We start from the raw sequence: 72,089 nt of genomic DNA, 5'->3' as shown, positions 1-72,089 counted from the left end.
TGATGCAAAGGAATGAGGGTGATGAGGTTGATCATCCAGTAGCTTACTTTTCTAAGAAATTTAATAAGCATCAAAGAAATTATTCGACAATAGAGAAAGAATTGTTATCTCTTGTTTTAGCTTTAGAGTATTTTGAGGTATATGTTGGTACAACTCAAAAACCACTTACTGTTTACACTGATCATAATCCGTTAGTTTTTCTGAGTAAGATGAAAAACAAAAACAGAAGATTATTAAATTGGAGTTTGATGTTACAAGAGTACAATATTGTGATAACTCATAATAAAGGTAAAGATAATGTGGTTGCTGATTGTCTATCTCGATGTTGAATGTACAATGTAATTTTTTTGGAGGGGTTATTTTTCTGATTGTAACACTCCTACTGTATTGTGAGTTGTAAGATGTTATACGATGGTGTTGTATATGGTGTATGTTATATAATTTATACATTTGTTTTTCTTGTAAGTAATTGTTAAAATTTTTGTTCTTGTCAGACCAAAAATGTTTTTTTGGAGGGCGGTGTTACGTACCCGTGACACGTGACAGTGGTACCCTTGTCACGTGACTGGGGTTGAAGTTATACTGGACTTGAGGTAATGGTCTTGTGATGGTGGAGTGACGTCATTTTCCCGCCAGTAGAGGTCATGTAACAGGTTTTTTTTACAGGTTATAAAAGGAAGACCCACCCTGTGTGGGGGGGGGGAGCAGTTCGTGGCTGGATTTGCCAAGCTGACTTCATGTCACTGCGTGATTTAATGTGATGACGCAGTTTAGTTGAAAAATGAAGTTTTATATAATGCCTAAAGTTTAAAAGGTCATCGCCAGCAGTTTCTTTGCTGGTGGAGAGTGAAGATAAGAATTTGGAAGATAAAGATCGAGGAGAATCGATTTTCGACGGTGGATTGGTTTCGACCTTATTTGATCCTCATTCGGAAGGATTTCGTTGACTGTTCTCGTGTTAATCTCCGCTGGGATAGCGGGAGATTGAGGACAGAGTGTGGAAGAAGAGGTTAGTGCCATTAAACCATTACGTTTCATAAAAATTCGACGTGGGAAGAGTTCGACGCCGGGGATCGAAGGACAATGACGTGGAAGAGAATTTAAATCACCTTAAAAAGTCTCTCCTTTTAAATGGACTGTGAGCTTTTGAACTTTCGGCATACCGCTTTAAAGAACTGTTTTTTTTCAATGCCGCTTTAAGAACTGTTTGAACTGCAACGCTATTAAGAACTGTGAATCTGCCGCACAGCAGCTGATTTCCGGTTACGCTAGTGTTTGTTTACTTTTGGGGGGTTTGTTTTCAGTGTTTAATAAACGTGTTATTTGTTATAAAAACCCTTGCCTAACTCATATATATTTATTGTTGCCTGAATACGTAACAGGGTACAACCCATTGGCAGCAAGTGTTGGAAAGGGGCAGAGTCCCCCGCCGGGCAACGGCAGTCCGGCCAGGCTTGCCCGACGGAGGCAAGGGATAGGAAGGGAACTAGGTCCAGGATGACTGCCAGACTTACTCAAACAACTTGTCTTTAATGAGGGGAACTCCAAGCCAGGGCAACCAGAGGAACAGGTTCAGCAGGATGACACCACACCCACCCCCCATCTCCACTCAGTCTCAGAGCCCCCTATATACACCACCAACCGATAGGTATCAGGTGCACCTCCTTGAGCCCCAACAAGCCACGATGATCCTCAGGTGTGACTAATTGGGCTCAAGGGCGAAAGGAGGGATGGCTACAAGACCCAGAGTCTGGAGTCCATGGAGCGGATCAAGACCCAGAATGCGGGCTCCGGACCGGACCATAACAGGCTTAGTATTTGGAGTTTTTGTTTTGCTTTTTGGCTAGCTCAGCATGATATTGTAGACTGAACGGCCTGATCATGTGATGTACTCTTCTATGTTCCATGTTTCAAGTAAAGTATAGACCATTTGTCTGTTCCCATCTCCTCACCACGAGTAATAATTATGTTGTGCTTATGCAGGCAGAGGGAAAATCATCACCCTTGTGTTTCTCGATTTAGTCTCTCGTGATTCAGTGTCACTCAGCCCTGCCATTTTGCTCTGGCCCAAGGTTAACCACTGCCTTATGGGGATCTTCCTCGCCCTTACACAAGTTTCCAGGTTTATGCTAATGATTGTGCTGAGGGGATAGGATTACTACTTGTGATTGAAGTGGGGGGTGATGCTGGATTGTAGGGAATGAGTGTTGAGGTGTGGATTAGGGTTTATGTGGGTGTGTAGGAGGGGAGTGGGTGTTAGCTCAGGGGTAGGGTTGGGGGATGGAGATGCAGCCTCCACATGGGGAGAGCGCGGTGGGTGAATGAGACCTTGTGTAAAGTGAGCTTGTTAAATGAGGCAGTAGCCAGGGTTAGTTGGGGTGCAGTCCAGGTTAGTTGGGTTGTGGGCCCTTGGACATTAGGATTAGGATTAACGGTAAGGTTGGGGATGTACATGTGGGGCTGGGGGAGACAGGGTAGTGGAGTTTAGGGTTATGCAGAATGTGGGGCTCTGGCAGATAGGGTTGTGGTACAACTTGAATCTAGTTCACGCCTTTAATTAACATAGCGCAACACCATTTAAATGAATTAACCAGCTTTGCACTAGAACATGTCATCAGTGATGAAACCACGGTCTCTGGATGTTTCAGGTCTTTAATCACTAGACATCCTCACCAGTGCGACCCAGCCAAGGTTGATCATGCCAGGCTGGCGATATTCTCATGGACTATGATATTGAAAGTCATATCATCTCGAGTTTAGGGCATTTCAAAGATCTTTATTCAATTTTATTTTAGCAATTTAGGTAGTAAAATTCTTTGAGGCCTAGTTATCAGGCTTCATTTTAGAGTAAGATGTAACCCCACTACATTAAATTTACAGTAATCTTTATTTTTCATTTGGGTGTGGTGGGTCTCCCGGTTTAAATCAACAGGGTTTACTGGAGATTCAGAATCACTCCACCCTGTCACTGAGAGTTTAGCGGCGACTTGTTTTCTCTGGTCCGAGCTTAACTAACTGGATCCCTCTTGACTTCTTGGTATCTCAACTTTTTCATTTACCGAGGAACATAAGAGTGTGTCATGGTTAGGTTAGGCTGTGATTAAGGGTGCAGTGGGAATATCATCCCTCATGCTTCTTGGTCTCTTCACTTGAGATGCAATAGCACACAACCCTGCCACGTTGCTCTGGCCCATGCATTAGAGTTAGTTCAGATTAGGATTAGAGACCATGAAACAATAAGATATAGGAACAGAAGTAGGCCATTTGACCTGTCGAGTCTACTCCGCCATTCAATCATGGACTGAATCAATTCTTCAAGTTATCCTTGTTCCCCTGCTTCTTCCCATACCCTTTGATGCTCTGGCTAATCAGAAACCTATCTATCTCTGCCTTAAATGCATCTAATGACTTGCTGCTTGTGGCAACAAATTCCACAGATTTACCACCCTCTGACTAAAATAATTTCTGTGCATCTCTGGTCTAAATCGACGTCCTACAATCCTGAAGTCGTGCCCTCTTTTCCTGAACTCCCTTATCATGGGAAATAACTTAGCCATATCTAATCTGTTCAGGCCCTTTAAAATTTCTATGAGATCCCTCCTCATTCTCCTGAACTCCATAAAAAACAGGCCTAGAGCTGCCAGACATTCCTCATACGGTAACCTGTTCATTCCTGGGAACCTTCTCGTAAATATTCTCTAAACTCAGTCCAATGTCAATATATCTTTTCCCATGTAAGGAGCCCAAAGCGGCACAAAATGAGGAGTGCCTTGTAAAGCATGAACATTGCATCGCTGTTCTTATATTCCAATAAGAAACATCTGCACCAGGTGTATCAGGCTGCATTTCCTTAGAGACCGCGTTAGGGAACTGGAGCTGCAGCTCAATGACCATCGTCTGGTCAGGGAGAGTGAGGAGGTGATTGAGAGAAGCTATAGGTAGGTAGCCACCCCAGGTCTACAGAAGTGGGTAACAGTCAGGAGAGGAAGGGCAAGAAGCAGATACTAGAGAGTACCCCGGTGGCTGTCCCCATTAACAATAAGTATTCCTGCTTGCGTACTGTTGGGGGGGGATGGCCTATCTGGGGAGAGCAACAGTGGTCGTGCCTCTGGCACAGAGTCCAGCCCTGTGGCTCAGATGGGTAGGGAAAGGAAGAGGATGGCAATAGTGATAGAGGATGCTATAGTTAGGTGGTCAGATAGGCGATTCTGTGAAAGCAGGAAAAAAAGCGCGGATGGTAGTTTTCACCTAGATGCCAGGGTCCAGGGTGTTCCTGATCATGTCCATGATATCTTGAAATGGGAAGGAGAACAGCCAAAGGTCGTGTTACATATTGGTACCAACAACATAGGTAGGAAAAGTGAGGAGGTGCTGAAAGAAGACTACAGGGAGTGTGGAAAGAAGTTGAGAAGCAGGCTCTCAAAGGTAGTAATCTCTTGATTATTGCCTGTGCCATGGGACAGTAAGTATAGGAATAGAATGAGGTGGAGGATAAATGTGTAGCTGAGGGATTGGAGCAGGGCACAGGGATTCAGATTTCTGGATCATTGGAACCTGCTCTGGGGCAGGTGTGACCTGTACAAAAAGGACGCATTGCACTTGAATCTGAGGGGGACCAATATCCTTGTGGGAAGGTTTGCTAAGGCTATTAAGGAAAAATTAAACTAGAACTGCTGGGGGGTGGGAACTGAACTGAAGTGACATAGGAAAAAGAGGTTGGCTAACAAATACAGAAAGCTTGGAGAGAGTGCGAAAAGGAGGATAGGCAGGTGATCGAGAAGGAATGCGCACAGTCCAATGGTTTGAAATGTGTCTACTTTAATGCGAGGAGTATCATGAAAAAGTGGATGAGCTTAGAGCGTGGATCAGCACTTGGAACTATGATGTTGTGGCCATTAGAGACTTGTATGGTGCAGGGGCAGGACTGGCTACTTCAAGTGCCAGGCTTTACATGTTTCAGAAAGGATAGTGATGGAGTCAGAAGAGGGTGGGGTCCTGGCACTGTTGATCAGAGATACTGTCACGACTGCAGTAAAGGAGGAAGTCATGGATAGTTTGTCTATGGAGTCTCTGTGGGTGGAACTTAGGAATAGGAAGGGGTCAATAACTCTACTGGGTATTTTCATAAAGCACCCAATTGTAACAGGGACATCGAGGAGCAGATAGGGAAACAGAAAGGTGTAATAAAGCAGGGTTGTTGCCGTGGGAGATTTTGATTTCCCAAATATTGATTGGCATCTCCCCAGAGTGAGGGGTTTAGATGGGATGGAGTTTGTTAGGTGTATTCATGAACGTTTCTAGCCACAATATGTAGATAAGCCTACAAGAGGAGAGACTGTACTTGATCTGGTACTGGGAAATGAACCTGGTCAGGTGTCAGGTCTCTCAGTGGAAGAGTATTTTGGAGATAGTGATCACAATTCTATCTCCTTTACCATAGCATTGGAGAGATATAGGAACAGACAAGTTCAGGAAACGTTTAATTGGAGTAAGGGGAACTATGAGGCTATCAGGCAGGAACTTGGAAGCATAAATTGGAAAGATGTTCTCAGGGGAACGTACTGAAGAAATGTGGCAAATGTTCAGGGGAAACAATGGCAGGGTACAAGATCCGTGGTGCACAAAAGCTGTTGTAACTCTCATCAAGAAGAAAAGAAGAGCTTACGAAAGGTTCAAAAAATTACGTAATGATATGAATTATAAGGTTAACAGGAAGGAACTTAAGAATGAAATTAGGAGAGCCAGAAGGGACAATGAGAAGGCTTTGGTGCAGAGGATTAAGGAACCCCAAGACATTCTACAAGTATGTGAAGAGCAAGAGGATAAGATGTGAGAGAATAGAGCCAATCAAGTGTGACAATTGAGAAGTGTGCATGGAAACAGAGGAAACTGCGGAGGTATATAATGAATACTTTGCTTCATTATTCACTAAGGAAAAGGATATTAGCGATTGTGGGGATGACTTGCAGTGGACTGAAATGCTTGAGAAAGAGGATAATAAGAAAGGGGATGTGCTGGATCTTTTGGAAAGCATCAAGTTGGATAAGTCACTGGGACCCGATGGGATGTAAACCAGGTTACTGTGGGAAGCGAGGGAGGAAATTGCTGAGCCTCTGGCAATGATCTTTGCATCATCACTGAGGACGGGAGAGATTCCAGATGATTGAAGGGTTGCGGATGTTGTTCCCTTATTCAAGAAAGGGAGTAGGGATAGCCCAGGAAATTATAGGCCAGCGATCTTACTTCGGTGGTTGGTAAGTTGATGGAGAAGATCCTGAGCGGCAGGATTTATGAACATTTGGAGAGGCATAATCTGATTAGGGATAGTCAGCATGGTTTTGTCAAAGGCAGGTCGTGCCTTATGAGCCTGTAAGTTTGCTGATGACACAAATGTTGGGGGTGTTGTGGATAGTGTGGAGGGCTGTCAGATGTTACAACGGGACATTGATAGGATGCAAAACAGGGCAGAGAAGTGGAAGAGGGTGTTCAACCAGATAAGTGTCAGATGGCTCATTTTGATAGGTCAAATATAATAACAGAATATAGCATTAATGGTAAGTCTCTTGGCAGTGTGGAGGATCAGAGGGATCTTAGGTCCAAGTCCATAGGACACTCAAAGCTGCTACGTAGGTCAACTCTGTGGTTAAGAAGGCATACGATGCATTGCCTTCATCAATAGTGGGATTAAGTTTAGGTGCCGAGAAGTAATGTTGCAGCTATATCAGACGCTGGTCAGACCCCACTTGGAGTACTGTGCTCAGTTCTGGTTGCCTCAATACAGGAAGGATGTGGAAAACATATAAAGAGTGCAGAGGAGACTTGCAAAGATGTTGCCTGGATTGGGGAGCATGCCTTAAGAGCATAGGTTGAGTGAATTAGACCGTTTCTCCTCGGAGCTACGGAGAATGAAAGGTGTACAAGATCATGAGAGGCATTGATCGTGTGAATAGTCGCCCGGTCTAAAATGGGCCGAATGAAAGGGCATGGTTTTAAGGTGTTTGGAAGTAGATACAAAGGAGACGTCAAGGGTATTTTTTTTATGCAGAGTGGTGAGTGCATGGAATGGGCTGTCGGCAGCGGTGGTGCAGGTGGAAGCGATAGGGTCTTTTAAGAGACTCCTGGATGGCTAAATGGTGCTTAGAAAAATAGAGGGCTTAGGTATTTCTAAAGTAGAGACATGTTTGGCACAGCCCTGTGGGCCAAAGTGCCTGCATTGTGCTGTAGGTTTTCTATGTTTCTATTAGCAGTATTTTTTCATTGAAAGAGCATATGAGGTTTATGGAAGGAAGAACTTTTGATTAAATTATGGAAATGAGGATTCAGGGGGAGATTGCATATTTTTTCTGAGTTTTATTTCTATGAGATTGAGATTGGGAAACCGGGGACGTCACGTGATGACGTAGGATCGAGACGTGGAAATCCAGCTCTCCCGTTAAAAACTGATAAATTAATGTTTAAGTGAAGAAAAGTTAGTAAATACTTTCTAAAAATTACTTATAAACTACTCGGGATTTTCCTTAGATATGCCTCCTAAACAGAAGCAGAAGAAAACTACTACTTTGAAGACAGCACAAGTTGGAAAAGAACCAAGGCCGGCCACCATGATGGAGCCTCGGACTCAAGTGCATTTTACCTCCGGCGATACAGAACAGGAATCGGCGGCAACATCAACAGTCTCCAAGAAGGAGCAACTGGAACTGCGCATGTGTGGAGGAAGGGGCATGCGCAAACACGAGCAATTTAAACTACAAATCCCAGCTACGATCGGAAGTGAAAGTGAAAATGTATCCGAGGTGGATTCGGATTCGTTGGACCATACAGATGAAGATGAGGAGGCAAAAGAACAACAGGAAGAAGTTGGAGGTAGAAGATCTCCTGGAGACATAAGAAAAGCTTTGGTGCAAATAATGCATGAACTAAAAGAATTAAAAACATTAAAAGTAATAAAAGAAGATACTAAAAATATGAAGATTATGTTTGATAAAGTGGTGAAAAAACAGGAGAAAATGGACAAGAAAGTTAAAAAGTTGGAAGAAATAACCGGAGACACCATTGATAGAGTGAATAAAATGGAAGATAATATTCTTGCCTGGACATCAGAAAGAAAACGATTGTTGGAAAAAGTGAACGTGTTTGAAAATTTTAGCAGATGAAATAATATTAAAATTGTTGGTCTTAAAGAAGATATAGAGGGAGAGGATTCAATATTTTTTTTTTCAAAAATGGATCCCGGAAAATTTGGAAATGGAAGAGGGAATCCAGTTAATTGAAATTGAAAGGGCTCACAGAGCCTTAAAACCAAAACCTCAACTTGATCAAAACCCACGACCAATCTTGATAAAATGCTTAAGGTATCAAGATAAAGAAAAGATCCTGAAGGCGGCTGCCCAATGTGCCAGAAAGAGAAACGGGCCATTGATGATAGAAGGGAAAACAGTTCTTTTCTATCCTGACATGTTATGACCTTTTGAAGAGAAAGAAGGAATTTAACCCAGCGAAAAAAGTTTTATGGGAAAAGGGTTATAAATTTATATTGCACCACCTGGCAACAGTGATAATTTTCTTGGATGACGGAAAAAGAAGATTTTTTACTGATTATCGGGATGCAGAGGAGTTTGCACAAGAACTCCCAAATATTTGCTAGACACAGCTAAAGATTTAAAAGTGAAACGGATTAAAGATGAAGACAGGGACAGTGAATTGAGTTGATGGACATTTAAGGACAGAAGAATATTTAAATATACTTTAAATTATATGACACGGGGAGAAAGGTAAAAAATTGAGAAATATTAATCGAGAGTAGTGATATTATTTTTTCTTCTCTTACATATACTTTTTAATGCTACGGGGAGCTGGGGGAACTTCGGATCGATCGCTACGGGATTCACGTGTGTAATCATGCCATTTGTCATGACCCGCACAATGGAAGGGGGTAATGTGTTTTTTTTTTCATTCACAACATTAGTAGGGGGGTATTTTGTTTTTTTTTTTCTTTATAATCTATTTTTCTTTTATCTTTCTCTCTTTGCCTGGACGATCGAAGGGGAGACACATAGCAACATGCAGAGTTTTAAAATAATTCCTCAAGGTACTATGAGAGTTGAAATATTATGTATTATTATAGATTGGAATAACCCCGTTAAAAATAATGACTAATTTACTGCATTTTTAAAGTTTTAATGTTAATGGGCTTAATGGACCGGTGAAAAGAAAAAGAATTTTAACATACATTAAGAAAATGAAAATAGATATAGCTTTTTTACAAGAAACACATTTAACAGACATAGAACATCAGAAATTAAAGAGAGATTGGGTCAGAAATGTTATTGCAGCTTCATTTAATTCAAAAGCGAGAGGAGTTGCAATTTTGGTTAATAAAACTTTACCAATTAAAATAAAAATGTATTAATTGATTCTGCAGGAAGATATGTAATTCTACATTGTCAAATCTTTACAGAACTATGGACTCTTATGAATATTTATGCACCAAATGAAAACGATGTAAAATTTATACGAGGCCTTTTTGAATTTGGCTGACACACGTGATAAAATATTAATAGGTGGAGACTTTAACTTTTGTCTAGACCCAGTTTTAGATAGGTCAACAAAGGTTGTTACAAAACAAAAAGTAGCAAAATTAACTTTATCATTGATGAAAGATTTAAATTTGATTGATATATGGAGAAGAATTAACCCAAGAAAAAGAGATTATTCATTTTATTCAAATAGATAAAACTTATTCGATAGATATTTTCCTACTATCAATGAATATTCAAGACAGAGTGAAAAATATAGAATATAAAGCAAGAATATTGTCAGATCATTTCCCCTTGATAATGACAATGATAATGATGGATAAGGAGGAATCGATTTACAGATGGAGATTTTTTTCAATATTATTAAAACGTCAAGATTTTTGTGATTTTATGAAAAAACAGATTCAGTTTTTTTTAGATACAAACTCACATTCAGTTGATGATAAATTTATATCATGGGAATAAATTTATATCATGAAGGTATATTTGAGAGGCCAGATAATAAGTTATACTTCTAAAATTAAGAAGGGATATATGGTAGAAATAGATCAATTGAAAAAAGAGATTACAAAATTTGAAAAAGAATCTCAAAGATATATGACAGAAGAAAAACAAAGACAACTTGTTAATAAGAAGCTACAATATAATACCGAACAGAAAAAGCAATTACGAGAACTAAACAGAGATATTATGAACTAGGTGAAAGATCACACAAGATTCTTGCTTGGCTGTTAAAAACAGACCAGTCTTCCAAAACGATAAATGCAATTAGAACAAGTGTAAATAAAATTACTTATAAACCTTTAGAAATCAATGAAACTTTTTTTTATTCTGAACTGTATCAATCAGAATCACAAAATGATATTGTTGAGATAGAAAGATTTTTATCACAAATAACTCTCCCAAAATTGAATTCAGAAGAACAGAGCTCGAAGAAGCTCTAGGATTACTTCAGAGTAATAAATCTCCAGGAGAAGATGGTTTTCCACCCGAATTTTACAAAAAGTTTAAAGATTTATTAATTCCTCCTTTTATGGAGCTAATATACCAAGCGGAAAGAACGCATAAACTTCCAGAATCTTTTTCGACAGCTATTTTAATAGTATTGCCAAAAACAAGATAAAGATCTTTTAAAGCCAACATCATATAGACCTATTTCTTTGTTGAACATGGACTATAAAATAATAGCAAAGATTTTATCTAATAGATTATCTAAATACTTACCAAAATTAATACAGATGGACCAAACAGGATTTATCAAAAATGGACAATTGGCAGGTAATGTAACTCATTTACTTAGCATAATTCATCTGGCACAAAAGATGGAAGAAATAAGTGTGGCTTTAGATCATGCTTAAATAATGCTTTAGATGCAGAAAAAGCATTTGATAGATTGGAATGGGATTTTTTATTTAAGGTATTGGAAAAATATGGAATAGCAGTATACTTTATAAAATGGATTAAAACCTTAAATACTAATCCCAAAGCTAAAGTAGTGACAAATGACCAAATTTCAACATCATTTCAGTTAACAAGGTCAACTAGACAAGGTTGTCCATTATCACCTGCTTTATTTGTGTTGATGATAGAACCATTAGCTGAATTAATTAGAACCGACTCAGGTATTATGGGTTTCAGAGTTAATCAGGAGGAATATAAGATTAACTTATTTGCTGACGACGTTCTGCTTTATCTAACTAACCCATTGTATTCGTTGTGTAAATTAACTTCTAGATTGGAAGAATATGGGAAAATATCAGGGTATAAAATAAATTGGGATAAAAGTGAAATTCTACCCCTTACTAAAGGAGACTATAGTCAATGTCGATTAATAACTCAATTTAGATGGCCGATAAATGGTATAAACTATTTAGGTATAAGAGTTGATAATGATATAAAGAATTTATATAAATTAAATTATTTGCCATTATTGAAAAAAATTCAAGAGGATCTTGATAAATGGATGATGTTACCAATAATATTAGTAGGTAGAGTCAATGCTGTAAAAATGAATATATCCCCTCGATTACAATCTTTAATCCAAATACTAAAAAGTACAATTACCACAGAAGTTTTTTCAAGAGTTAAATAAATGTGTGAGGAAGTTCCTTTGGAAAGGTAAGATGTCAAGAATATCGTTGGAAAAATTTACATGGAAATTTGACCTAGGAGGGTTACAATTACCAAATGTTAAGAATTATTACAAAGCAAATCAACTTAGATTTATTGCATCTTTTTTTGATGAAGATAAACTGGCATGGATTAGAATAGAATTAGATAAAATAGGAGAAAATATACCAGAAGATTTTATATATAAATGGGAATCTAAATGGATACGGGAAAAGAAAGAATCTCCTATATTAAAATATTTGATTGATTTATGGAATAAGATAAATGTTGATGATGAGTTAAAGAAATCTTTATTAGCAAAGAGACCTATAATTCAAAATAAACTTATTTCTTTTACAACAGATAATCAACTTTTATATAATTGGTTTCAAAAAGGGATTAGATATATAGGAGACTGTTTTGAAGGAGGTATATTAATGTCATTTGATCAATTAAAGAATAAATACAAAATATCAAATACCACTCTGTTTTGTTATTTCCAATTAAGGGCTTATTTAAGAGATAAACTGGGTCAAACAATGTTATTGCCGAAACCTAATGAAATAGAAAATTTAATTCATAAAGGAAAAATTTAAAAAAATATTTCTTGTATGTATAATTTGATTCAAAAATAGGCAAATAAACAAGGAATTCATAAGTCAAGACAAAAATGGGAAACTGATTTGAATATTGAAATTGATGAAACAAGTTGGTCAAGACTATGTCTTGACACTTGAAGACAAGTCAATGGTAATTGATGAATAATAAGCTGATAAGGAAGTACCATAACAGTAAAAATATTATTAAATATAAAGGAGCATTAAATATTCTCAGGTGACTATGTTGGTATTCTGAGGTGTTACACAAAGGTCTTTGTTGACCATTTGTATATGTTTAATTGGATCTGTTCTTGATTATGGCTGTGTGGTTTGTGGATCAAAGTCATCTTCAACTTTAAAATGTTAGGATGTGATACAAGCACAGGCTTTAATATCGTGTTGTGTTACAGTACGGTCATCTCCCTGTTTCATCTTTACTGTTTGAAATGGGAAAACTACCCTGTTAAGGTTGTGTTAGAAGATTTTTTGCAATGTTACAGGAATGGTATTTTTAGATTTATTTGGCTGGGATCTTATCACGTTGGGAAGAAGGGATTGTTGGATTACACAATAGGCCCTACTGTTACGTTCTATAAAAACACATCTTCTTCTGCCTATGACTAGTTGAGTTTCAGTCACCCAGCTTAATAAAGTTTAAGGATTAATTTATACCTGGTCTGTAGGATCATCAGTATATTAAGGAAAATTATTATGATATATCAACCTTTAATTCAGATTCAGTTTATTGTCATTTAGAAACCACAAATGCATTGCAGTTAAAAAATGAGACAACGTTCCTCCAGAATGATATCACAAAAGCATATGACAAAACAAACTACACCAGAAAATCCACATAACATTTGGCATAACGTAATGCAGAAGAATCAAAGGATAATTTAACTGGGAATGTTGGCACGGCTGTTTTTGTGCCTCAATTGCAGGTAACGAACAAGAAACAACTCACCAACCATTTGCCGATATGTACAACAGAATTTATTGGCATCAATCTATATTCAATGTATTAGTTTATATGCCCCTTTCTTGTGGCTTCTCATGTACACAGGGGCTGAGGGAAATGAGCGGGTTGACTGTATGGATAAAAAAGCTGCTGAAAGTTCAACTATGGATAAAGACCTTCCACTTGGCAAACCAGAAGCTGAGGAGTTTCTAGGGTTAACAATTAGGCTCTTCTGGCAAGACTGGTGGGGTAATGGACACAAGGGGAGAAATATTTACAGAATACGGAGAACTGTTAAGTTCATGGGAGAAGGGTGTATGAACAAGCAAGGAAGGAATTAGATTGATATAACTTAGAACATTAATTACTCTTTATATCATGTGGTAAAACATCATTCTGGAGGTGTAGGTTTTGTTATTATGAAACAGTTGAACACATACTATTTCAGGGTAAATCATAGCAGGTAGAAAGAAATCAATGCCGGCTTCACTACAACCTTTGGGGGTTTACAGCTTTCATTTTTAAACTTTAGTAAGTTATAAGAGTGACGTTAATTTAATTCACAGTACTGTTTCATAACGTGCAATCTTCAGGGTTTCTTGGTTTCTTAGGGTAAGCTACATTCATTAGATAAAAAAAACACTGTGGGTCTTATTTCCCAATTCTCCACACCAAGCTCCAGTCTAGTTAGACTTTGGATTAGTCCACAAGTATCATGTGGGAATGTCACGCTGAGGTTAATGGGCGGGAATCGGAATAGATGGTCATATTCAAAGACCAATGGGTTTTCGGCATTCTGAAGTTTTTTTTTGACTGACAGCTGGCGAGGCCAGTGAAGAACTAAGTCTCCAGGACGGTATTTTGCCTCCCCAAACACACACACTATCCTAATGGACCGGAGCTGCCGGTCGATGGGACAATCCGCCCGGGAATAACGCCTGGTAGATCAGGCGGTGAATGTGGGGAGCTAGAGCCCGAAGTGGAGACACTGCGGCCACGTTTGGCTTGTACTCAGGTGCTTTATTAATGAACTGAAGCACCTAGGTGACTGGATATTTTAGCGCTCCGATCACCTGCTCCCTGAATTTCGACTGAGTCACCGCGTAAATAAATGTGTTCGTGCAGTAGCTGAAATCCCTCAGCAAAAAACTGACGTGGTGAAAGAACCATTCAGGCTCATTGAAATCGGATCCTTTTCCTGAGACCTGATAATATAATACACCTACAAACCGTGTTATCCACAGGAGGATGAAGCTGCCGGAAAGGGTGAAGAGTACAACCACAGACCTCCTCCTGTTCTCCATCTGCAGATCACTGCGGTTCTCCCTCTTTCTCTGACCCTTCAGCCCGAAGGGACCCGACTGGCCACTAAAATGTGCCTAACTGTCAAATCGTTGAACAACAGGATCCCCGCGAAACGGAGGAACAGAGTTAAAACCGTATCGAGCCAGTCATATCCTACCCAACCATGATCAGTGAAATAATTATCCTTGGGTATACAGTGCCATGATATATTATTGATTATTATGCAGGGTTTCCATATGAAGTATCGGGGAAGGTTTCTCAGACAGAACAGTACGCTGGTTGTGGTTAGAACCACAGCCGCAGTTTGCAGCTTCTGGTAGCAAATGGTGACAAACCGATCAAAGGTGAAGGCGACCGTGAACCAAATAGAACAGTGTGTGGCTGTGAACGTCAGTACATCTATAACACTACACACAGGGGTGATGCTCAGAAAACTCCAGGGGAAGTAATACGCAATGATTCGAATCAAAATGACCTGGATTGCAATAGTCAGTAGATCCGCCGCTGCCGTGGCCACCGGGTAGCGAGTGGTGCAGATGAAGAGGCCGTAGTTTCCCCGCGACAGGATCACAGTCGCCTCTGAATTCACTGGAGAGAGAGAACAGACTCTGGACATTACTGAACATATTCACCGGGAATTAACACGGGATCGGATTTCAGCTGAAGATCGGTAGCGCAAAAGTCTGTGAACAGTTGATAACCTAATATCTGACACGGGTCTCATTGTCTCTGACTTGCCTCAGTCAGCGTGCAGATAAGAACGATTTGTGGGAATCGTTGGGAATAAAAACGAGCTGCATGAACAACGATCTGTTTCCACTCGGTTTCACTGTGACTGACAGGACCTCTGGAAACTCAGAAACAAAGGCAAAATACTGGAGGGGCAACTTAGGAAACAAATACTCGTCAACAGATCCCTGGACACTGGTAATCAGACTCAAATATTGACTAACAGGCAGTGGGTTCCGTCTGTGACAAACTATACGTGACAAGTGAAACACAGGACCAGGGTTCTCTCTGATCAATAACTCAGAAACAGTGAACTCTACAATGTAAACACCTCCCTGTCTCTGTCCCCAGCACCGGGACAAATCTCGACAAGGTGTCATTAAAGGCAAGAACGACGTTCTAGTCGGTACCGTTAATGAGAGGAGAGATGGAGGTTCAGTTTGTCATTAAATATGAAATATCAGAATCTGACAGCATCGATATCTTTGACGGATATGATCATCAAGTTGAAAGCTTGCCAAATGTTCATAAATAGATTCCCACCGGTTAACACTCAGAAATACCAAACATGAATTGTTCCGCTCAGTCACCTGGAACTCCAGTGACGGCAATGAACACGTGCAGTATTTTCTCCACACGTAGTACCTATCCCACATAGCAGAAAATTTCTCTGTTCAGTGATGCGTCCCTCTGTGCTACATGCGATCAGTCGGAATGAAATGTTGAGGCAGCACATGCCTGGGGTTTTTAATACCATTTAGCGGCTTCATTGGGGCACATTTCAACAGATTTTAAAACAACGATTTTAAATTGTTTGCAAACTGATTACATCAGACAGGTGCAATCCCCGCCGTGACAGATTGTGATTAAATTAATGAATTAGTTTTCAGAACATTTGTGGGAGTTAGTCTTTCCCAACAAAGGTAAATGAACCTTTAGAATTGTCTTATCAAGTAAATGTGTTTCAACTGTAAATATGAACTTCAACGAAATCATTTGTCAGACAATTAATTTTGAAGTAAATTCTGTCCTTGTAGCTTGTGAAATTGTATTGAATCACCTACTGTTGCCATTCTCCTTAACAGCATAAACTGTTGATATAGTTTCTGCTTGGGAGACTCCAGCGAGAGGGCCCCCAAGAAAATATCTGTTTGTAGTGATGAGTAAACAGTTTCTATCCACAAAACCCTCCAATGTCTTCAGTGACTTCAGGGGCTTGTCCAGGACCCACATGCCCATAAAACTCGCCAGTCTACTGTGTTTGTTTCAATTATGTCACCCTGTATGTGTCAAACAACACGGCTGAGAGCTGGAGAGGCGGATATAGTGTGTGTGTGTGTGTGTGTGTGTGTGTGTGTGTGTGTGTGTGTGTGTGTGTGTGTGTGTGTGTGTGTGTGTGTGTGTGTGTGTGTGTGTGTGTGTGTGTGTGTGTGTGTGTGTGTGTGCGTGCGCGCACTTCTGTGCTTGTATGTGGGCAGACACTGCCTAACCTTGCCTGACTATAAATGTGTCCGTCCCCAATTCACTTTATCCCTCTTGGTTTAATCCCTTCCCATCTATTCGCACAAACTGCACGGTTCAGGCACTTCACAAAATGGCTGCCTCAACCATAAAAAAGGCAAGAACACAGTTCAAAATTCAGAATGTATTCATTATTCTTGAATGTACAAATGAAAAAACGTTGAGACTTGTCACAGCTCCAAATCAGTAGACACCCCACATGCAAGAATCAGGCAGATTATCCCAGAGCAAGATTCATATCAAACAGATCACAAAATGGTTGTTTCTATTAAAAACAAGCAAGAACAGAGGTGCATTTATTACTAATGTCCGTATAAACGAAACAACCTTAAGATTCGACACACCTCCAAATCCACCGGCTCCCCCAAGTCAGTGTTCACCGCCCGAATCTGCTAACACACCCAGAAACAGCCGACAACCGCAAATCAGCCGACACCCACAGATTCATAAAATAGCTGCCTCCATCTTAATTTATTATTGAAGTACCTAGGTGTGTCTGCATCTCTGTGTGTTCATATGCGTCTGCGTGGGTGCCTGTGTGTGTTTGTAACAAAAGTTTGAGTCCTCGAGTCCCAGCAAGCCTAGCTGTCCGAGCATGTCTAGCAGGGTCCGAATAAACCTCTCTGGCTAGGGGGTCGCCTTGCGGATGATAGGGCGTGGTCCTCGATTTCTCAATCCCCAGCATATCCAGTAACTCATAGATGAGCTTACTCTCGAAGTCCCGTCCCCGGTCACTATGTATCCGCCGGAGAAGGTCATAATGCAAAAAATACTTCTACCATAGCACTTTTGCCACTGTAATCGCCCTCTGATATTTGGTGGAGAGTGCTTGAGCATACCTGGTGTAATGGTCCTTGATGACTAAGACACTCGCCGTGTTGCTGGTATCGGGTTCTTTGGCCAGGAAATCCATGCACACCAGATCCAAAGGCCCCGCGACAACGGAGCAGCCTGCACAGGCAGCGTCTTCCGGCGTATGCAGGACTTGAAATACTCGTCGACCTCCGACCTCATTCGGGGCCAATAAAACCGGTCCTTGAGCAACCAATAGATCTTCTCCACCCCTAAGTGCCCAGAGTAATCATGCAGTGACTTCATCACAACTCTCCGATACTTCTCAGGCAGGATCAACTGCTAGCGCCGAGGTCGGTCCGGGGGTGACGTTACCCGGTATAACATTTGGTTCTTCAACCTCAACCGAGGCCACTCTCACAGGAACAGAGACAGAGCCACATTGTGTCTTCTCCACCCGGGCCACATACCCCTCCTCTACTGCGTCCCAAATAGTGTCAATGCCAGGGTCATTTCGCTGAGCAGCTGCAATTTCCCCAGGACTCAACTCTGGCAGCTGCGTAGTTTTCAGAGCAGTCATGTTACAGTAAACTAGGGGTAGGGCGTCATCGGCCGCCCCTAATGGGTCCACCGCACGATCTGGCCTCTCTTTTCCCTCGGCCTCGAGGAACTCCAGCCTCATGGACAAATAACCATCGTACGGGTAATCACCAGCACAGATACCCCAAATTTTTGGGGCACTGAAGGGCATCAAGGGTAAATGCGACAAATACTGATCGGAGAACGAACGGTACAATAGCGTGACCTGCGACCCCGTGTCGAGTATGACTTTTGCATCTATTCCCTCTATACGGATTGACACCCTGGATCGGGGTCCCACCAATCCTTCTGGGGTAGGGTCTTCTCCTCTCGGGGGTCCCGTGACATATTGCTGGGAATGTGTTTTCCCAGAGTCTACAGGCCGTTCCATCACTCGGTCTCCTCTAAGTTTCCCGAACTCCTTCCTGCGGGGCACCCCTGGAGTCTCCCCCCGAGGGGCTCCCGGACCGGTCACATTCCCGCCTGAAGTGCCCCTCCTTCGCATAGTTATAACAGACATCTCGTCTCGCGGACCTCGGCCTCTCCCGGGCCTCGGTGCCGTCCGTCTCTTCAGGGAGGGGCCCTCTCTGCCAGTCCTCTCACGCAGAGGGACCCCACCTGTCGCGACCCCCTTTACTATCTCCCGATTGGAGCCGGCCCCAGTCACTTCACTGCAAGGGGCTACCACGGAGGACTGCACCGTATTAACGGAGCCCTCTTCCGACTCCAAGGCGTCCTCCTCCTCCCTCACCTCTCTGAGAAACTGAACAAAGGATGGGGGGCCCGCGATCTACGGGACTCCCGGAGACTCGTAGCAATGACATAATGCTGCTGGGCGCCTCGGGCTACCTGGTCTATCCTAATCTGATTCATCTCCGTCTCCGAAATGACCACCCCCCGCCCCGTCGTCTCAAACAATTTATCCTTCGCTCTACCCGGAAAATATATTCAGAAAGCTTTTCCCCTTTCTCCTGACGTAGGCTCCGAAGCCCACCTAAAAGCTCCACCGTGCCCCCCCCCCCCGTCAGACCAAAACCCTCCTCCAATGCTTCTAGATATTCCGTCCAGGTAGCCAAGGGGTTACTGCCTTTCATACCATTTATTACCTCTGCTGCCACCCCTCTCAAACTGTCAACCAATCTCTGCCGCTTCTCTTCCTCAGAACACTGACACTCATCCAGCAGCCGAGAGACATGCCCAGGACTCGTAATCATCTTCCCCTTCCAGGGTAGGGGTGCGCCTTGATAAGATTCTTAACTTCTGACGAGGACCCGCTGTCTTCTTCACCAAGGAGTTAATGGCTGACGCCAACTCCGAACCCTCCCCTTTCCGTGGGAGAGGGGGACCAATTCGATTTTCCAAATCAGACCATTCCCTTCCTTCATCCTTCAAAAACAATACGACCCAGTTCTCGGAAATCTCCGCCCTCAGCTGCTGGCAACTCCTCTACTGTCCCAACAGACCCATCAAACCTTTCCTCTGTGACAATGTGCACGCCCCATGGCCCCGCGTCACTGAGGTCACCGAGGGACGGTGGCAGTCCCACCGCCGAGACATCAGCACCAATATGCACTAACACAAAGCCTAAATCCCCCCTTTTACCAGTCTTTCTGCCTACGATTTCAACGTTACCAATAGCTTTAACCATACTCAAACATCGAATTAACACTTCGTCCAAGGTAGGCATGTCCAATCCACTTAATACGCAGGCCTGATTAACGGGTACGTCCTCGATCTCACTCCAGATTCAATCTTATTAGAATCCATCTTCCCTCGTTTAAACCGGGGCTAATTACCCCATATGTGTCAATTAAATCCCGAACGAGCCCCCACAAATGTAACCTCCGTGCCGCCAGCTGGCCCCCGTTCGCCCAGTCAATAGTGTAGTAATCGGTGTAAATACAGAGTAATGCCCCCCAGTACACGCTCGCAATACAACTACCAGACAATGTACCCAAAAGCAAGTAAATAATTGCAACTTTATAGTTATTTCTCTTGATGATGGGTTAGTAGAAACAGATAATCTAAACGTGCAGACTAAATAAATTTATCAGTTTGTGCACATACTATATTTTAATATGTTGGAGTTCACGCCTCCAGTTCTATCCACAACGACCTTCCGAGCCTTCAGCCACCGTCCAAACTGCCGACGTACAGTATCCGTCGCTCTGGAACCGCTGTCCGCTCCTCAGACGTCCGTCCTCCTCGCTCTCCTCCCGAAAAAGACCGCGAACTCCCGCTCAGCTTACACAAACAGATAGCATAACAATTCTCCATTCGTTATTTTACCCCTTATCAGTAGTCATAACCCAAACATACCAGACACAGAAACCCATTACAGCATTACAGAGAAGCCATTTCATTATAACAATACAGAGAAGCCATTTTGTTAGCCTGAACAGTTACTGATACCATTGCTACTGGGATTGAGAGCCCTACATACCGATGAAACAACAGATTCAAGAATAACAGAATCCTTAGACATCATTAAATCGCATATCTAAACTCAATTAACGCATAGAAATGAACAAGTTGGGGTTACCGAGAACGCGACAGTGGGACATATTGCATAATCCAACGAACCTATATTTCAAGTGTGATAAGAACCCAGGCACCCCAAACGAAAAACAGCTCGACCTTATTAATTGCTAATTGCATCCTATAGAGAACAAACTGAATTTTCTGCCTCTTATCCATAAACCTACATAATCTCCATATAGTGATTTACTCACCCCAGAACCTATCAGAGAAAAAATACGTAAAATAATATGAAATAGTAATTACGGCCTTGTGTGGTCCCAGAAAAAAAGCATATATAATTTGTCCACCCGTACCTGCACTGAACGTCTAATTTAAAACCTTAGAAACACACTATCACGCCCTACAACAACGTAATCCTGCACGGAACAAATTGAATGTGAAGATATCCCAGTAACCGGGTAGTTTTCCAGCAAAGATAGATGGATCCACCGAAGCCTGATGCTACTATTTTCAAACGTTTTTATTTATAAAGTGGCACAAACGTATGGTTAATACAAAACATTCAGATCATATACGTCGTCACAACTCAATCTAAAGCACAGGTATAGTAATAATCAATCAGAAATAAGCTCTACAGTTGTCTAGGGGTAATGTAGATATATATTGTTTACTGGATATTTAAAAGTCTTTTTGCGGTCACTGCAGTTCCACCAGCCGCCGTCGGTTGTGGTGTCGCGTTGGTGCACTTTTGTTAGAACGAGAGAGAGAGAGAGATGTCATTAAACAGCTTCACCTGCCCGGGTCCCTACAGAGCACCGCCGTGGAATCAGAAGAGCAGGCTTCCCGGTTGTTAGTTAAAAGCGATTGTCCGTGATTCCATCCACAGACTCCCGATCCGGAGTCTAACGCACGTGGTTTCCTTCAGAATGGCGTCCCGCTCCGACGGGAAGCACTATCGTGTCTTCTTCGTGCGTCTGAGGCCCCGCCTCGGCAGCCCACCTTTTTATCTGGACTGGCAGGGTTGTAGATGTCAATCGGGGGGGGGGGGGTGAGGCGATCTTTCCCCCATTCCCTATCTCACATGGCCCTGAAGGTCTGCACGTAGCCCACGTCCTTATTCCACAAAAGGTGCCTCCCAAGACAATGGCTGTGTCCAAGGCTTTGTCTTGCTGAGCGGCCAATCCACATTCCAGACCGTAAGGCTCTCTCTCTCTTGCGATTCTCCCAAAGGAGGGGGCTGAGGTCATAACAGAACCGTGTCTTTGAGGGAAGGGGACTCCCCCCCCCCCAATCCCCGTACGAATTTGGAGAGACACGGGGGCGGAACTATCATTAATTAGCCGTAACGTGTTACAATTTGGACCTCGGACGGGAGAGGTAGCCCTGAGAGGCATAGGAAACCGGACCGAGGTAGTGCCTTTGCATAATTCAGAAAACATCGAGAGAATCTGACAAATCAGAAATAATGTTCTGAAATTTGTGACCATTGCCAATCAGGCTTCTCGCATTCCACAGCAATACTTTAAACCTCATTATGTACCTTCACAAGTAGACTGGGATAGATACCCCACATATCAGAACTTCTTTTCTGCATGTTTCACAGGAATTTTATGAAACACTCTGGTTCCAACGGCTGCATAAGTCTCGGGAGAACAGTCTCTGGCTCTGCCAAACGTGTGACATTGAGATGCGAGCTCACCCCGTAAAACCATCTGTTTCTGTGAATGCTGCGTGATTTATTACCATGTTACAAATAAGTACCTCGAAGTAACAGAAAGCACACGGCATACAATCAAACGATTTAGCTTTATAATTCTTAATTTGACTAAAGTGTTAGTAAAGAGAAAACAACAAAAAAGAAAAGGACCCTTTTTAATGAAACAGTCCAATGTGAATAAGTTGGAGCTCACGGTATGCCCTTCGATCTCCCCGGATTTCGTCTGATCATGGCTTTGCCCCGGATCGAGTCCTGCTACCGCTTATCTCTGGCGTCGTCTCCCTTCATCTCCCGTCGAACGAAAGACCCAAATCACTCTAGTGACCGGCAGGAGGCACGGAACACATTCCCTTCATTGAACGGCTCACATTCCAAAGCACCCGTTATCTCTAACCATAAGGCAAACACTGTTTCAACAAAGAAACCATTACGTTAGAAGTCAAACCTTTCTCAGGGTGTTCTCAGAAAGCGGCTTCATTCGGTGTCAGTAGAACCGATCTCTGAACAATCCATACCTCTTTTCAACCCCCAACAGTCCATAATCACAACGAAGTGACGTCAACACAATCCTCCGATACCTCTCAGGCAGAAACAGCTGGGTACGCCGAGGTCGGTCAGTGGGCGACGTTACCCAGTAGATCTGGTTCCTCAACTAAAATCTAGGTCATTCTTTCAGTAATGGAGGAACCATAAAGTGCGTCGCCTTCTCCACATGGGCCCTGTCTCCCTTTTCTGAGCAGCTGCCACTTCCCCAGGACTCACCTCCTGTAACTGGTTTATCTTCAGAACAGTCAGGTTACAATAAGATTGTGCAATGGCGTCATCAGAGGTTTCTAATTGATCTACCGCTAGGTCCTGCTCTTGAAAGCTAAAGGGTTAAAATTTCCCCAGACAAGTGCCAGCTCTGTAAGACGTCTGTCAGCTATGCTGCGAACACAGACTCACGAAATGGAGTAGCTACGGATCGGTCTAAGATAGAGGCGGTGACCACATGGCCAAGGCCCCAGACTGAGAGTGCTTTGCGCTCGTTTCTTGGGTTCTGTGGGTACTATCGGAGGTTCGTGAAGGGCTACGCGAAAGTGAGTCACCCTCTACGCCGCAAGCAACTTAGCTACTTATCTAGCCGAACGAAGTAGGCCGAAAACCTCTCTCCATCCTCCTGACGTGTCATGAGATCCATTGGGCTTCCCGTCGAGCCAATAGCCTTTTCTAGTGCTTGCATGTCGGCCGCAGAAGTGGTTAGGGGGTTCTGTGAATTGATGGCTCTCACTACGTCAGCACCCGCCCTCTCAGACCTTCAACCAATCGCTGCCGTTTAACCTCATCAGACCACTGCCATTTATCTAACAACTGAGAGTTCTGCTACGCCCAAGTCTCATTCTCCTCTCCCCCTTTATGGGTGGGCTTCGTTCCTGAGAACAGACGGAACCTACTGGATCGGAAACTTGAATCTGGGCTTCTTTCCATTTATTCGCCAGAGAGGTAAGGGCTGATACTAACTCAGAATTCTCACTCTTCAATGAAGGACCATTAGACATTCCAAATGAAACCAATCCTTTCCCTCGCTGCACAGTAACGTAAGAAACCTGTCTTTGAGGTCTCCGCCCACAGCTTCGGAGACTCGACTTTCGATTCGGCCCGCTCACCTACACTCTCCTCCTCCCGGAAAGTGAGGACAGCCCTCGGCCTCCCTCTTCCGGGGCCTCAAAAGTACGAAACAGTTCCACTGCCGTTACGTCAGCGCTAGTCTGAACTAAAACAAAGACTTTGCCTGCCATTTTATTAAACCTCCGCTCCAGAATCGCAACTTTTCGTACTTGAAATTCGAGTTCACAGTTCATCAGGGGTACGAATGTCTACCTCACTCAACACGCACGCATCCGTTACCAGTAAACCCGTGGTTTCGCACCACTACTCAACCCCGACAGCATCTATACCCAGTATCGCAATCACTTTACTGGACAATAGTATAGCACAGGCTTAAACGCACAACCGACTGGATCAATACTCTGGGCAATCACAGAGCATCGATCCCAGACGAGCTCCCACCATTGAAACACCCTGGTTCCGTCGGCTGCTTAAGTCTAGGGAAGGCAATCTCCACCAAACGTGTGAGATTGAGGTGCAAAACCCCAAAACACCCTGTTCGTGTGAATACTGCCTGATTCGTATCCCTGTTACAAATAAGTATCGCGAAATAAGAGATAATGCACCGCATGCAATTAAACGATTTAGCTTTATAATTCTTAATTTGACTGAAAAGTTAGTAAAGAAAAAGAAAAACAGAAAAGAAAAGGGCCTATTTTAATGAAACAGTCGTAACTAGGCATCTGCGAGCAGGGTGTAATCCCTGCGCTACAGGGTCCAACTTAGTGGAGTAATAGGCAACAGGTCTACGCCTGTCCCCATGAGACTGAGTGAGAACTGCAGTGGAGCAGCCTTCTAAAACATTCACAAAAAGCTGGAACGGACGGTCATAGAGTGGGCGACTTAAAGCAGGCGCCCTTGAAAGGGATTTCTTCAATTCCTCAAAGGCCTCTTTTGGTTGCTCAGTCGGTTCCAGGGACCCTGTAAGCGCACTAGACGCCAGGGGGCTCACATGCCGCGTATATAGGGCGACATTCAGAATCCACAGCTGACAAAAGTTTACCAGACCAAGGGAAGCACGCATGGCTTTCGGCGTAGTGGGCAAGGGGGTCGCAAGAATCGTGGTTACCCTTTCAGGAGTGAGCTGCCTTTAGGTTGCACTCAAAGGGGTTCACAGAAATTTCACTTGCCGTTGGGCTCTCTGTACCTTTTGGGAGGGAGCACGAAACCTCATGAGGGCAGGGCATTCAGAAGTGTATTGGTATCGCATTGGACGTCTCCGACGGGCTTGCCAGTAGGAGGTCGTCCACGTACTGTATTACTGTATAGCCCTCGGGAAATTGTAAATCTCTAAGCTGCCTTTGGAATATCTACGAGAAAATGGTAGGAGAGTGCACGAACCCTTGCGATAACCGAGTCCAAGTGTACTGCTGACCTTGAAAGGTAAATGCAGAAAGGTATTGCGATTCAGGAGCCAGGGGGATCGCAAAAAATGCATTCTGCAGATCTACTATGGTAAAAAAATTCGGGAGTCCGGTGGAATGCTGCTTAAAATCGTAGCGGGATTAGAGACTACCGGATGCATCGGCTGCACAGTTTCATTAATCTTACGGAGGTCCTGTACTAGCAATCACTCTGGCCTTCCCGGCTTTGGAACCGGCAAGATAGGAGTATTGCAAGAGGACTGGCACGGGACTACAATGCCCTGCTTATAGAAGGATTCTGTGAGATGGATGATGCCGTCAACCGCCTCCTACCAGAAAATTCCGCCTACGTCGTAGTTTCCTGGCCCCTGGCTGGTTATTACCCTTCTGCTGCCTCAACTGTTCCCTCGTGCGGGTGGCCACTAAGCTTGGTGGGAGTGAGTTGGGATTATCCTGGGGCGACCGCTTAGGTGGAGCATACGGGGGTGGCGGTGCCGTGGCCTGGGTTTGCTAGGCTTCCTCCTCCTCCTCAGTCTCATTATCATCAAACAGCATGGGCAGTCCAGACAGGTCAAGGGGTACCTCAGTTTTACCTTTGCCGGCTTCACCTTTACCTTATCACCTATCCTTAACCCGCCTATCTTTCGTTTCCCTATTCTGTTTTCCCTTATTCATATCATAATCCTCACACAGTCCTTTTAGTGTTTCCCACGATTTCAAATTTCCGTCATTATCACATACATTAATCCATCTTCGACGTGCTTTATGCTCCCAATTATTTTGCCTAGATCTATTATTTAATTCTTCTGCCGTTTTTTCTCCAATTGGTCATTAAAATCTTCCATTTTTATCTGGTATTATATTTCCAAATTGCTTCCTCTGCCTTCAGACATTTGTCTCAGTCCCAGGCCCCACCCTAAGGCTCAATTTCACTACCCAATTTCTTATTTAAGCATGCCGATAACTATCGGTAATACTTTCTCTTTCAGGGTCATCTCTGGATATTTTAAATAATGGCATGTTAATCCCGAATTTATCCAATGTTAGTTCCATGCATTCTAATCGAGTGGGTCAGCCGCCTCCTTTTCTCACATGCACTTCAGGGTCCTGACCTTCGCGTGGGGGAATTCCCCTCTTAACAACCGGTCTAAGGCTAGATGCTGAGACAGGCAAATTATCATAAGCGTACACCCAAAGCGTATTTACAACATCCGGATAGATTTCAGGAGAGAGTCACTTCCCCTGTGTTTGGCCAAACTTCCGTTCTGTCCCGTGCTACGCACCCCGCCCTCCCCCCCCCCCCCCCCCCCGGCCAATTAAGGTGCTTACCAGCTTCAAATGTAATAGGTTACTGCCACTAACCCAGTGCCCATTCGCGGCGACGCACCCAAAGAAAAATGTAATAAATCACTGTTGATGATCCGCTGCCCAGTTCCTCAGCACGCAGAGACTTTAATTCTCACAATACCTCAAATCCTTAAATACTCACAATATCTCGTCGGGTCCTCTGTTACCCCGATACCTCAATCTTTAATACTCACAATACCTCGTCTGGTCCTCTGTTACTCCAAATCTACTGATCTGTGGTACTGGGGCTATCGTCAGCTCAGGTTTCGGAAGGAATTCGTCAGAGGTTGCCCGCCAGACGAATTGGTCGTCAAGGTGTACAATTAATGAGAAAGATCAAGGTAAATCTTACCTTGTGGGCCCATGCATCTCAAGTCACGGCCATCACTAACGCCGTGATGCAATAATTCAAGATACCACGAATTCAATCAAACCATAAAACAAGCGATACTTCGTCAAACTTCACATTTTATTTGTAGCATGCTATGGGGGAAGTTACAGACTGATCTCCCAAAGAGACAGTCTGGACACTGCCCTGCCCCTGTAGAACATTGATCATTACAGGAAATATTATAATTATGCGAGTAATACAGTTTTAGAATAGTTTCGATCACATGCTAAGATACAATTAGATGTAAAATCATTATTGGTTAGTTATAATTATTTCTTCCTCATATTGGCACCTCCCCCTGACTCTTCCCCCTTCTCTCGAACGTTCTCTCCCATATTTAATTATGCCTTGAGATGACCCTTCAATCATACTATACCCATATTTAGTTATGTTCAGCACTTTTAGAAAACAATGTCTAGTGCGTCACCTGTTGCCGGGTAGAGTTTCTTTCTGACTGCTCAGTAACATAAGGTACCTGTAAGACAACTGATCATAAGCTAATCATACCCCTTAGTCCATTCCCTCATTTACCTATCCCTCTACCTAAGTCTACCTTCACCAAATGGACAACACGACGCCCCCTTCGCCCAACGCCTGGATCTGGGCTGGGTAGTGATAGCGGAGGTGTGCCTTGGGAACGTGAACAAACCGACAGTTAACACGCTCAAGACCAACATGCTAGACAGTGTCCGCCATTCAATTTTTCATACATGCACAAGCTTTACGTGTATCAAGGAAGCACAAAAAACTTTAACAAACTTAGTAAAGTAACTGAGAAGATAGTGCGACAGTCAGTCGTCGCCCAAATTGAGCACGACAGTAAACTTGCTCCATCAGTGGAAGACACCATCTTCTTAAAAATAATGGACACAAAGGTTTTTAGAGATGAAGCAGACAACTGGGTCGCCCCACTACCATTCAGTGAACCACGCCAGCGCTTGCCAAACAATAAACAGCAGGCAGTCAAGCGGTTCACATCTTTGAAACGAACTCTGAAAAGGAAACCTGAGATGCAGAAACAATACGTAGCATTCATGGAGATGATCTTCGCTAATGGACATACCGAGGTAGCACCGCCGCTGAAAGGAGGTGAGGAGTTCTGGTACCTCCCAACGTTTGGGGTTTACCACCTGCAAAAGTCCATTCAGATCAGGGTGGTCTTTGAATCCAGTGCCCAGGCATCTCATTATGTGCTCCTCACATGCCTCGACCTTAATAATGCCCTCCATGGGTTCCTGCTATGCTTCCGGAAAGAGAAGGTCGCAGTCCTAGCGGACGTCCAGCAGATGTTCCATCGTTTCTTAGTACAGGAAGACCATCGCAACTTCCTCCGTCTTTTATGGCACAAAGACAATGACACCAACAAGGAAGTCATTGAGTACCGGATGAAGGTCCATGTTTTCGGCAATAGTCCATCACCTGTCGTGGCCATCTATGGGCTGCGAAGAGCGATCAGAGAGGGAGCACAGGAGCACGGCGATGACACCGTTGCGTTTATGGAAAGACACTTCTACGTCGATGACTGCTTGATAGCAGTACAGAAAGCTGAAGCAATCGATCTACTCCGACGAACACAGGCCTCACTTGCTGACTCAAACCTCCGCTTGCACAGGTTCGCATCAAACTGTTAGGCAGTCATGAAGGCCTTCCCACCCGATGACTGTGCTCCAGCAATCAAGGACCTAGATTTAGATGGAGAAACCATACCCACAAAAAGGAGTTTGTGCCTCCTCTGGAAGATCACGACAGACACATTCACGTTGTCCGTGCCGACCACAAGCAAACCATTCACCAGCCATGGATTTCTCTCCACTGTCAACAGTATTCTCCATCTGCTGGGTCTACTGGCGCCGGTTACGATCCAGGGAAGTGCCCTCCTCAGGGAACTTACCTCTGAGCTCTCATACTGGGACACTCCTCTACCAGAAGATAAGGTAAGCAGATGGGAAGCTTGGAGAGATTCACTTCAAGGCCTAAAACAGCTGCATATCCCACATAGGTATACTGCGACCTCACACACGGAAGCTGCGCACAGAGAATTGTGCGTGTTCTCGGATGCGTCAACCAAGGCCATCGGTGCTGTGGCTTACTTGAAAGTAGTTCGGAAAGATGGTCAAGTTGAAGTAGGATTTGTAACTGGTAAGGCGAAGCTAGCATCTCTGTCCGAGCCTATAATCCCAAGGCTTGAACTGTGCGCAGCTGTCCTAGCTGTGGAAATGGCAGATCTTATCCAGGACGAGCTCGACCTAGAGCTGGATGCCACCAAGTTCTACACAGACAGCAAAGTAGTACTCGGATATATCTATAATGAATCAGAACGTTTCTACGTGTACGTTTATAATCTAGTTTAACGCATCCGCCTGTCGTTAAAGCCCGATCAATGGCATTATGTATGTAGAAAGGAAAACCCTGCACACCACGCATCGAGATCCTGACCTGCATCCCGTCTGGCGCAGACTTCCTGGTTCACCGGACTCCCCTTCCTGTATCAGCCACCAGAAGAAGTAACACAAACGAGCGAGACATTTGAGCTGATCGAACCCGAAAGAGACTCGGAAATCCGGGCGCCAATACAAACCTGTGCCACCTACCTGGAAGAATCAATACGTACCACTGACCGCTTTCAGCGGTTCTCCGCCTTGAACTCCTTAGTGAGAGGATTTGCGTTCCTCATCCATATCGCCAGATCCCACAAAACACTCACCCCAAAATAGCGAATGTAAAGGATGGCACTAATGTAGCTTACCTCGCACTGCGGACGAATTGGCCCGGGCAAAGGAGGATAATATGCTGGATTGGAAGGCTGGTGGGTGGTAGGTGAGGACAAGGGGAACACGGTCCCTGTTGTGGTGACGGGAGGATGGGGTGAGGGCCAAAGTGAGGGAAATGGAGGAGATGCGGGTAAGGGCATCGCCTATGTAGAGGAGGTTGCACCGGGAGCACCGGATGCAATAGATACATCCTCGTGCGAGACCCGACGCAGATTGGGGGACCGCTTCGTCGAGCACCTACGCTCCGTTCGCCACACCAGACAGGATCTCCTGGTTGCCACTCACTTCAGCTCTCCTTCACATTCCCATTCGGATATGCCCATACATGGCCTCCTCTACTGCCATGATGCGGCCAAACTTCGGTTGGAGGAACATCTCATATACCGTCTGGGTAGTCTCCAGCCCCTTGGTATGAACATCGAATTCTCCAACTTCCGGTAATTTTCTCCCTCTCCCTTCCCCCATCCCACCTTCACTCTGTCTCCTCTTCTAGCTGCCTATCACCTCTCATGACTCTGCCTTCTTCTACTACCCATAGTGCATTCCCCTTAGATTCCTTCTTCACTTCTCCTGCCTATCCCCTCCCTGCTTCCCCTCCCCCACCCCGATCTTTCCTCTGATTGGTTTTCCACCCTCCCCCACCTTCTTTATAGGGCCCCTATCCCCTCCTTCTTTAGTCCTGACGAAGGGTCTCGACCCGAAACGTTGACTGCTTCTTTCAACGGATGCTGCCCGACCTGCTGAGTTCATCCAGCTTTTTTGTACGTCTTGAGTTCTATAAGGCTTTTGCTCCTTTATTATTCCTCACTTACTTTCTGTCCTTTCTGACTCTTTTAAATTAGGCAGGTTGCTACAATCTTTTTATGACGCCTCCATTTCTCTTATTCTCAAAAACAATAAAGATCCCTGATTGCTCTTCCTACAGACCTATTTCTTTACTTAATGTTGAAGCTAAAATTTTATCTAAACTTTTGGCCCATAGGATGGAAAATATTCTTCCTTGTGTTATTGTTGCACGGACGTGGCTGTGGGTCGAACCCAAGTGCTGAACACGGGCGTGGAGACTGCGGAGGGTGACGCTGTCGTTGTAGCGAGCGTGGGTAGGTTTCCAAGGGGGGTTTCGTCGGAGTCTTGGTCTCAGTAGATAATTCAGGAACAAGGCTGGGCTTAATCGTTCTGAACACCATGGAGTGAGGTACTCGTATACGAGTTGAACAATGAACTGGCAGCTTCTATTGGTGGTCTCAGGACTCTTATGCTCCTCTGTTCGATGGCATGCAGGTGTTCGTAACTCCTGGAACCTGGGAATAGATTGGGCACTAACGAGGTGTTCATTGCCTAATTCCGGAGAAGGACATCCAGGTGCCAGAAGAGGCCATGATAGTTATCTCTGATGACCAGACCAGACTAATTAAAAATCGTTATTCTCGTTTTAACATTCGTCTTTTAGTGCATGTTATTTATTCTCCCTCTAAATAAACATCGGAACGCGTGATTTCTTTAGATGCTGAGAAAGCCGTTGATCGGGTTGAATGGAATTATTTATTTAAAATATTAGAAAAATTAACTTTGGTCCAATTTTATTCAATTGATTAAATTACTTTATGCATCACCCACTGCACAGGTTCTTACTAACTGTCGGAGGTCTAAACCATTTAATCTCCAACATGGTACCAGACAAGGATGTCCTTTGAGTCCTTTGCTTTTTGATTTGGCTTTAGAGCTTTTAGCCATCGCGTTTCATGAATCCGTCGGCATCTCGGCTATTTTAAGGAGGGGTATCACTCATAAGTAGTCGCTTTATGCTGATGACCTTTTGCTCTACACCTCTAATGTGGTGTCCTCTCTACTCTCAGTACTTTCTTTACTTTCTGAATCTAATCAGTTCTCAGGATATAAACTTAATCATCATAAGAGTGAACTTTTTCCTTTGAATAATTTGGTATCAGTCAACTCTGACCTTCCTTATAAAATTGTAAGAAATCAATATAATTATTTGGGTATAACAATTACTAGGAATTATAAATTTCTTTTTAAAGAAAACTTTATCACACTTTTGGAATATGTTAAGAAGGTACTATCAAACTGGTCTCCCCTTTCATTATCGCCAATGGACGTATCAATTCTATTAAAATGAATATTTTGCCTAATTTTTTATATTTATTTCAAGCCCTATCTGTTTTTATTCCTAAATCATTTTTTGACTCTTTAGACTCGATTATATTTTCTTATTTTTGGAAGAATAACACCCCTCGATTAAACAAAGTTCATCTTCAGAAAGCTATATAAAAAATGGGCTAGCCCTACCCAATTTTAGGTTTTACTACTGGGCAGTGAACATACGCTACATTACGTTTTGGTTATATTATATTAATCCTGATAACAATCCGGTTTGGGTTTCTTCAGAAGTAAATTCTTTTAATAAATGTTCTATTATTTCTCTTCTTAGTTTTTCAATTCCTCTATCCTTAAGTAATTTAACTGATGATCATGTAGTTAAACATTCTTTGAGGATTTGGTTACAATTTAGAAAATTCTTCGGGATATTTGGTTTTCACCATCTAGTCCCATTTTTTTCTAAATATTTTTTAAACCTTCTTTGACTGATGTAGTTTTTAAAGAGTGGAATAGACTAGGTATTAAATGCTTTCAGGATCTGTTTGTTGGAGATAGTTTTTTCTCATTTGATTAACTGTCTATTAAATATTATCTTCATAAAGCTCACTTTTTTAGATATTTACAAATTAGAGACTTTTTGCGTTCTCACCTTCATACATTTCCTAAATGTCCAGATAAGAATTTAATTGATACAATTTTTACTCTGAAGCCTTTTCATCATGGATCTATTTCTAATATTTATGGTATATTGTTGGCAATGGGAAACATTCCATTAGATAAAATCAAAACTCTCTGGGAACAAGGACTACAGATTTCAATTGATGAGGATACTTGGAATGAAATTTTTAGGCTTCTTCACACCTCTTTATTAGTGTGTATCACTCTTTTACAATTTAAAGTGGTTCATAGAGCCTATATGACTAAAGATAAGCTCTCTCGTTATTACTCATATTTTTCTCCATATCGTAATAGGTGCAATGTCGAAGAGGCCTCTTGAATTCATATGTTTTGGACCTGCTCATGGCCTGATAAATTTTGGAAAGAAGTATTTCAAACTTTCTCAGAGCTTTTTAAAGTAAGTCTTGTTTGGCATTGTTGGAGGAAATTATTTTACTCTTAAGCCGAATGATTTGCATAATTTGGCTTTTAATTCTCTTTTAGCCAGAACAGTTTTGTTGCTTAAATGGAAAGTTGCCACTCCGCCTACTCATGCCCATTGGTTGATTGATGTTATGTCATGTTTAAATCTAGAGAATATTTGGTGTTCTATTTCTATACCTGGACAAGTTTTTTTCACATTATGTGGATCTTTTTGGAACTACTTTCACAATCTTCGACTTGTTCAGCAATGATGATGGCTACTATATATTTGAAATTACGACTATATGCCCAAGATTGTTTTCTTTTCTTTTAACCAAACAGCTGTTTTTTCCCTCTTTTTTTCTTTTTTACTCTTTTCCGTTTTTTTATTATGGGGTTTTGATTTTGCTTGAGATTAGAATAAAATATACCTTTTCAATATTATGGTTAAATTATTTTACACAGATATGGGGCATTTCAACCTTGTTTCTGTTTCCATAATATCATAATGTATTTCGTATTCGTCTATGCAAGTAATTAATAAAAATATTGAAAAAGAAACCACTGCAAGCGCAAAATGGTGACAACCAATTTTTTCTGTACATACTGATAAATGGTTATTAAGACCTATCTTTATTGTTACCTGTAATTTAGTCACAAATAGCAGACACACCAACATTTCCAGTTAAATTATCTTTTGATCAATCAGTAAACATGTTTAACATGACACGGTAATTTTCCCTAACATATTAACGAACCAACAGACTCTCAGGCTTATCAGTATGGACTCAGTAAAACATGCAACCTAAAATCAACTGAAATCATTCGAAAAAACCCATGTGGGGTTACTGAACAAGCTACAGTTGGACATACTGCATAATCCAACAGACCCATATTCCTAGTGCGATATGAACCCAGCCACCAATATTAAAAACACCCTTCTGTTCCCAGTAGTCTTCCAGGACACTTTTAACAGTGTGATCATTTCTCTACCTCCTCAAATTAATCTAGTATGTTAACATCAACTTCAACCTCCATAACTGTAAGTGTAATTGTTCCATTTCAGCCATAGAACCATAGAATATTACAGCACAGAAACAGTCCTTGTAGCCCTTCCTGGCTGTGCCGAATCATTTTTCTGCCTCGTCCCACTGACCTGCACCTGGACCATATCCCTCCATACACCTCTCATCCATGTACCTGTCTAAGTTTTTCTTAAATGTTAAAAGTGAGCCTGCATTTATCACTTCATCTGGCAACTCATTGCACACTTCCATCACTCTCTGCGTGAAAAAGTCCTCCCTAATGTTCCTTTTAAACTTTTCCCCCTTCACCTTTAACCCATGTCCTCTTTTTCTCCCCTTGCCTCGGTAGAAAAAAGCCTGCTTGCATTCTCTCTATCTATACCCATCATAATTTTATATACCTCCATCAAATCTCCCCTCATTCTTCTACGTTCCAGGGAATAAACTCCTAACCTATTTAACCTTTCTCTGCAACTCAGTTTCTCAAGTCCCGGCAACATCCTTGTAAACCTTCTATACACTCTTTCAACCTTATTAATATCCTTCCTGTAATTCGGTGCCCAAAACTGCACACAATACTCCAAATTCGGCCTGACATCTGCTCTGTACCTACTCCCCAGCACCTTAAACCTGTGTCTTCTTGTGGTAACCATTTCAGCCCTGGGAAAAAGCTACTGACTATCAACACGATCAATGCCTCATGTTTTTGGGGATGACTTTCCAGGGGAGAGCTGATTTGGGTGAATTCTGTCAGTGCACTTTCTTGTTGTTTTGTAGCTTAGTAAACAACAGTTTTATTAATATAAACCAGAATTGCCGTGAGGTGAACATAAGACCACTAGTCTCTGGAGTCTTTGTGTCTGGTAAACTAAACACCCTGACCATAGTTACCAGTAAGTGAATTATTTAAACGGCTGATCGCCGAGTTGAATTATGTTTGTTGGCCATCAAGTCGTCTCTTCTTGATGCGGATGTTCATCGTATCCAAATGAAAGCGGCAAACGGTCGAATCTGTACGCTGAACCTCCGACCTCCAACCACTGGTGGCGTTGCCTTGTCCTCCGACGACTCGTGTCAATGTTGTGACCTTGAAGGCTGGTTGCGATGCGGGTACCTCCGACCACTGGTGGCGTTGTGGGGAACTCCGACGGCTATTGGTGGTGCTGAAAGGAACGGTGACGCGCAGGCGCATTGCTGACCCTTGTTCTCCCGTTCCGGCGGCGGTGAGGAAGGGGTTGTGTTCGGGTTTTTGTTAGTCGGGGGCCGGTTGCAGTGGGAAAGGGCTGAGACTGAGCTCTGTCGGACGGCTGGAGGCTTCGGGCAGCCTGGTTTTACTTTTTTTTTTTACCCAAGCCCGGGCTGTGGGATTAGTTACACACACAAAATACTGGAGGAACTCAGTAGGCCAGGCAGCATCTACGGAAAAGAGTACAAACCACATTTCGGACAGGAATCATTCGGCAGGACTGGAGAAAAATAACTGACGAGTGGATTTAAAAGGTGAGATGAGGGGAGAGAGAAACACAAGGTGATAGGGGAAACTTGGAAGGGGAAGGGATGAAGTAAAAAGCTGGGAGGTTGATTTGTGAAAAAGACGGACAGCCATGGAAGAAAGAAAAGGGGAAGGAGCACCGGGGAAGGCGATGGGCTGTCAAGGTGAGAGGTGAAAAAAGGGGATGGAAAATTGTGAAGGAGAGGAGAAGGTGTGGGAGGCATTGCTGGACGTTAGAGAAATCAATGTTCATGCCACCAGTTTGAAGGCGACCCAAATGGAATATGAGTAGCTGTTCCTCCAACCTAAGTGTGGCGTTATCACCACAGTGAATGAGGCCAAAACTGGACATATGGGAATGGGAAGTGGAATTAAAATTGGTGGCCACTGGCAGATGGAGCAGAGGTGCTCGGCAAAGTGGTCTTTCAATCCATGTTGGGTCTCAATGATATACAGGAGACCACACCAGACACAGTAGGTGACCCCAGTAGACTCAAGGGTGAAGGTTCGCCCCACATGGGAGGACAGTTTGCGGCCCTGAATGGTAGTGAGGGAGGAAGTGTAGGGGCACATGTAGCACTTGTCCATCTTGCAAGGATAAGTGCCCGGAGGGAGATCAGTGGGAGGGAAGAATAGACAAGGAAGTCGAGTAGGGAGAGATCCCTGTGGAAAGTGGGGCACGGTGTGAAAGATGTATTTGGGGTTTGGGCTCCATTGGAGGTGGAAAGAAGTTTCTTAGATTTATGTGCTGCACACGGAGACTGGTGGAGTGATAGGTGAGGACAAGGGGAACCCTATCCCTGTTAGGGTGGTGGGAGGATGAGTGAAATGGAAGTGAAGCCCCTTTCTCTGAAACAGGACAGCTTCTTCATTCCAGAATGACAAGCCTCATCCTGAGAGCAGATGAGCTGGAGACGGAGGAATTCAGAGAAAGGGATGGCATCTTTTCAAGAAACAGGGTGAGAAGAGGTATAGTCTAGGTAGTTTTGTCGTGGTTTCTCGTGCCCCACAAATGACCAGGAGACGCAGAAGATTCTTCAAGAAGGGTTAAACTTTAATTTGCAAATCAAAGCTGAGACAGTCATTGAGCTAGTCGCTGATTGCCCACCTATCCTTTGGACATAGCATTTTTTATAGCAATCTCCTGGTTTAGTTGCATTAGCATATGCAATCGGTCTATAGTTGCGTATCACACGTACATCCTGCCACTATTGTTTCTACCCATTGACTTAATCATGTTCTAATCTACATCTCTTAGCTACCTCTCATTAACACATCATTGGCTTCTACATTCTTAGGATTTCATGACTTAATCATGTTCTAATCTACATCTCTTAGCTACCTCTCATTAACCCACCATTGTCTTCTACATTCTTAGGATTTCATTCTCCTACTAAATTGGGTACATGCATAGCAAATAGCAAGTTTCAAAACTGACTACATAGTTTTGGTTACACAGCAAAATTTATACTTTTATACTCCAATAGTAGCTGTGAGAGTCCGTGGGTTTGTAAAAGACATCAGTGGATAGCTGTCTCCGCAGGTAGAGACAGTGAAATTGAGAAATGGGAGCGAGGTGTCAGAAATGGACCAGGTAAATTTGACAGCCAGGTGGAAGTTGGTCTGTAAATGTTGACTGTACTATTTTTCATAGATATTGTCTGACCTGCTTAGTTCCTCCAGCATTTTGTGTGTGTGTGTGTGTTGCTCAGATTTCCAGCAACTGCAAATTTTCTCTTGTTTGTGGGATCAGGTAGATGAGGGTCCCCAAGCTGGGTAAAGGTTTGGGGTGAAGGGGATCTGTCTGTGTGCGGGAAGAAGTTATGGATGGATGTGTGGCTGTGGGAGGGGTGTAAGGGTAGTGGGGGGATTACTGCGTGATCCGGAGTGGATGGGTTCTGGGTCAAATTAAGTTGTACCGAGGGCGGATCTGTTCCATTGGATCAGATGGCATACGTGTCCTTTCAGGAAGCAACAATTCTTTCTTTGTATTAATTACTGTCTGATCTTGCTGTTATAATCATGTTTGGTACAACAGAGCCCCAGAGTCTGGGAGCAGCCATCACCATCGTGGGCTGTGTGCAGATTGGGGACAGTGGGGGGAGAGTCAGTGACCTCTGCATCAGAGAACAACACGGGTTGGTACAGAGTCTGAGATATAAATGTCCTTACAGTGGATTCAGATCTGCTCACATTTCTGTAGTTGGCAAAGGGAATAGGGAAGGGGCTCAGGAGAGGGGGTTTTTACTGGAGAATCATGGTCAGGTGGTGGAGGAGTACAGGAGCTGTCTAATAGATCATTTTAGTTGTTTTTTTTGTGATCTTACAGGCGGTGTCTGAGGAAAGAGGCTTGTTGAGGAGGAGAGTGAACCAAGAGGATACCCGGAGGTGAGCAGGTCAGACATGGTAACAGGAGAGTGACAGTAATGTGGTTTCCAGTTGTCCTGATGGCAGGAAGCAGAGAGTGATGGTGGGAGCTGTTTATTGGGCTCGAGGCCTGGGCCTAGTGATGTTCCCCAGGGTTACACCCATTGCTACTTGTCATCTATGTCAGTAATTTGGTTGAGAATGTACAGGGTATGGTTAGTAAGTTTCCAGAAAGTTCAAACAGTTACTTCCTTTGAAACGTAGTAAGTATAAACTATCCCCTCTGTTTCTCTCTCCTCATTGTCTCCTCCCCACACTGCCATCTCTATCCTCCCGCACCTTCCCCTCTTCCCACCCACCTTCACTCTCCATCCCATCTTCTCCCTCACACACTAGTGGTCATAGCTTAAAGGTGAAATATTTTACAGGAACCTTGGGAGCAACTGCTGAAAATGTGGAACGAGCTGCCATCAGAAGTGGTGGGTATGGGTTCAAAAGGGGCAGAGCTTTGTTGATAATGACTGAACTCTCAGTATTGCAGTTTAGAAGGACAAACCGAAGGTAGAAAATACAAGGTAAATGGTAGGGCACTGAGGAGTGCAGTAGAACAGAGGGATCTGGGAATACAGATACATAATTCCCTGAAAGTGGCATCACAGGTAGATAGGGTAGTAGAACATAGAACAATACAGCGCAGTACAGGCCCTTTGGCCCACAATGCTGTGCCGAAGAAGTTACGAGTTTGGTTTGGCAAATAAGGTGGAAGTAAATCCGAAAGGCTTCTACAGTTATATTAAAAGCAAGAGGATAGTGAGGGATAAAATTGGTCCCTTAGAGAATCAGGGTGGTCAGCTATGTGTGGAGCCGAGGGAGATGGGAGAGATTTTGAACGATTTCTTCTCTTCGGTATTCACTAAGGAGAAGGATATTGAATGGTGTAAGGTGTGGGAAACAAGTAAGGAAGTTATGGAACCTATGACAATTAAAGAGGTGGAAGTACTGGCGTTTTTAAGAAATTTAAAAGTGGATAAATCTCCGGGTCCTGACCAGATATTCCCCAGGACCTTGAGGGAAGTTTGTGTAGAGATAGCAGGAGCTCTGACGGAGATCTTTCAGATGTCATTAGAAACGGGGATTGTGCCGGAGGATTGGCGTATTGCTCATGTGGTTCTATTGTTTAAAAAGGGTTCTAGAAGTAAGCCTGGCAATTATAGACCTGTCAGTTTGACATCAGTGGTGGGTAAATTAATGGAAAGTATTCTTAGAGATAGTATTTATAATTATCTGGATAGACAGGATCTGATTAGGAGTAGCCAGCATGGATTTGTGCGTGGAAGGTCATGTTTGACAAACCTTATTGAATTTTTTGAAGTAGTTAACGAGGAATGTTGACGAGGGTAAGGCAGTGGATGTAGTCTATATGGACTTCAGTAAGGCCTTTGACAAAGTTCCACATGGAAGGTTAGTTAAGAAGGTTCAGTCGTTAGGTATTAATGCTGGAGTAATAAAATGGATTCAACAGTGGCTAGATGGGAGATGCCAGAGAGTAGTGGTGGATAATTGTTTATCGGGATGGAGGCCGGTGACTAGCGGGGTGCCTCAGGGATCTGTTTTGGGCCCAATGTTGTTTGTAATATACATAAATGATCTGGATGATGGGGTGGTAAATTGGATTAGTAAGTATACTGATGATACTAAGGTAGGAGGTGTTGTGGATAATGAAGTGGGTTTTCAAAGCTTGCAGGGAGATTTATGCCGGTTAGAAGAATGGGCTGAACGTTGGCAGATGGAGTTTAATGCTGAGAAGTGTGAGGTTCTACATTTTGGCAGGAATAATCCAAATAGAACATACAGGGTAAATGGTAGGGCATTGAGGAATGCAGTGGAACAGAGAGATCTAGGAATAACAGTGCATAGTTCCCTGAAGGTGGAGTCTCATGTAGATAGGGTGGTGAAGAAGGCTTTTGGAACGCTGGCCTTTATAAATCAGAGCATTGAGTACAGAAGTTGGGATGTAATGTTAAAATTGTACAAGGCATTGGTAAGGCCAAATTTGGAATTTTGTGTACAGTTCTGGTCACCGAATTATAGGAAAGATATCAATAAATTAGAGAGAGTGCAGAGACGATTTACTAGGATGTTACCTGGGTTTCAGCACTTAAGTTACAGAGAAAGGTTGAATAAGTTAGGTCTCTATTCATTGGAGCGTAGAAGGTTGAGGGGGGATTTGATCGAGGTATTTAAAATGTTGAGAGGGATAGATAGAGTTGATGTGAATAGGCTGTTTCCATTGAGAATAGGGGAGATTCAAACGAGAGGACATGATTTGAGAGTTAGGGGGCAAAAGTTTAAGGGAAACACGAGGGGGTATTTCTTTACTCAGAGAGTGATAGCTGTGTGGAATGAGCTTCCTGTAGAAGTAGTAGAGGCCAGTTCAGTTGTGTCATTTAAGGTAAAATTGGATAGGTATATGGACAGGAAAGGAGTGGAGGGTTATGGACTGAGTGCGGGTAGGTGGGACTAGGTGAGATTAAGAGTTCGGCACGGACTAGGAGGGCCGGAATGGCCTGTTTCCATGCTGTGATTGTTATATGGTTATATGGACCCTTAAACTCTGCCTCCCATATCACCCTCCACGATAAATTCCTCCATATACCTGTCTAGTAGTCTCTTAAATTTCACTAATGTATCTGCCTCCACCACGGCCTCAGGCAGTGTATTCCATGCACCAACCACTCTCTGAGTGAAAAAGCCTTTCTCTAATATCCCCCTTGATCTTTCCACCTCTTACCTTAAAGCCATGTCCTTTTGTACTGAGCAGTGGTGCCCTGCAGAAGAGGCTGTACACTCTATTTCTCTTAATATCTTGTATACCTCTATCATGTTTCCTCTCATCCTCCTTCTCTCCAGAGAGTAAAGTCCTAACTCCCTTAATCTCTGATCATAATGCACACTCTCTAAACCAGGCAGCATCTGGTAAACCTGGTGAATCTCCTGTGTACCCTTTCCAAAGCTTCCACATCCTTCCTATAGTGAGGCGTCTAGAACTGGACACAGTTCTCCAAGTGTGGCCTAACCAGAGTTTTATAGAGCTGCATCGTTACCTCGTGACTCTTAAACTCTATCCCTCGACTTATGAAAGCTAACACCCCATAAGCTTTCTTAACTACCCTATCTACCTGTGAGGCAACTTTCAGGGATCTGTGGACATGTACCCCCAGATCCCTCTGCTCCTCCACACTACCAAGTATCCTGCCATTTACTTTGTACTCTGCCTTGGAGATTGTCCTTCCAAAGTGTACCACCTCACACTTCTCTGGGTTGAACTCCATCTGCTACTTCTCAGCCCACTTCTGCATCCTATCAATGTCTCTCTATCTTAGACAAACCTCTACACTATCCACAACACCACCAATCTTTGTTGGCAAACGTGCCAACCCACCCTTCTACCACCACATTCAGGTCATTAATAAAAATCACGAAACATAGAGGTCCCAGAACCAATCCTTGTGGGACCACACAATTCAGAACCCTCCAATCCGAATGTACTCTCTCCACCACGACCCTCTGCTTTCTGCAGGCCAGCGAATTCTGAATCCACCTGGCCAAACTTCCCTGGATCCCATGCCTTCTGACTTTCTGAATAAACCTACTGTGTGGAACCTTGTCAAATCCCTTACTAAAATCCATGTAGATCACATCCACTGCACTACACTCATCTATATGCCTGGTCACCACCTCAATCAGGCTTGTTAGACATGATCAGCCCTTCACAAAGCCATGCTGACTGTCCTTGAACAGACCATGATTCTCTAAATGCCCATAGATTCTGTCTCTAAGAATCTTTTCCAACAGCTTTCCCACCACAGATGTAAGGCTCACTGGTCTATAATTACCCAGACTATCCCTATTACCTTTTTTGAACAAGGGGACAACATTCACCTCCCTCCAATCCTCCAGTAATGAGGACATAAAGATCCTAACCAGAAGCTCAGCAATCTCTTTCTTCACCTCGTGGAGCAGCCTGGGGAATATTCTTTCAGGTCCCGGGGAGTTATCCGTCCTAATGTATCTTAACAATTCCAACACCTCTTCTGCCTTAATATCAACATGCTCCAGAACATCAAACTCACTCATATTGTCCTCACCGTCATCAAATTCCCTCTCATTGGTGAATACCGAAGAGAAGTATTCATTGAGGACCTCTCTCACATCCACAGCCATAGTAAAGAGAGCTTTTGGCACATTGGCCTTTATAAATCAAATTATTGGGTATAAGAGTTGGAATATTATGGTGAGGTTTTATAAGACATTGGTGAGGCCGAATTTGGAGTATTTTGTGCAGTTTTGGTCACCTAATTACAGGAAGGATATTAATAAGGTTGAAAGAGTGCAGAGAAGGTTTACAAGGATGTTGCCGGGACTTGAGAAACTGAGTTACAGGGAAAGGTTGAATAGGTTATGATTTTATTCCCTGGAGCATAGAAGAATGAGGGGAGATTTGATGGAAGTATATAAAATTATGATGGGTATAGATAGAGTGAATGCAAGCAGGCTTTTTCTGCTGAGGCTAGGGGCGAAAAGAAAACCACAGGACATGGGTTAAGGGTGAAGGGGGAAAGTTTAAAGGGAACATTAGGGAGGGCTTCTTCACACAGAGAGTGGTGGAAGTGTGGAATGAGCTGCCAGATGAAGTGGTGAATGCGGGCTCACTTTTAACATTTAAAAAAAACTTGGACAGGTACATGGATGATAGGGGTATGGAGGGATATGGCCCAGCTGCAGGTCGGTGGGACTAGGCAAAAGGCCTGTTTCTGTAATGTTCTATGGTACAGTAAAACAACACACTGCACTAAAAATCACATTGAGACATTGTAGACTGAACAATATTACAGAACAGTATAGGAACAGGCCTTTTGCCCCACAATATTGTGCTGTACTAATTAAATTAGGAACTAAATAGCCAACTAAACTAATCTGTCGACATAATGACCAACTTCCTCCAGTCTCTTCACATTCATATGTCAGTCTCAGGGTCTCTGAAGAGTCCAGAATCTACCTGCCTCAGCCACCACCCAAGCGCTCATTCCAGGCTCCAGCCAACCTCTGTGTAAAGGAACACGTCTCTCACATCTTCAGAAAGGGCTGCAGAAAGAGAGATTTAACTGGGGAAGCATGGTCAGGGGTGAAGGGGTATAGGAGCTGTCTAATGGACCAGTGACTGAGGAGGAGACTGGGCCTGGAAGATATCTGGAAGTGAGCAAGTCAGACCCAATATCAGGAGAGTGACAGTGATGTGGCTCTCTGTTTCAGGATGATGAGCAGTCTCCTCCAGTGAGGAGTTTGTGTAAAGATGCAGCTTTCCTGGAGGTGGAGGAAAGAGGACACACCAACAGGTGGAACCAGCTATGCGAAGACATGGTTTGTTAGGTCTGATAATGAGCTGAATGTACCTTCACCTTCAATCTGAATCAGAAAACAATTCTGAGTTTATTTGAAATGTCGGAAGCAGGGAGATATGACCACATTTGCAGAGGACAGGAGTAGGATCTCCATCAGACCCTCAGTGAGATGGTTCCAGTTACAATGCACAGGGATGAAAGCACAGTGTTTGGGGCTGGATATAATCACTGATTCCGACACAGTGAGAGCGTTAGTTTTCCAGTAAGGGAACAACATTAATGAAAGAAGACACAGGAGCCTCATTAATTGCCAGTTGTTTAGCAGAAATGACCAATTTGTGTATTACCTTGACAGAAACAGATATTCACAGTGGTGACAAAGAGGTGCAGTCTGGTTTATTTCAGGTTAGAGAGGGGTGTGGAGTTTTGAAATCAATGCCTTGCGGAGCCGCGACCGCTAATTTAGCATGTCTGGAGTGGTGGATCACGTAGCACGGTAACAGGCTTTTGGCTGGCCATACCTGTTCCAACCATCCATTCACTGTCTACACTGATCCCATTTATCAGCACTTGGTTCATAACTGACTGTATCTCGGCAGTTTCAATGCTCATCTAGTTTGTAGATGTTGTGAAGGGACCTGCCTCCACCACCACCTCAGGCATTGTGTTCCAGATTTCACCTACCCTCTGAGTGAAAGATCTCTTCCTCAGATCCCTCTAAACCTCTTTGTTCTGTGCTTAAAAATATGCCCTCCGATCTTTGACACCTCTGTCCCAGGATTGTGTCCGGCATGGACTACAGTGAGGCCTTTGATGATGTCCAACATAGTAATTTTCTGTGGAAAGTTAGTTCACCTAGGATCCAGGGAAAGCTGGCTAACTGGGTGCTCAGTTGATTTGATGACAGGAAGCAAAGAGTGATTGTGGGAGGCTGCTTCTTGGACTCGAGGTCCATGCCTAGTGATGCGCCCCACGGTTATGCCCATTTGTAATCTGTATCAATAACTTGGTTACTATCAATAACATTAATTTGAGAGTGTACAGGTACACTTGTACCTTTGCAGCAAGTAAAGTTCAAGAGATTAAGTTTTTTGAAAGATAGTACACACACTCTCTGTTTCTTTCTCCACACTTGTTCTCCTTTAGACACTAGAACACGATAGCACAGTACAGGCCCTTCGGCCCTTGATGTTGTGCTGACCCATATATTCCTTAAAAAAAGTACCAAACCCACACTACCCCGTAACCCTCTATTTTTCTTTCATCCATGTGCCTGTCCAAAAGGCTCCTAAATACCCGTAATGTTTTAGCCTCCACCACCATCCCTGGCAAGTCATTCCAGGCACCCACAACCCTCTGCGTAAAAAAGCCACTGATGTCTCCCCTAAACTTTCCTCCCTTAACTTTATACATATGTCCTCTGGTGTTTGCTATTCGTGCCCTGGGAAGCAGGTACTGGCTATCCACGCTATTTATGCCTCTCATAATCTTGTAGACCTCTGTCAGGTCCCCTCATTCTTCTATGCTCCAAAGAGAAAAGTCCCAGCTCTGCTAACCTTGCCTCAAAAGACTTGTTTTCCAACCCAGGCAACATCCTGACAATTCTCCTGTGCACCCTCTCTATATCTTCCACATCCTTCCTATAATGAGGTGACCAGAATTGAACACAACACTCTAAGTGTGGTCTCACCGGAGATTTGTGGAGTTGCAACATGACCTGTCTACTCTTGAACTCAATCCTCCTATTAATGAAGCCAAGCATCCCTTAGGCCTTCTTAACTACCCTTTCAACCCGTGCAGCGACCTTGAGGGATGTATGGATTTGAACCCAAAGGTCCCTCTGTTCATCCACACTCTTAAGTATCCGACCATTAACCCTGTAGTCAGCATTCTGGTTTGTCCTTCCAAAATGCATCACCTCACACTTATCCGGATTGAACTCTATCTGCCACTTTTCTGCCCAATGCTGCATCCTATCTATACCCTCTTGTAATCTTCGACAACCTGCAGCTCCAAACACAACTCCTGCAATCTTTGTGTCATCTGCAAACTTACTCACCCATCCTACCACTTCATCAGGTCATTTATAAAAATCACAAATAGCAGGGGTCCCAGGACAGATCCTTGCGGCACTCCACTAGTCACCAATCTCCAGGCAGGATACTTTACTTCCACTACTACCCTCTGCTTTCTTCTTGTAAGCCAACTTTTTATCCAAACAGCCATGGTTCCACTAATCCCATGCCTCATGACTTTCTGGATGAGTCTCTTGTGGCGGACCTTGTCAAATGCCTTGCTAAAATCCATGTAGACCACATCTGCCGCCCTACCCACCTCAATTTCTTTTGTTACCTCTTCAAAAAAATTCAATTAGGCTCATGAGGCACGATCTTCCCTTCACAAAGCCATGTTGACTATCCTTGAGTAGACTGTACTTCTCCAAATGCTCGTAGATCCTATCCTTAAGAATCCTTTCCAATAGTTTGTAGACCACTGATGTGAGACTCACCGGTCTTACTTAGCATCATGCCCTTGTCCTTCTACCCTCATCTCTGTAGTCACATTCTGATTCCCAAACCCCTGTCAAACTAGTTTAAACACTCCCCAAAAGCTATAGCATACCTGCCCGCCAGGATATTGGTCCCTTTCCAGTTCAGGTGCAGCCCGTCCTTTTTGTACAGGTCAGACCTTACCCAGAAGATGATCCAGAAATCTGAAGCCCTGCCCCCTTCACCAACTCTTCAGCCACGCATTCATCTGCCATGACTTCCTGTTCCTACCCTCTCTGTCTCATGGCACAGGCGGCATTCCTGAGGTTACCACCCTTGAGGTCCTGCTTTTCAACTTTTTTCCTAACTCCCTATATTCCTTCTTCAGGACCTCATCCCTACTCCTATCTATGTCATTGGTCCCCACGTGGACAACGACATCTGGCTGCTCACTCACTCTCCTGAGAATACCGAGAACTTGATCGGAGATATCGCAGACTCTGGCACCAGGGAGGCAACAGACCATCCGGGATTCTCGATCTTTCCCACAGAACCTTTTATCTGTCCCCCTAACTATCAAACCCCTTATCACTACTGCTGTGTTCTTTTCACTCCTTCCTTTCTGAGCTGAGGGTCCAGTCTCGATGCCAGAGACGCAACCACTACAACTTGTCCCTGGTAGGTCGTCCCCTCCAGCAATATCCAAACATGGAGAAGTTCAGTGCAGAATCAGGCTATTTGGCCCATCTAGTCAAAGGTGAAAAAAACATTCAAGCTGTCTAATACAACTAACTGCACCAGGACCATTGCCCTCCATACCCCTACCATCCAGGCTCCCATCCAAAATTCTTTTAAATGGTGAAACCGAGCTCATTCCCACACTAACGACCATTTCAGTAAAGAGCTTTTCCAAATGTTCCCGTTAAATTTTCACTTCCCCACTTACCCATGACCTCTGGTTATCATCCCACCCAACCTCAGTGGAAAAAAACTGCTTGCATTTACCCTATCTATATCCTCCTAATTTTGTATTCTTCTAACAAATCCTCAAAGCAATTTCCTTGTTTATGTTTAGAGCATTTTTTTAGGTGTATAAGATGATGAGGGGCATTGACCGTGTGGATATCCAGAGGTTTTTTCCCAGGGCTGAAATGGCTAACATAGTTTTAAGGTGCTTGGAAATAGATACCGACGGGAGGTCAGGGTAAGTTTTTTTACACAGAGAGTGGTGGGTGCGTGGAATGCACGGCTGGCTATTTGTGTGAGGGTGTTTCAGTTACTGTGGGACCAGGAACCCATGCAGGTCTGTGGGAACAGGGAATAATACCAATGGAGAGAGTCAGACTGAGCCAGGTCACAGATTGGAGACAGTAGAAATGCCCCATTCTTACAGAGACAGGAAGAGCATCAGAGAATTTGATGGTCATTCCAGATACCAGCACTGTGCCCAGTTAGAAAATAATTTCTCTCTCCAACTTGGGTTGAACTTCACAGTAACAGTGTGATGCCAGATCACACCTTGACAACTCAAGTGATCTCATCTGAAATGTTGTCCTACATGCATTGATGGATTTTGTAAATCTTTTTACAGGTTAAAAATGACAAGGAATTTGTCTACGGGAATCTCGAACACGACACACGGATTTTGCTGTCTTTATCCAGATATTTAAGAAGTGGAGCAAGGGATTCACTTGGTCATCTGACCAACTGGCATGCCCGTCATTTTACACAGGGGAGAGGCCATTCATCTGTCCAGACAGTAGGAATGGATTCACTGGGTCATTTCAACTGAAGGCACTTCAGAAAGTTCACACTGGGACAAGACCATTCATCTATTCTGTGTTTGAGAAGGGATTCAGTGGGTCTTCCCACCTGTGGACACACCAGTCAGTTCACACTGGGCAGAGTCTGGTCATCTGCTGAATTTGTGGGGAAGGATTCACTCGGTCATCTGACCTAATGGCTCACCAGCGAGTTCACACTGGGGAAAGACCGTTCACCTGCTCGGACTGTGGAAAGGGATTCACTTTTTCATCTAAGCTGAAGATACATCAGCGAGTTCACACTGGGGAAAGGCCGTTCACCTGCTCAGTTTGTGGTAAAGGATTCACTCAGTCATCCCACCTACAAGCACACTGGTCAGTTCACACTGGAGAGAGGCCGTTCACCTGTTCAGACTGTGGGAAAGGATTCACTTGGTCATCTGACCTAATGGCACACCAACGAGTTCACACTGGGGAGAGGCCTTTCACGTGCTCGGTGTGTGCAAAGGGATTCACTTGCTCATCCCAACTGAAGGTACATCAGAGAGTTCACACTGGAGAGAGGCCGTTTACCTGCTCCAACTGTGAGAAGGGATTCACTCGGTCATCTGACCTAATGGCACACCAGCGAGTTCATACTGGCGAGCGGCCGTTCACCTGCTCGAATTGTGGGAAGGGATTCATTTGCTCATCTCACCTGAAGGTACATCAGCGAGTTCACACTGGAGAGAGGCCATTCATCTGCTCGGACTGTGGGAAGGGATTCACTCAGGCATCTGATCTACTGAAACACCAGTCAGTTCACACCGGAGAGCGGCCATTCATCTGCTCAGAATGTGGGAAGGGATTCACTCGGTCATCTCACCTGAAGCTACATCAGAGAGTTCACACTGGAGAGTGGCCGTTCTCCTGCTCGGACTGTGGAAAGGGATTCAGTTGGTCATCTGAACTGAAGGTACATCAGCGAGTTCACACTGGAGAGAGGCCATTCACCTGCTCAGATTGTGGGAAGGGATTCACTCTGTCATCTCATCTGAAGGAACATCAGCGAGTTCACACTGGGGAGAGGCCGTTCACCTGCTCAGTCTGTGGGAAGGGATTCACTTCGTCAACTCCACTGAAGGTACATCAGCGAGTTCACACTGGCGAGAGACCATTCACCTGTTCAGACTGTGGGAAGGGATTCACTTTGTCGGCTGATCTACTGAGACACCAGTCAGTTCACAGCGGAGAGTGGCCGTTCACCTGCTCGGACTGTGGGAAGGGATTCACTTGCTCATCTAAACTGAAGGTACATCAGCGAGTTCACACTGGGTAGAGGCCGTTCACCTGGTCAGACTTCGAAAAGAGATTCTGTCAGCCAAATCAACCAAATGTGCATCATTGAGTTCACATTGGGGAGAGGCCATTCACCTGCTGTGAACGTGGGAAGCGATTCACTCAGTCATCTAACTTTACGTAACACTCGCTTCGGCGAGCAGCTTAATATAGGGGGTGATAGACCACCCCCCAACCCGGCCAAACTTGAGAAATCTCATTTGGGTGGATGCAGTGTGATGTGTCCCCGATACAAATTAGTAGCATGAAATAACAAACAGTACACAGTATGTGATTAAACGATTGCGCTTTATAATTCTTATTTTGACTATAGGGTTAGTGAAGAAAGCAAAAAAAAGAAAAGGGGCCCAATCTCTGCATTCGCGTCTTCTCATCTCTCCCTGGCAAAAGACCACGAATATCTCTCTTCTAGACTCACAAAAAAGAACATTTTTGTCATTGAATAGCCCTGCACTCTGAAACCCTGTTATCTCTAGTCATAACCTATACATTGCTGCTCCAGAGAAACCATTACCTCAGCAGTGAAACATTACAGAGAGGCCATTACATTAGCAGTGAAACCTTGCAGTGTGTTGCTCTTGTGACACACTACCGGGTTCAATAAGAGAAAATTTCAATAAGCTGCATGCTGGATATTTGTACATCACCGTTGCTGAATGCAATTTTGAGAGAGACTGTCGGTGCTGAACTCTGCAGTTATTTCTGCTGCTCACCACACCTAGTTCTGCACCCTGGCCACTGTGCATGGGAGGAGTACTTTCTGCTGCACATTCACCTTTAATGGGACTGGAGTTCAATATTCTGGACCTGAGACAAATAAATCAGTTCTGTTTTAAACTCTGTCACTGGTACTTAGTGAATTTATAACACACCTAGTGTACAGTAGAGAGTCAACTCAGGGCATCTGGACCCTGCCAGTGATTCTGTTCCACGACAGTCCTTTTAAATCCTCCCCTGTTGTTCCCCTCTCGTTCTCCCTGTGGTGATGGGTTCCAAACAGTCAGTACTCTGTGGGTGAAGAGGTTTTTCTTGAATTTTCTGCAGACTGAAGCTGTCAAGCTGACTGCAGTTCTGTCTGAGATGTGCTTTGCCCCTCAAATCTCTGGAGTGAGAAGAATAACATTGGGAGTTAACCTCCTTATTCACGACTCATTTCTACATTATGGGTCATTTTCCCTGCTTCTAAAGGGCTGTTAGAAAACACCACTGTCCTCTGAAGACTGAAAACAGAATGGGAAACTATTAATTGGGTGTTCAATGGAGCAGGGTTAGACACCGGAGGCGTCTGCACAGGGCAGGGGAGTTTGGGGCTCCGGACGATGGTCGGGGTAAGAATGTATGATGGGGAGAAGGGAATCAGCAGCAGGGCGTAGCAACGAATATCAGAGTAGCAACATCTGGAAGCTGATTGACAGAGAAAATAATTCAATTGACTGATGACACAAACAATGCCTGTTGTGAGGTGCTCCACTTGTTGAGGCTCGTGTGTGTTGGGAATGGTTATATCTATTGAGGGAGTTGTTCCTGTTTGTTTATCCTGTAATATGTCTGGATGGTTATTTTAGAATATCCTATCTATAATAATATATTGATTATCATATAAATTGTGAGATTCTGTCCCTAACTGAATCAGGCTTGAATTTCTGGTGCATTAGTGAATTTATGGTGGTCATTCATTAGTTTGTATTTTAAAGCAAGATTTTAGTGAATGATATTTGCCACTTGATTGTGTTTCGTTTACTGTGGACTGTCACTTTCAGCGCCTGAGTGAGCCGGGACTATGACGCCAGTCACAGGCTGGAGCAGCTCACTTTGATTTTTACAGAGAGAGAGAGAGACCTTCAATTCTTCAATTAGAGGAGAGCAAGACTGCGAAGCTAGTGACTTCAGTTTGTCACTGTTTGGGAATCTCCTATGGCCAAAAGATTGGGTTAAACTTCGGCATGAAATGCACATTGGTAGGAAGTTAGAGGATTGGAAAGCTTTTACAGAACCAACAGGAGACAACTGAAAACAAAACACACAGGAGAGACAAGATGAAAAGTTAAGGTAAATGAGCCAATAATATCAAGTACACTATCAAAAGTTGTTCAGATATATAAAGCGTAAAAGAGAGGCAAGAATTGATATTCTACCGCTGGAAGATAATACTGGCGAGTTAGTAATAGAGCAAAGAAACAGCGGCTGAATGTACTAAGTATTTTGTGTGAATCTTCACTGTGTAAGACAGTAACAATATAAGACCATAAGACATAGGAGCAGAATTAGGCCAATCAGCCCCATCAAGTCTGCTCCGCTGTTCTATCATGGCTGATCCCGGTTCTCACTCAACCCCATGCAACTGCCTCCTCGGCATATCCTGTAAAGCCCTGACTGATCAGCAAACTATTAGCTTCTGCCCTAAATGTACCCATAGACTTGGCCCCCACTGCCGTCTGTGTCAGATAATTCCACAGATTCACTGCTCTATGACTAAATAAAATACTCCTTAACTACACTAAAAGGTTGTTCCTCAGTTTTGAGGCTGTGCCCTCCGATCTGGCTACCCCCACCATACGAAAAGTCCTTTCCTCATCCACCGCATCTAGACCATTCCACATTCAGTGGGTTTCAGTGAGATTTAATATCCCCCCCACCCGCATTTATTAAACATAAGTCAGTGCAGGAGTACAGGCCCAAGACTGGCAAACGCTCCTCATATCTTAACTCTTTCTTTCCTGGAATCATCTTCTTGAACATCCCCTTGACTCTCCAACGACAACACACCTTTTCTGAGATATGGGTTCCAAATACTCTTAAGTGCGGCCTAAGTAGTGTCTTACAGTATCAGCATTATCTCCTTGCTTATATATTTTACTTCACTTTAAATAAGTGCTAGCATTGCATTTGCCGTCTTTACCGCAGGCTCAACCTGTAAATTAACCTTCTGGGAGTCTTGCCCGAGGACACGTATTTCCTTCTGGACTTCTGTTGTTTAAACCTTCTCCCCAATCAGATAATAGTTCACTATTGTTCCTTTTGCCAAAATGCATTATCATACTTTTCCCAATCTTGTAATCCATCTGCCACATTTTTGACCATTCTTCAAATTTGTCTGTATCCTGCTGCAATCACATTGCTTCTTCAGCACTACCAACGCCTCCACCAATCTTTCTATCATCCACAAACCCTGCCACAAAGCCATCAGTTTCATTATCCAAATCATCGACAAACTATGTGAAAAGTAGCGGACTGAATACTGACCCCTGAAGACCACTAGTCACTGCGAGCCAACCAGAAAAGGCTCCTTTTGTTCCCACTCGCTGCCTCTTGGCTGTCAGCCATTCCTCTATCCATGCCAGTATTTCTTCTGATTTTTATCCTGTTAAAACAGTCTCATGTGTGACACCTTATCAGATGCCTTCTGAAAATCCAAGTAAATGATATCCACTGCCTCTTGTTTGTCCATTCGGCTTATGACTTCCTCGAAGAACTCAACAGATTTGTCAGGCAAGATTTCCCTGAACAGAAGCTATGCTGGCTTTGACTTATTTTATCATTAGTCTCTTAGTACCCCAAAACCTTATCTGTTATATTAGACTCCAACACTTTCCCAGCCACTGAGGTTAGGCTAACTGGACTATAATTTGCTCTCTTTTGCTTTTATCCCTTCTCAAAGAGTGGAGTGACATTTTCAATCTTCCCATCCTCCGGGACCATGCCAGAATCAAGTGATTCTTGACAGGTCATGACCAATGCATCTGTTATCTCTTCAGCAACTTCTCTCAGGACTCTGGGATGTCATCCATCTGGTCCAGGTGACTTATCCACTTTTAAGAACCTGAGTTTGCCTCAAACGTTTTCCTTTGTAATAGCAATGGCACTCACTCCTGCGCCCTGACACTCACAGATCTCTGGCACACTGCTGGTGTCTTCCACAGAGAAGACGGATGCAAAGTACCTGTCAAGTTCATCTACCATCTCTTCCCCATTCTACCTCATGAGCATCATTTTCCAGTGGCCAAATATCAACTCTCGCCTCCCTTTCACATTTTTTATAACTGGTTATATTATTGTCTAGTTTGCCCTCATATTTCACCTTTCCCATTCTTATAGCTTTTTTTAGTTGTCTTTTGTTGGATTTTAAAAGCTACCCAATTATCTAACTTCCTCCTCACTTTTGCTATCTTATATGCACTTTCCTTGGCTTTTGTACAGACCTTAACTTCCTTTGTCAGCCATGGTAGCCTAGCCCCGCTGTTTGAGAAGTACTTCTGCGCTACATATCTATCCTGTACATTATGAACTATTCTCAGAAACGTCAGCCATTTCTGCTCTGGCGTCATCCCCACCAGTATCCTTCTCCAAACCACCTGGAGTATCACCTTTCACATGGCCTGTAATTCCCCTAATTCCATTGTGATGCTACGCATGTGACCGATGCTCCGCCCTCACAAATTGCAGTAGGAATTCATATTATGATACTGCCTTTCAATGGTTCCCTTACATTAACCTCCCTATTAAGATTACACAACACCCAATATAAGATAGCAGTTCCCCGAGTAAGCTCAACCATCAGCTGCTCTAAAAAGCTGTTTTGTAAGCATTCAATGCATTCACTCTCTTGTGATCTGACACAAATCTGACTAATCCAATTCTCCTGCAGATTGACGTCACCATTACAATTGTGTCATTAAATTTATTACATAAATGCCAAATATTCAGGAGTATCTGGGGCAGAAGCGAGGATAAATGCTTTTACCAAGGAAAGAAGGTGTTTTGGAAGCTTAAAGGCCGGAAGGTAGATAAGACTCCTGGACCAGTAGGTGAGCAACCCAGGGTTCAGAAGAAGGTAGCTGAAGAGATTGTTGAAGGCATTAGTGTCAAAGAACACTCCATCACAGGAAAATGCCAATAGGTCAATCTAGTCCATGCCAAAGCATTAATCTACCGAGTTCCAACAACTGCCACCTGGACCATAGCCCTCCATATCCCTCTCATCCATGGACATAAGCAATCTTCTCTTAAAGGTTGAAATCATCCCTGCCACTTGTTCTGGCAGCTTTTTGCACACTGTCCCCTCTCCACTCTTCCTCTGAAGAAGTTCCCCCTTAGTTTTCTCTTAAAGTAATGAGTAATGATCTGTCAAGAATCACTAGATTTTGGAACGCTTCTGGTGGACTAGAAAGTTGCAAATGTCACTGCATTCTTTAAGAAGAGAGGGAGGCAGTCAGTCTGATCACAGTGATCTGGAAAATGTTAGAGTGTATTAAGGGTGAGTTTATTGGGTATTGTAATTGGGGTCGCATGATGATATAGGCCAAAGTCAGCAGGATTCCTTCAGAGGAAATAGTGTCTGACAAATCTCTTGGAGTACTTTGAGGAAATAACAGGCAAGATAGATAATGCAGAGGCAGTGGATGTTGTTTGCTTGGATTTTCAGATGATCTTTAACAAGGTACCCCATGCAAGGCTTATTGAGAAAGTAAGGAGGTATGAGATACAAGAGGACATTGCTTTGTGGATCCAGAACTGGCTTGCCCACAGAAGGCAAAGAGTGGTTGTAGATGGGTCATATTCTGCATGGAGGTCAGTGACCAGTGGTGTGCCTCAGGGATCTGTTCTGGGACCCTTAATCTTCGTGATTTTTGTAAATGACCTGGATTTGGAAGTGGAGGGATGGGTTAGTAAATTTGCTAATGAAACAAAGGTCGGAGGTGGTGTGGATAATGTAGAGGGCTGTCAGAGGTTACAGTGGATCATTGATAGGATGCAAAACTGGGCTGAGATGTGGAAGATGGAGTTCAACCGAGGTATTTGTGAGGTGGTAAATTTTAGTAGGTCAAATATGATGGCAGAATATAGCATTAATGATAAGACTCTTGGCAGTGTGGAGGATCAGAGCTGCTATGCAGGTTGACTCTCTGGTTAAGAAGGCATATGGTGCATTGACCTTCATCAGCCAAGGGATTGAGTTTAAGAGCTGAGAGCAAGCACAAGGAAATCTGCAGATGCTGGAAATTCAAGTGACACACACAAAATGCTGGTGGAACGCAGCAGGCCAGGCAGCATCTATAAGGAGAAGCACTGTCGACGTTTTGGGCCGAGACCCTTCGTCAGGACTAACTGAAAGGAAAGATAGTAAGAGATTTGAAAATAGGATGGGGAGGGGGAAATGCAAAATGATAGGAGAAGACTGGAGGGGGTGGGGTGAAGCTGAGAGCCGAATAGGTGATTGGCAAAAGAGATACAGAGCTGGAGAAGGGAAAGGATCATGGGATGGGAGGCCTAGGGAGAAAGAAAGGGGGAGGGGAGCAGCAGAGGGAGATGGAGAACAGGCAGAGTGATGGGCAGAAAGAGAGAAAAAAACTTCTCCTCATCTTGACAGTAGAGGAGAAGCCACACTCAGGTTGGAGGAACAACACTTTATATACCGGCTGGGTAGCCTCCAACCTAATGGCATGAACATTGACTTCTCTAACTTCTGTTAATGCCCCTCCTCCCCTTCTTACCCCATCCCTGATACATTTAGTTTCTTACCCCCTCCTTATTTTTTCTCTCTTTCTGCCCATCACTCTGCCTGTTCTCCATCTCCCTCTGGTGCTCTACTCCCCCTTTCTCCCTAGGCCTCCTGTCCCATGATCCTTTCCCTTCTCCAGCTCTGTATTCCTTTTGCCAATCACCTTTCCAGCTCTCAGCTTCAACCCACCCCCTCCGGTCTTCTCCTATCATTTTGCATTTTCCCCTCCCCCTCCTATTTTCAAATCTCTTACTATCGTTCCTTTCAGTTAGTCCTGACGAAGGGGCTCGGCCCGAAAAGTCGACAGTGCTTCTCCTTATAGATGCTGCCTGTCCTGCTGCATTCCACCAGCATTTTGTGTGTGTTGCTCAAGAGCTGAGAGGTAATGTTGCAGCTATATAGGACCCTGGTCAGACCTCACTTGGAGTTCTATGCTCAGTTCTGGTTGCTTCACTACATGAAGGATGTGGAAACCATAGAAAGGGTGTAGAGGGGATATACAAGGATGTTGCCTGGATTGGGGAGCATGCCTTCTGAGAATAAGTTGAATGAACTCGGCCTTTTCTCCTTGGAGTGATGGAAGATGAGAGGTGACCTGATAGAGTTGTATAAGATGATGAGAGGCATTGATCACATGGATTGTCAGAGGCTTTTTCCCAGGGCTAAAATGGCTAACATGAGAGGGCACAATTTTAATGTGCTTGGAAGTAGGTACAGAGGGGATGTGTTGCATGTTTTCTATGTTTCTAAGGTGCTGCACGTGATCACAGCTCATGGAATTACAGGAAAGATATGTGTATGGATTGAAGATTAACTGACTGACAAGGGAGAAAGAGTCAGAATAAAGGGTGAATTGTGTTTTGCTGTCAGTAACTAATGGTGTTCCGTAGGGGTCAGTGGTGAGACCTCATCTTTTCATGTTAAATCAAATGATATGGATGATATAATTGATACCATGGTGATGATTTGAAGTTGATACAAAGATAGGTACGGGACAAGTAGTTTAGATAAAGTGGGAGTCTGCAGAGGACTCTGATGGGTCTGGAGATCAGGCATTGAACTAGCAGATGAAATACAGTGTGTGCAAGTGTATGGTCATGTACATTTGATAGAAGGAATAAGGACATAGAGAAAAAAATAAATGGGAGAAAATTCAAAAATGAGAGGTGCACAGATACTTGGGAGTCCTTGAGCAGGAGTCCCTAAAGGTTGGCTTGCAGATTGAGTTGATTAAGGATGACAATTGTAAGGTTAGCATATAAGAGCAAGGATGTGATACTGTAGCTTTATGACTCATTGGTCACATCGCTCTTGGTGTATTGACAGCAGTTTCCAACCTCCTATCTGAGAAAAAGATGTGCTCGTATTGGAGCGGGTCTGGAGAAAGTACACAAGAATGATTCCAGGAATGAAAGGGTTAATGTATGAGGAATATTCGATGGCTTTGACCCTCTACTTGCTGGTCCAGAAGAAAGAGAGAGGATCTCTTTGAAACCTATTAAATATTGAAAGGCCTTGACAGAGTGGCTATGAAGAAGATGTTTCCTATACTGTGTGAGTCTGGGACCAGAGGCCACGGCCTCAGTATTTACGGCATCCACTGAGAGCAGAGATGAGGAGGAATTTCTTTAGTCAGGGAGTGGTAAATCTTTGGAATTCATTGTCACGGATGGAGTAGAGGCCAAGTCATTGAGTGTATTTTAAATGGATGTTCAAAGATTATGGGGAGAAGGCAGGAGAATGGGGTAGAGAGCGATAATAGGACATAAAGGAATGGCGGAGCAGACGCTGTCTCATATCTCATGGCTCATGGCTTGAAGAAGAGACTAGTGAGGTTGCATTAGGGTTAGGGTATTGTTAGGGTATCCGCACCTCAATTATTACATTCAGGTTTGGTTGTTCATGCTATAGGAGAGAGGACGTTGTTCAATACTCACAGTTTGAAACTGGGACAGTGGGATGATGTAATGGTCTTGTGAGCGGGATGATGTAATTTTCTCATGACCGTGGGGTGATGTTATTTCATGTGATGGCATGTTCCAAATGGTATTTAAACAAAACCCATGGTTTGTGATGCAATTCTCATTTTTATTTTTGTGCAACGTTGTTGGTACCGGTTGGAGGTGTCAAGGCTCCACCTGTTTCGTTTGTTGCATGTTTATTTTTCCCTTACAGTCCAGTATCGGAGGGTGAAGGCATTACCGGAGTGATCCAAGTTCAAAAGGATTAGATAAAATTAATGCTGTTCAGCATCTTGGGAATGATTGATCTCTTTGAATCGTAGTTCAGGAATTGTGGAAGGCACATTTGAGTTAAACCCCTGCAAGGTCGGGAAGGTTTGTGCAGTGACCACCCTCCAGTCAAAAGGTCAGTTTCTTTTATTTCCTCGTAATTTCTTCGAACAAGGCATCTCTTGGCTGTGGGATCAGCAAATTCGTCGTTACTTCATAGGAATCGTCGTTTCAGGGAAGTCTGTCCTTAATGACTGTATAAATCACATGAACTTTTGACTTTACCAGTTTAAGTCTGTGCTTGGATGAGAACTCGTGAAGAACAGTTTCCATGTTTGACTATTTGTTAGATAATGCTGCCTAACTGTTAACTTCCGGTTAAGTTGGTCGTTTGTTTACTTTTCTAAGTTTTGAGCAGAGGTTAATAACTCTCGGGATTTGTTTATAAACCCTGTCTCAGTTCCATATATCAATTGCTGCTGCATTCATAACGTCAAGCTGGAATGAGTGCAGGGGAGATTTACGAGAGTGGTGCCGTTACTCGAGGGACTGAGTTCTGGAGAGAGGTTGGGCAGGTTGGGGTATCACACCTTGAAGTGCAGAAGTTTGAGGCTGACATTATGCAGGTGTTCCAAACTATGAGTATACAGAAATGGGGAATGTATGCTGTCCTTTTCCCCACTTTTGTGGAATCAACAACCAGAGGCACCGGTTTAAGGTGAGAACGGATTGATTTAATAGGGATGCCAGGGAAAAATTATTAATCTACTCTCCCTTCCAGTTCATCGTTTAACTAACACGATGAGTGCACTCTCAGGTTGGAGGAGCAACACCTCATATTACATCCAGTTAGCTTAAACATTGATATCTTTAATTTCTACTTCCACATTTTCTTTTCATCAACCCACACGCCCGTCTCCTCCATTTTGTCTCCCCACTTCTCTCTTCTCCTCTGTGGATCGTGTCCCTCTGGTTCCTCTTCATTTTTTCCCATTGTCCACTCTCCTATCCTATCAGATTCCTTCTTTTCAGCCCTTCGCATTTTCCACCTACCACCTCACAGCGACTCACTTCATCTCCCACCTCCCCCAGCCACTCAACTTCACTCTTATCTGGCTTCACCGATCATCTACCAGCTTAGACTCTTTCCACTCCCCGCATCATCTTATTCCAGCTTCTCCACACTTCCAGTCCTGATGAAGGGTCTCGGCAGGAAATCTCGTTTTGCTTTATCCCCCTGTATAGAAGCTACCTGACTTCCTCCAACATTTTGTGTATGTTACTCTGCCCCGATGAGATTCTGCAGATGTTGGAGATGCAGAGTGCAAAATGCAGAGACTACATTGGGTCTCACTAATGTAAAGGAGGCCACTTCTGGAAAACTGAAAACAGTAGATGACCCCAACAGGCACTATGTTGAAAAGTTGCCTCATATGGAAGGACTGTTTGGGACCCTGACTAGTGGTGATGAGAGTGGTTTGGGGCATGTCTAGCACCTCAACCACTTGCAGAGTTAGCTTCCAGCCCCGCTACACCCCTCCTTATCGCTGTAAACCTCTCCCTTTTGTGGACAACACTTCCACTTGATGGTGATTTGCCACAATAACAGGAGTCCCTGATTTGTGGACTTCATTGTCACCAGGTGGTGCTCTGCCGCAATAACGCTGAGAGACAGAGATGTGACGCTGCAGCCTGCTGAAGTGTTTATTCAAGATTCAAGATTGTTTAATTCCATTTCCAACAGACAAGTGTAAATGAGATTGAAATAATTATTACTCCGGCTCCAATACAGCACAAAAACACAACAGTAAATACGTATATCCACAGCTTATATACTGTGCATGGATTGATTGTATGTCCATAAAATCACGCTCGGCATAGGATGCCTGCAAATAAGATGACAGATAGGAAATTATAAAGCAGAGATGTTTGGTGGTGTGGAAGGGTGAGTTAGTGTGTAGAGATGTTAATCAGCCTTACTGCTTGGGAGAAGTAGCTGACCCAGAGTCTGGGAGTCCTGGTGAAGATGCTGTGTAGTCTACCCCTCAATGGGAGTGGGACAAACAATCCATGAGTGGGATGGGTGGAGGTATATTATGAAAATCAGGTTGATGCTTGATCTCAAGAGAGGGAATTTGAAAATACTAATGAGATGCCTTTTAGAACAGCTTGTAATTGTGCCCACTAGTGAGAAGATAATTCTGGATTGGGTGTTGTGTAATGAATCAAATTTGATTATGCAACTTTTGGTAAAGGAACCATGTGGATGCAGTGATCATAACATGTTAGCATTCACCCTGCACTTTGAGATTGGAAAGGTACAACAAGATGCATCATTATTAGTGGAGTGAGAGGAACTACGGAGGCACAGGTGAAGAGCTGACAAAGTTGATTGGAAGGGGACACTAGCAGGGATGATGGCAGAATAGCAATGGCTGGAGTTGCTCAACTTGACAGCCTCAGGGTTGAAGAGAAAGACATCATATTCCACCTGCATAGCTCTAACCTGAAGGCATGAATATTGATTTCTCCTTCCAGTAAAAAAAAAGCACTGCCTATTACCTTTCCCTCTACTCTCCACTCTGGCCATTCACCATTAAAGTTATGTAAATGTGATGTTACCATTCATTATGAGAGGACTATTCGTAAGGATACAATGTTGAAATGTTATAAGGTATTTATTAAACCACGAGGACTATTATGAGCAGTGCAGGGACTCATCTCAGGGATAATGTGCTGGAATTCGACTGAGTCCAGAGGAGGTTCATAAAAATGATTCCGAGGTGGACAGGGTATCCAACAGCGTTTAGAAAAACAAATGAGGGATGCTCTCGAATACCGAAAAGCCAAGAAAGGGTGCATGTGGAGAGGATTTTTCCTGTAGTCGGGGACTAGGGGAAATTAAATAGAAGATATAAAATTCCAGGAATTTTCACACATCTCCATTTGATGAGGAAAGATACTCTATCAAAATGCCCCATAAATACCCTATTGTTTGTGAATATGTTCTAAATACAGGGCCAAATCATCTCACCTCTGCTGGTAAATCATCCCATGTATTAGACCGGTAAAACTGCTCTGCCTGGCTCCATAGATACTCTTACAGTTTCTTTCTGCTTAGGGTTTAAAACCATGCATAGAATTCCAAGTAAGGCCTCACTAGCACCCTGTACAATGGTAGCTGCACCAGACCATTACATAACCTCCACCTCCTGTGTGGTGACAGCCAAAGTACAATTTGCCTTTTGAACTACTTGATGCAGAATCACAGCGTCATCATTAGATTTCCTTCCTCTGTTTCTGTGTTATCAGCAGATTTGGACATCTTGCATCTCGTTTCCTCCTCCAGGCGATTAAGCAGTGAACATGTTTACTGAGCATATAAACATGTACCTTAGCATGTCTGCAGGGTGAATACTTTGCTCTGTGTGTAAGATTTGGGAATCTCGGGAAACTTCCTGTCTCCCAGACGGCCACATCTTCGTCAGGTACACCAAGATGGCTCTGACAATTCTTGTAGACAGCCTCAGTGTTCTTTGACCAGTCCAGTTTATTGTTGATTCGTATCCCCGGGTATTTGTAATCCTCTACTATATCCACACTGACCCTTTGGATGGAAACAGGGGTCACCGGTGCATTGGCCTGCCTCAGGTCCACCACCAGCTCCTTAGTCTTTTTCACATTAAGCTGCAGATGATTCTGCTCACACCATGTGGCAAAGTTTCCCACCGTAGCCCTGTACTCAGCCTCATCTCCCTTGCTGATGCATCCAACTATGGTAGAGTCATCAGAAAACTTCTGAAGATGGCAAGACTCTGTGTTGAAGTTGAAGTCTGAGGTGTAGATGGTGAAGAGAAAGGGAGACAGGACAGTCCCCTGTGGAGTCCCAGTGCTGCTGACCTCTCTGTCTGACACACAGTGTTGCAAGCACACGTACTGTGGTCTGCCAGTTGAGTAATCAATAATCCATGACACCAGGGAAGCATCCACCTGCATCACGGTCAGCATCTCACCCAGCAGAGCAGGGCGGATGGTGTTGAACACACTGGAGAAGTCAAAAAACATGACCCTCACAGTGCTGGCCGGCTTGTCCAGGTGGGTGTAGACATGGTTCAGCAGGTAGATGATGGCATCCTTAACTCCTAGTCGGGGCTGATAGGCAATTTGGAGGGGGTCTAAGTGTGGCCTAACTATAGGCCAGAGCTGCTCTAGAACAAGTCTCTCCAGGGTCTTCATGATGTGGGAGGTCAATGCTCTCAACTGTGCTGCAAAATAATAATCTCTAAGAGAAGACAAGCCCCATCACCCCTTTTCCTTTGCTAATTGCAAAGTTTTGAGACGAACTCTAGGCCTTTTGCCCTGCCAAATATACCTTGATAGTGTTACGTACCCCGTAACTGGGTTACAGACCAGCAGAAATAGAAGAATCTGTTGGAGTCTGGTGGTACCGAAAACTAAAGGTGTTCATTAGTAAACTCCACAATACAGTATCGAAAATGCAAATATACATATAAAACAGGTTAGCAATAATAAACATAGAAGTGTAGGAATAATAATCAACAATAGACAAGCTGTATCAATGTCTAGGGGTAAATGAATTGTCATTGAAGAATATAAAGTTCAGTTCAGTTCATGTGTGCTGAGGTAGGTGCTGTTGTTGTATTGTAATTTGTTTGAGAGAGAGAGAGTGAGCGAGCAAGAGATTGAGCAGCTGCAGCCAGCAAACCTTCTGTTGTATTCTGATTCCGTTGTACCATTGTGGTCATTCGGTTATGACCCCTCCATTCTCGGCCAGAACTTTCTTCTGTGGTGGACTTGTCACTCTGGCATGAGTGGACACACACACAAGTCCACACCGGCCCTGCCATCACACTGTGAGCTTGGTTGACTGATCTCCTGATTCGGTGCTCTAAGCCCCCACCTTCCTGTGGGTGCACAACACTCAGTCAGCGTCCACTGGTGTGTCCGAGGGGTGTCTCCCCACACCTGTCTTTTATCCCCACTGACGGGGTATCAGCCATCCATCAACTCAAAATGACCATGTCCATCAAATCAGGCCACTCCTGCTGTCTCCTTAGGAATGTTAATGAGCAAAGTAATATCCTTGCAGTGAAAGGTAAACAATCCAGGAAGAAGCCATAATACATGAATCAACTGTGTCTCTCTCTGTCTCTTATCTGTAGCAGATGTTCCTGCCTCTGTGCTTCATCTCTCTCTCTCTCATTAGCAGCATAGCAATAGCAATAGTTCATAGTTCTCAAAGACGGGGGAGGTGGGGAAATGGTTAACTCTGCGCCCCATTTCCATCAGGTCTGCTCAGCACTCATCTTGTTCTATTCATTGAATTGATTTTGATTCATCTCTATTGGTATGGCCTGAAAGAGATATAACAGTCTGGGCAGTATATTCATTTTAATAGACTCAATCCTTGAGCTGAGACTGAAAAAAGGAATCAGGCTCCATCTTGCCACATCTTCCTTAATTTTTTTTATATAAAGGCTGATAATTGCATTCTGATAATTTTGCCAAATCTTTTGAATGCTATTCAGGACCATTGAATACACAAAATAAAGCTGTATTCAGGAACCTACCACATAGCATTTACATTGAAATGACATTAGCTCTCTTTTAGTTGGATAACGCTAAAGTCACTTTCAGTGCAACCGGTGATAATAGTTTAAGCATTTTGTGTTATGTATGCGTACATAACTATTCAGGTTGAGGTGTAACTGTATAGTAGTGGCATGAATACTACTCGGGACTTTTGTGTTATGTATGTTTACATAACTATTCAGGTTGAGGTGTAACTGTATAGTAGCAGCATGAATACTACTCAGGACCATGGAATAGACAAAATACAGCTGAATTCATGAAAATACCAAATTGCATTTTCATTAAACTGCCATTATTGGAGTATAAATTTTGCTGTGTAACCAAAACTATGTAGTCAGTTTTGAAACTTGCTATTTGCTATGCATGTATCCAATTCTGTAGGAGAACGAAATCTTAAGAATGTAGAAGACAATGGTGTGTTAATGAGAGGTAGCTAAGAGATGTAGATTAGAACATGATTAAGTCACGAAATCTTAAGAATGTAGAAGACAATGGTGTGTTAATGAGAGGTAGCTAAGAGATGTAGATTAGAACATGTTTAAGTCAATGGGTAGAAACAATAGTGGCGGATGTACTTGTGATACGCAACTATAGACTGATTAGATATGCTAATGCAACTAAACCAGGAGATTGCTATAAAAAATGCTATGTCCAAGGATCAGTGGGCAATCAGCGACTAGCTCAATGACTGTCTCAGCTTTGATTTGCAAATTAAAGTTTAACCCTTCTTGAGGAATCTTCTGCGTCTCCTGGTCATTTGTGGGGCACGAGAAACCACAACACCATTAGCTTTCTTAACCTTTGCTAACGCTGAAGTACCAATCAGTGCAAATGGTGTTAGTAGTTAAAGTAACTTCTCTAACTTCAGCATTAAACTCATAAAATTTGTTGTACTCATGTCTAAATCATGTGATATGTAAAATTTAAAAGTTTATATCAAGTTAGCAATTAGTTCTTTTGAGAAAAATTGAAGTGTACTCTTATGAGCTACATGCATTATTCTCTATTCAGGACATTTTGTGTTATGTACGAGTAGATATCCATTTAGGTTGAAGTGTAACTGTGTTGGAATGGCTTGAATACTACTCAGAACCATTAAATACACAAAATAAAGCTGAATTCATGAACTTACCTCTGAGCAATTACATTGAACTGCCATTAGCTTTCTTTGTGTTCTAAAACTCTAAACGCCCATTCAGTGCAAATGGTTATATTAGTTAAAGTAAATTCTTGAACTTTAGTAGCACACTCATAAAATTGGTTGCAGTCAACTCTAAATCATATGGTAAGTAAAATGAAAAGGTGGATATCAAGTTAGCACCTGGCAGTTTAAAGCAAAGTTGAAGTGTACACTCTTATGAGCTGAAATCTTTACTCTCTATTCTATGGATTTTGTGTTATGTATGTGTACATAACTATTCAGGTTGAGGTGTAACTGTACAGAAGCGGCATGAATGCTACTCAGGACCATTGAATACACAACATAAAGCTGTATTCAGGAACCTACCACATAGCATTTACATTGAAATGCCATTATCTTTCTGTTAGTTGGATTATGCTAAAGTCCCTTTCAGAGCACCTGTGATTTTAGCAATTAGTAACTTAGCAATTACGTTGAACTGCCATTAGCTTTCTTTTTGTTCGAAATCTCTAATCGCCCATTCAATGTAAATGGTGATATTAGTTAAAGTAACATCTCAAACTTTATGAGCTGATTGCATGACTATCTCTTCTACGCATTTTGTGCTATGTATGTGTACATAACTATTCAGGTTGATGTGTAACTATAGAAGCAGCATGAATACTACTCAGGACCATGGAATACGCAAAGTAAAGCTGTATTCAAGTAACAAACACATAGCAATTACAATACTTTTCTTTGAAAACTTTAAAGTTCCATACAGTGCAAATGGTGATATTAGCTTAATTAACTTCTCTAACTTCAGTATCACGCTAATAACATTGGTTCCAGTCAACCCTAAATCATATGGTAAGTAAAATTAAAAGTTTTATATCAAGTTAGTATGTAGTTCTTTTGAGCAAAATTGAAGGGTACTCTTCTTATGAGCTGAAATCTTTACTCTCTTTTGCGTTATGTATGTGTACATAACTATTCAGGTTGAGGTGTAACTGTGTAGAAGCGTCATGAATACTACTCAGGACCACTGAATAAACAAAATAAAGCTGTATTCTGGAACCAGCCACACAACATTAACATTTAACTGCTTACTTTTAGTTTGATAATGCTAAAGGCCCAATCACTGCAAATGGTGATATTAGTTAAAGCAACTTCTCTAACTTCAGTGGCATACTCATAAAATTGATTGCAGTTAACTCTAAATCATACGGTAAGTAAAATTAAATGTTTACATCAATTTAGCATCTCCTAATTTTCAGCAATATTGGAGAGTACTCTTCTTATGAGCTGAAGGCATTGCTTTCCATCCTATGCATTTTGTGTTAAGTATCTATATATAACAATTCAGGTTGAATTGAAAATGTATAGAAGCGGCATGAACACTACTGAGGACCATGGAATACACAAAGTAAAGCTGAATTTATGAAAATACCAAATAGCATTTACATTGAAATGGCATTAGCTTTCTTTTAGTTGGATAACGCTAAAGTCCCATTCAATACAAATGGTGATATTAGTTTAAGCAACTTCTCTAACTTCAGTAGCACGCTCATAAAATTGGTTGCAGTCAACTCTAAATCATATGGTAAGTAAAATTAAAGGTTTTATATCAAGTTAGTATGAAGTTCTTTTGAGCAAAATTGAAGGGTACTCTTCTTATGAGCTGAATGCATTTTGTGTTATGTATGTTCACATAGCTATTCAGGTTGAGTAGTAACTGTAGTAGCGACATGAATACTACTCAGGACCATGGGAAACACAAAATAAAGCTGAATTCATGAACTTACCTCTGAGCAATTACATTGAACTGCCATTAGCTTTCTTTGTGTTCTAAAGCTCTAAACGCCCATTCAGTCCAAATGGTTATATTAGTTAAAGTAACTTCTCGAACTTTAGTAGCACACTCATAAAATTGATTGCAGTTAATTCTAAATCATACGGTAAGTAAAACTAAATGTTTACATCAATTTAGCAACGACTACTTTTCAGCAAAATTGAAGAGTACCCTTCTTATGAGCTGAATGCTTTGCTTTCCATTCTATGCATTTTGTGTTAGTTATCTGTATATAACAATTAAGGTTGAATTGAAACTATAAAAGCGGCATGAACACTACTGCGGACCATGGAATACTCAAAATAAAGCTGAATTTATGAAAATACCAAATAGCATTTACATTGAAATGACATTAGCTTCCTTTTAGTTGGATAACGCTAATGTCCAAATGGTTATATTAGTTTAGGTAACTTCTCTAACTTCAGTAGCACGCTCATAAAATTGGTTGCAGTCAACTCTAAATCATATGGTAAGTAAAATTAAAGGTTTTATATCAAGTTAGTGTGAATTTTTTTTGAGCAAAATTGAAGGGTACTCTTCTTAAGAGCTGAATGCATTGCTTTCTATTCTATGCATTTTGTGTTATGTATGTTCATATAGCTATTCAGGTTGAGGTGTAACTATAGTAGCGGCATGAATACTACTCAGGACCATGGAAAACACAAAATAAAGCTGAATTCATGAAAATACCAAATTGCATTTTCATTGAACTGTCATTAGCTTTCTTAACCTTTGCTAACGCTAAAGTACTATTCAGTGCAAATGGTGTTATTAGTTAAAGTAACTTCTCTACCTTCAGCATTAACCTCATGAAATTTGTTGTACTCATGTCTAAATCATGTGGTAAGTAAAATTTAAAAGTTTATATCAAGTTAGCATTTAGTTCTTTTGAGGAAAATTGAAGTGTACTCTCTTATGAGCTACATGCATTATTCTCTGTTCAGGACATTTTGTGTTATGTATGTGTAGATATCTATTTAGTGTTACGTACCCGTAGGTATCTTGTACTTGTCACGTGACAGTAGTGTTGAAGCTATACTGGACTTAAGGTAGTGGTCTTGTGATGGCGGAGTGACGTCATTTTCCCGCCAGTAGAGGTCATGTGACAGGTTTTTTTTACAGGATATAAAAGGAGGACCCCTCCCTGCGAGGAGGGGCAGTTCGTGGCTGGATTTGCCATTTTGACTCCATGCCACTGCGTGGTCCAATATTATGACGCAGTTTGGTTGAAAGGTGGAGTTTTATTTAATGCCTAAAGTTTAAAATGTCATTGCCGGCTGTTTCTTTATAATACTGCCAGTTAAAAATCAGTGGAGAGTGAAGATCAGAGTTCGGGAGCTAAAAGATGGTAGAAAGTCGATTTCGACAGTGAAACAGGTTCGACCTTGTTTGATCCTCATTTGGAAAATTGGCTGTCCCTCTGGTAACCACTGTGAATAATAGCAGAAAGGGTTGGGTACAGTTTTGTAAAGGGAAGGTCAGTGCCTTTAAGCCGTTTCATTTCCATCTTCGTAAATTCTCCGGGAGAAGTATAGTTCGACTGAGAACTGCAGCAACACGACATGAAAGAGAATTTAAATCGCCTAAGAAGTCTCTCCTTTAATAGACTGTAAGCATTTTGAACTTTTGCAGTAATACTTTGAAGAACTGTTTTCGCTTTATTACTTTAAGAACTGTTTAAGCTGCCGCACAGCAGCTGATTTCCGGTTACGTTAGTGGTTTGTTTACTTTTGGGGGTTTGTTTTTCAGTGTTTAATAAGTGTTTTATTTGTTATAAAAAAAAAACCCTGCCTCACCTATACATTTATTGTTGCTGAATACGTAACATTAGTTTGAAGTGTAACTGTGTGGGAACGGCTTAAATACTACTCAGAACCATTGAATACACAAAATAAAGCTGAATTCATGACCTGACCACTGAGCAATTACATTGAACTGCCATTAACTTTCTTTGAGTTCTGAAGCTCTAAAGGCCCATTCTGTGCAAATGATGATTTTAGTTAAAGTAACTTCTCAAACTTTAGTAGCACACTCATAAAATTGATTGCAGTTAACTCTAAATCATACGGTAAGTAAAACTAAATGTTTACATCAATTTAGCATCTACTACTTTTCAGCAAAATTGAAGAGTACTCTTCTTATGAGCTGAATGCATTGCTTTCTATTCTATGCATTTTGTGTTATGTATGTTTACAGAACTATTCAGGTTGAGGAGTAACTGTATAGTAGCGGCATGAATTCCTCTCAGGACCATGGAATACACTAAATAAAGCTGAATTCATGAAAATACCAAATAGCATTTACATTGAAATGGCATTAGCTTCCTTTTAGTTGGATAACACTAAAGTCCAAATGGGTATATTAGTTTAGGTAACTTCTCTAACTTCAGTAGCATGCTCATAAAATTGGTTGCAGTCAACTATAAATCATATGGTAAGTAAAATTAAAAGGTTGACATCAAGTTAGTATGTAGGTCTTCTGAGCAAAATTGAAGGGTACTCTTCTTATGAGCTGAAAGTATTGCTTACTATTCTTTGCATTTTTTGTTATGTATGTTTACATAACTTCAGGTGGAGGGGTAACTGTATAGAAGCGGCATGAATACTACTTGGGACCATGAAATACACAAAATAAAGCAGAATTCATTAAAATACCAAATTGCATTTTCATTGAACTACCATCAGCTTTCTTCACCCTTGCTAACGCTAACGTCCCATTCAGAGCAAATGTTGTTATTAGTTAAAGTAACTTCTCTAACTTCGTCATTAAACACATAAAATTTGTTGTGCTCATGTCTAAATCGTGTGGTATGTAAAATTAAAAAGTTTATATCAAGTTACAATCTAGTTCTTTTGAGGAAAATTGAAGTGTAGTCTCTTATGAGCTGCATGCATTACTCGCTATTCAGTTCATTTTGTGTTATGTATGTGTAGATATTCATTTATGTTGAAGTGTAACTGTGTGGGAATGGCTTGAATACTACTCAGAACCATTGAATACACAAAATAAAGCTGAATTCATGAACTTACCACTGAGCAATTACATTGAACTTCCATTAGCTTTTCTGGTGCTCTAAAACTTTAAAGGCCCATTCAGTGCAAATGGTGATATTAATTAAAGTAACTTCTTGAACTTTAGTAGCACACTCATAAAATTGGTTGCAGACGACTCTAAATCATGCGGTAAGTAAAATTAAAAGGTTTACATCAATTTAGCATCTACTACTTTTCAGCAAAATTGAAGAGTACTCTTCTTATGAGCTGAATGCTTTGCTTTCAATTCTATGCTTTTTGTGTTAGCTATGTGTACATAACAATTAAGGTTGAATTGAAACTGTATAGAAGCGGCATGAACACTACTGAGGACCAGGGAATACACAAAACAAAGCTGAATTTATGAAAATACCAAATAGCATTTAAATTGAAATGGCATTAGCTTTCTTTTAGTTGGATACTCTAAAGTCCCATTCAGTGCACAGGGTGATATTAGTTTAAGTAACCTCTCGAACTTCAGTAGCACGCTCATAAAATGGGTTGCAGTCAACTCTAAATCATCTGGTAAGTAAAATTAAAAGGTTTATATCAAGTGAGTATGTAGTTCTTTTGAGCAAAATTGAAGGGTACTCTTCTTATGACATGAATGCATTTTGTGTTATGCATGTTTACATAACTATTCAGGTTGAGGTGTAACTATATAGAAGCGGCATGAATACTACTCAGTACCATGGAATACTCAAAATAAAGCTGAATTCATGAAAATACCACTGAGCAATTACATTGAACTGCCATTAGCTTTCTTTGTGTTCTAAAACTCTAAAGGCCCATTCAGTGCAAATGGTGATATTAGTTAAAGTAACTTCTCGAACTTTAGTTGCACACTCAGAAAATTGGTTACAGATTACTCTAAATCATATGGTAAGTAAAATTAAAAGGATCATACCAAGTTAGCACCTAACAGTTTTGAGCAAAATTGAGGTGTACACTCTTATGAGCTGAAATCTTTACCCTCTGTGCTAAGCATTTTGTGTTATGTATGTGTACATAACTATTCAGTTTGAGGTGTAACTGTATAGAAGCGGCATAAATACTACTCAGTACCATTGAATACACAAAATACATCTGTATTCATGACCCTACCACACAGCATTAACATTGAACTGCCTGTAGCTTTCTTTTAGTTTCATAATGCTAAAGGCACAATCAGTGCAAATGGTGATATTAGTTCAAGTAACTTCTCTAACTTCAGTAACATACTCATAAAATTAATTGCAGTTAACTCTAAATGGTCTTGTTTTTGTCTGGTGGATTCGGAGCTCCTTTCCGGGGAATGCGCTAGACGGTAGCATGATATTAATATGCAGCAGCCTCTCCGGATTCTGGATTGGGGATTGCCAAATGTTATGTGGATTTTCTGATGTAGTTTGATTTGTCATATGCTTTTGTGATATCATTCTGGGGGAACGTTGTCTCATTTCTTAACTGCATTGCATTTGTGGTTTCTAAATGACAACAAACTGAATCTGAATCTGAATTACTCACATTGTACAAGACACTGGCAGGTACAGAATGAAACCCACAACCTCGCTCTGTAACAGAGATTGACAGCTCCAGAATGAACCTCACACTCTCGCGCCGTGCTGGCAGGTATAAATCTGAAGTTACGGAATGAACCCTCTCCCACTCCTTCTCCCTCCCCTCTCTCCGTGTGTGTGTGTGTGTGCGTGCGCGCGCGTTCTAGTATAGAGTTGAAGGACTCAAAGGCAGTCCAAAATTAGAAACCACTGGGAGAGAAATTACGTGTCGGTCAGAGTAGGCTGAATTCATTTTTTGATGAATATTTAGCCAGCATAAACGTGAAAACTGTAGATGTAGCTGCTCCATGACAAAGTTCAGCCATTGTAATTAAAGCTCTGCCATTATTGCTACCTGGTGAGTCAATGCTGAGGTACTGCCCAAGAATTTTAATGTATTTGTCTTCAATACGATCAATATTTACATCAGAGGAACAGATACGAAATGCTGGAGGAACTCAGCAGGCCAGCGAACATTAAAGGAAAAGAGTATGGTCGAAGTTTCTGGCCTACCTTGTTCATCCAGCAATTTTGTGTGTTCCTTGGAATTCCTGCATCTGCAGTTTTTCTCTTGTTTGTGATTTACATCAGAGATTGGCACGAAATTGAAGTGTTTGTTCAAGCAACCGTGACTAAAGAAATTAGAGTTATAACAGTATCTCTGGAGATTGATCCTCTGTATAAATAAGGGCCGCATTGTATGCGTCAGCTCAAAGTTACTGCGGAAGCTGTGCTTTCAGGAGCAACAGAAATCACAGATTCTCACTGAAATGATGTATCCAGTCATCTGGCGGATAGAAAACATTTACTATCCTTTTATTTCAGCCTTTGGAATTCCTGGTAAGCCGCAGTGTCGGCTGCTGTTGGTGGTTGTTGAAGTTTAATTCCAATGTTGTGATTGTTCTGTCCCTGCTTTTCACTGTCATCTGTGCAGTCTCGGTGTTCCACATTTCAGGAATGGAGTGTAAACACCGGGATTCTGGATTCTGGGATCTGGATCTAATTATAAGCCGCTGCCAGAATACAGCATATCCACCAACTCACCAACTTCAATGGAACTGAACGGGTCAGGCCGCCTTCCTGTGATCAATAATGGGATGTTCGGGTTCCTGTGCATTTGCAAATATGGTGTTTATACAGCCCGCGGAGATTATACCAATTGATTGTCTGCATTTGTATGCGAGCGATTTTCTGAGTTAGGTGCAACAATCAAACTATGGACTGGTAGTAACACTGTAGCAAATGTGAGGAGTTCTATATTGTAACACGAAACTGTTTTGGATT

General features: G+C 42.7%; 1 protein-coding gene across 5 annotated transcripts; it reads left to right on the top strand.

Moving 5' to 3' along the window:
* Window positions 1–35,251: 35,251 nt before the first annotated feature.
* Window positions 35,252–49,761, top strand: LOC140738057 (uncharacterized). Of its 5 annotated transcripts, none has more exons than XM_073065071.1 (3): window positions 35,255–35,569; window positions 37,891–37,949; window positions 47,411–49,761. In XM_073065071.1, the coding sequence occupies exon 3, from the start codon at window positions 47,779–47,781 to the stop codon at window positions 48,898–48,900; it is 1,122 nt and encodes a 373-aa protein (XP_072921172.1). In that variant the 5' UTR covers window positions 35,255–35,569; window positions 37,891–37,949; window positions 47,411–47,778; the 3' UTR covers window positions 48,901–49,761. The 5 variants fall into 5 exon arrangements, with proteins under 5 accessions (XP_072921175.1, XP_072921172.1, XP_072921173.1 ...); XM_073065072.1 differs by having other exon boundaries at window positions 37,891–37,957; XM_073065074.1 differs by lacking the exon at window positions 37,891–37,949 and having other exon boundaries at window positions 35,252–35,292.
* Window positions 49,762–72,089: the final 22,328 nt, after the last annotated feature.

This window comes from Hemitrygon akajei, chromosome 13, assembly GCF_048418815.1.
Source record: "Hemitrygon akajei chromosome 13, sHemAka1.3, whole genome shotgun sequence".
Lineage (NCBI taxonomy): Eukaryota > Metazoa > Chordata > Chondrichthyes > Myliobatiformes > Dasyatidae > Hemitrygon > Hemitrygon akajei.
The sequence above is the reverse complement of the archived record's forward strand: the minus strand, read 5'-3'. Positions and strand labels throughout refer to the sequence as shown.

Excerpts from the sequence above, each read along its gene's own strand:
- LOC140738057 (XM_073065074.1), top strand. The coding sequence starts at position 47,779 with ATGGCTCACCAGCGAGTTCACACTGGGGAAAGACCGTTCACCTGCTCG.